Source organism: Cupressus sempervirens, chromosome 1 (genome assembly GCF_028749045.1).
Source record: "Cupressus sempervirens isolate cs-2001-9-10 chromosome 1, ASM2874904v1, whole genome shotgun sequence".
Taxonomy (NCBI): Eukaryota; Viridiplantae; Streptophyta; class Pinopsida; order Cupressales; family Cupressaceae; genus Cupressus; species Cupressus sempervirens.
The window spans coordinates 796097520-796158467 of NC_143118.1; the positions used below are offsets into that span (position 1 = coordinate 796097520).

A 60948-nucleotide genomic window follows, 5' to 3' on the forward strand; every position below is an offset into this window, starting at 1 on the left:
TCTTCATGGGGAGCTCAAGGAGGAAGTGTTTGTGCAGCAACCCGAGGGATTTACAAAGAAAGGAGAAGAAGAGAAAGTCTATAGACTGAGGAAGGCATTATATGGCCTTAAGCAGGCGCTACGAGCTTGGTACAGCAGAATTGAAGCGTATTTCGTGCAAGAAGGTTTTGAGAGGTGTCCTAGTGAGCACACGCTGTTCACAAAGTCGAAAGAAGGTAAAATATTGATGGTAAGTCTTTATGTTGATGACTTGATCTTTACTGGGAATGATAGAAGCATGTTTGATGAATTTAAAAATTCAATGATGCTGGAATTTGATATGTCTGATTGGGGAGGATGAAACATTTTCTCGGAGTAGAAGTTAAACAGTGTACAGATGGAATTTTTATCTGTCAAAGAAGGTATGCACGAGAAGTATTAGCAAGGTTCGATATGGAGGATGCTAATGCAGTGAAGAATCCAATAGTACTAGGTACAAGGCTGTCCAAGGATGAGGGAGGTGTTAGAATTGATGAAAATCTATTCGAGCAGGTGGTTGGAAGCCTCATGTATTTGACTGTAACTAGACCTGACTTGATGTATTGTGTTAGTTTGATAAGCAGGTTCATGTCCAATCCCACTATGTCACATTGGCTTGTGGCAAAAAGAATTTTGAGATACTTAAAAGGTACAACTGATCTTGGGATCTTTTATAAGAAAGGAGAAAGCAGCTTGAGACTCATGGCCTTTACAGACAGTGATTATGCCGGTGACTTAGATGATCGAAGAAGTACTTTTGGTTTTGTGTTTATGTTGGGGTCTGGAGCTGTTTCTTGGTCCTCAAAGAGACAATCAGTGGTTACTCTCTCTACTACGGAAGTAGAGTATATAGCATCAGCATTATGTGCTTGTCAGTGCGTTTGGCTCAGAAGGGTGGTGGAGAAGCTTGGAATTGAAGAGAAATCAGGCACTGTGATTATGTGTGATAACAGCTCCACTATACAGTTGTCTAAGAATCCAGTGTTTCATGGCAAAAGCAAGCATATTGATGTGAAATTTCATTTCCTAAGAGACTTGGTGAATGATGGAGTCATTGAGCTGAGCTACTGCAACTCTCAGGATCAGATTGCAGATATTATGACGAAACCAATAAAGCTGGAGCAGTTTGAGAAGCTTCGTGGAATGCTTGGAGTGACTGGAGTAAGCTAAGTGCAGATGCATTAGCTTAAGGGAGGGAATGTTAGATATAATTGTTTTTGAAGTAGTCTTTGTGTCAATAAAGAAGTCCTAGTCTTCAGGAGGTCGATTTGAAGTAGTCTTTAAGTCCTATTCTGCAGGAGGATCCAGTCTTCAGGGAGAACAGAGTTTTGTTTTGTTTTGAATTCTAGTTACCACGTTATAGGCTTGTAAAATGTGGTTTGTTATGTCCCTTCTGTTTTGTAAAGGCTATAAATAGCCCCAGTTAGCTGAAATCAAATAACACATTCCTTCCAGCTATTTCAAGGTTCTGATTTCCAACAGTGACGACTTGCAGTTTTGCCTGCCAGGAAGGTGCTTTGGAGATCGATTATCGTGCCTGAATGAACCATTGTAGATTCTTCATGCCCCATTTTCAACAAAATGTGCGGAAATAGGCGCTGAGTGTATAACGACACACATAAGGGTTTTTTAATATCTTTCTCAGACATGGGAAATCACAGCGACGCATTCCTCCAGGTTTTTATCTCTTTCTGTTCTCGAACCTATTTTAGAGTTATAAAACTTTCCATGTCTAAGTTAAAGGAACCAAACCCTCCTGGTTGCTTAGATGCCAGTAGTTTTGCTAGAATATTTGTGTATAATTTCTTTTCCCCCAATATTTGAAATCGTAGGTTTTGAATTATCAACTTTTTTCAAATTTTGATAAAAGATTATAGAATGTAATGTGATATATCGATGATAATTTTTAGTATATAAATATATTCAGAAATATACGAGAAACAATAGTATGAATTGTAGAAATCTGATAAACATTGTCCTAATTTATTTCTAAAACTGATTATTTTTGTGTATAAAATTATTTGCACCAGTCTCTCTAAATTTATCCTCATCTATGATATCTAGTATAGTCTTCTCTTTCCCTTTGTTGCAGGAAGACCTCAATAGATATATTGGACAAGCTTGGACAAGCTTGCTTCTGACCTTTAGGCATATTTTTTGTCATGTCTATGTTTAAATTTCAGATAAACTCTATCATGAAAGATATAAGGGATATCTATTTAGGATGCTATGAATTCAAGTGCACACATTAATGTGCAAAGAGTATTTCTAATGTTTAAATTGTTTTTATTATTGTACAAATTTTATGGGTGGGGGGAAAGTGAAATTAATCATTTGACACTGAAAGTATTTTTGACATTCAACAATTCACTTTCTCTTAATCTGAGATGAGAAAAAAATGTTTCTATTAAAATTAAGTTAGGTTTTTAATTGGTTTTTTCCAATTTCAGAGATTATCAAATTTATGGATCTTATTTAGTAATAGACAACTTGAAAACATAAAAATCTAATAATAACTTTATATAAGATTCACACATAAATGAATTACTTTGAAACTATTTTCATATAAGAATAAATTATATTATTTTATTATTGAAATATATTTTATTGTGAAGTGTTCTATTAGTTAAAAAGATTTTGATATTGACATGATTCTAGTAAGGCATGAAAAAAGAAAGGGAAATGTAGAATTTAAAATGAATAATATTACATTTTTTTAAAGTCTTTAATAGTTGTTGGCATTGGAAGAAAATGAAACACCATAAAATTAATTACTATAGGAAATTCTAATTTAATCTTGATATGGAATTAAATTAATCATAAAGGTGGTAGCTTGTTTGCTTTTATATTAGGCCCTCAAATATGATGGAACACTTAGGGTTTTGTTATGGGCCTCAAATAATGACAAGGACACAACAGAACAAAATCTATAATCAAGGATGCAATATCACAACACTTTTTTCTTTATTATTATTATTATTATTATTATTAGAGAACTAATGTTCCCACTTGTTTCATTCAATTAGTTTTTGTCATCAAAATTGTGGATCTCTAAAGTTCTAAAATTGATTTATTTTTTTAAAATTAATTTCTTATCACTAATTTCTTATTTTCTATTGGCTGATCTTAATTTTCTCAAGGATATTATTATGTTTTAACTCAAAAAATCTCAAAAATAAAAGATCTACACTTTCTGGAAAGTTCTTCCAAAGTGCCAGTCCTACAAAAACTATCACATCTGATTCAATCTTTAACACTGTCATCGTCTTACATGTGATTCGAACCAGTGTGAGGAGATGTACAAATATTTACAAGGTTAATCTATGCTCACAAACTTTGCAACGAACACAATAACCTTGCCCAAAACCCCCATCCAGAACATGGCAAGATTTTTGAAATGGCGGTCTATGATTTTCTGGACAACCAACTACATCACCCTCACAATATCTTTTTCCTTCAAGGATTCGCCAAATGATAGTAGAAGTCAGGGAAGTCATGAAATTGTCGACATTTACATGTACTCTGCCCTTCTCACTCTTCTTCCAAATTCTCCAAATCACTTCACAAATCTCTTCTTCTCGAATTGATGTGAATGATCACGATCTTATGGCACTCAACAATTTATCTACACAAATATTTCTCATCTATTTCCAGTAGGATCATAGGAGAGCAAATGTAACATCCTGGTAATTATAGGCCAGGAATTTTCCAGCGGCCGATTTGGGTCTACTGGCAAAGGCCAAATCATGAGTTTTCAGAACTTGTGTGGCCATCTCTACAAAAGACACTACCACGCTGGGAAAATATCTGAGCTTGAGACAAAGAATTGGTTCGTGCTTTTTCCGCAAATGTACACCCAATTAAGAGATAAATAGTGCTTTTGCATTTAATTTTCAAAATGGTGGTGTAGACGGAAACAATAGGCTGTAGATTTTATTTTGAAAATGGATTTGTGTATTTGGTCATGTGTTGAAGAGATCGATAGGGAAACTCTCCCAACTGGAGGAGATTTCTAATGACAGGCCAGGCAAACGGACCAAGCGCTAATCTTGATGCTCTTACATTTCTTCTCAATATGCATACGAACAAAATAAAAAGTAAGGCTCTGAATGCTATAGCTGTTGCATTAGAATTAGGTTCTATTGCCTCAGTCAATGTAGAAAATGCCACGTTCAATCACAGGGATGCCTCCCTCTGCTGTGGTGAAGTTTGTAGATTTATTTATCTTCATTGATGAGTAGTGAGTACTGTTGATGGGGTATCTTTTCACTTTACGACAATGAAGGGCTTTTCATTTACAGTGCAAGATTGCTTGACCTCGGCACCAAAACTCTGTCATTTCCCTCGTAATTGCCAGATTTTGATACAAAGATCTTCTATTGCTGCCTCGTTGAATGGGGTTCAAGTACGCTCCTGTTCGATTGGCAAGCGATTCTGTGGGCAACGGTTTTTGCACTGTTGCTAGAATTTTTTGTATGATACTGGAGCACAGCACAGGAAATCTCTACATTTGATCTTCGTAAAACGTTTCCAGAGATTTTTCTACGCTGAAATGGATGGATTGCTGTACCTCTGCGGGAACTAACCATTTCAACGGAGTAGCTTCCAGAATCGTTTTCCAAATATTTCTTAGGACTGAGCTGAAGGGACATCGAAAATGTATGTTTTTAAAAAATTACGTTGTTTTCCAAATAGGAAAACACATAATTATCTTTCGTATTACCCATGTTGTAATAATTTTGGCTCGGCAATTATTTTGCTTCTTAAATTTTTTGGTTCTACATTGCAAATTTATTTGTTATTTTTAATCTATTTTGATACTAATTTTGATGATTAGTATCTATGAAACTAATATGTTTTATTAAATTTTAATTATTAATTTTATTTTTTTGACATTTTAAAGTTTTAAGTATTTTATTTAAAAAATACGTTTGATGTTGTTTTCTTATTACTTTATAATTATTGGTTAGTATCAATATTGTTGGACTAAAAATATTTTTTCACATGAAAAATGGTTTTTACTTGAACTTATTCATTTGTTAGTATTTTTTTGTACTTTTAAAAATTATAAATCTATCTTATAGTTTATGTTTCTAAATTTGCAAATTGTTTTCATTTATTTATAAAATTTTGTAATGAAAACACATATTTAAATACTATTTCAAATCATTATTATGTATTTGAGAATATTTTTGTTTGTTTAATTGGTTATAAATATTTACAAGTATACAATATCTAAGTATGTTTGTGTTTATCTTAAACAATAGGCAGGGACTCTAGCTCTACTAGAGCTCTTGTTGTCTATCATTTTGTGTTGAATACATGGGCTATCAATCCCTATTTAGTAACTTGGATTTATTTTATTTTAGACAATCTTTGGTGCTTGCACTCTAACATGTAACTTGGTGGATATAATTAATGATCAAATGTTAGAAGACAATATAATATAGTATGCTTGTAATACTTAGTTTCATTAATCCATGTAGTGTACTTTCATATTATCTTTCTCCATAGAAAAGAGAAATCCATAGTTGCAAAAAGATGCATCCCCAACCTCTTGGGATATGTCTCCCTTAGTAGAGATCTTTGTTGGTTTACTGGTGAAAAATCTAATGGATTTGGATGTCATTTTGAGGTTTGAGAATTTAAGAGCAATTTTAACAATAGAAATGAGAAGGAATTTTAGTGTTGGTAAGGGACTTCAGTGTTACAGTCTCTAAATATCATTAAATTATAATTATAGTCCACCATACTTTTTAGCTTTTCTGAAAATCAATAAATTGTATTGAAAAGCTTAGTGGCATCTCCAAGTATCACTATCGCCTATTTTGAAAAAATAGTCATACTAGTACTTTTACTAGTCTTCAAGTATTCATGTCTCTGTGCAACCTTGGGAAAATTAGTTAATGATCAACTCTTTCAACACATTAGCATTTTTAGTATATTATTAGCATAATAGTTTTATTATTGATGTTGATGTTGATGTAACATAATGATATTATTATAAGTAACACCGAGTACTATTAAAAATGCCATATGCTTGTTCTCTCACATGTCCAATGACTTCTTGTTCAGGTCTCGACACTGGTGCCTTGACCAACAATGTTGATGTGTAATGCCCCACCAATGGATCCAAAAGAACTAACCTAAAGTTTTACTAAGTTTACCAAACATTTTTTTTAAAAGAATAACATGTACAACCATCATAAAGTAGCAGAAGTAATAACATACAATCATCCATAAGCAAACATAACATATTATATTCCTTAAGGATCCCAAGACATTGAGTCACATTTAAATTAAAATAAAACTAAGTCTAGTAAATAACACATCCACAAGAAAGAATAATTACAAGTTCAATCCATTTAAATAATATACATTTGTTCCAAATGCCACTTGACAATAAAATTCGGAATGCACAACCATCCACTGTACATGTCACAGGGTATGAAAGACTGAAATAATATACATTTATAAATTAGATTACATCATCCCTTTCGGATCCATGAAACAAAGTACAATACAATAAGTAAAATCATGCATCACATAGATATTACCATCCATCATAATTTTCAAAGATAGAATGAAAGGATATGAAGAACAAGGAACTCCAACCACAACATCAACGAACAGACCTTAATGGTAAAAGTAAAAAGCAGTACCACCCAACCTCGTGGTAACCCAAAAAGGCCCAATCCCATCGCGCTAAGGAGATAGTCTCAAGTCCCAAACAGGATATCAATCCCAAAATCAAAAATAATATCTATGTCAAGGAAAACCCTAAAAGTAATCTAACTCAAAGGTTCCAAGATAAAACGACATCTAGACCTAGAGGTAAACAAAGACATGTAGGAAATCTATATTGCTAGTGGGAAAGTGTCATCTCATGAACCAACTCTAGGGTTACCCAGCTAATCTTTTAATCCTCCAGCCCCCTAGTGACTCTATGCGGCACTAGTATCCTTTCATACTGACAAGGCATACTAACGATGCAAGGTCGCAACCAAGCATCCTCTCTACTCCCATCCTAGTCTGTACTAGCCTCGAGGCATGGGCAAGGATAACAAAGACTCTTATTAGGTTTATTTTACTCATTTAGTGTAGTGTTTTCACTTATTAACTACTTAGAATGGGTTACCTTGGCAGCCACTTTGGGCCTCGACCTCCATTGCAAGCCACTTCCCAACTTAACATATAGCTTACCTACCCTAGGCTCATAAAAGTACAAATCAAAGAATCACAATTTTCACCTCAACCCTATACAAGTGATTGGAAAGCATCAAAAGATAATCCACAATAACACCTTAGTCCTTCATAAGGAATTGGAAAGCATCCCAAAATAACTGATCAAAGACTCAAAGGTCAAGACAATTATGTCATACCATTCCTCACATTATCACACAAGAACACTGAAAGCAATAATAGACAGTAGATCCAAACTCATCATAAAGCATACCAGACACTCTTTCTCCCTAGCAACCATAATCATAACTCTTTCCCGGTTAAAAAAATCAATGAGAAAAAAAAAAAGAATGACTCATTAGGATTCAGAATTTAATAAAACATAATTTTTGAAAATGAAAATTTTATTCAAATCAAAATTAACACAGTCCACAAATATCTAATTGATCAATTAACATTTGTAATGAAATCTATCTTTTTTGAACAGATAAATTAGAAGTTGTTTACATTCACCCACAATTTTCCATAAACCTCTTTGGGATGAGTAGTCTCTTCCGTGAAGGTCCAAATGTTCAATAAGTTTTTGAATTTGACTAGTTAAATAATATACTTGAGATTCAAAAGATCCCGAACAAACAAATTTTTGATCAAAAAAAATTTTTGAAGTTCAATATTATTTGATTAATTTAATTTAGAGTAAGAAAAAAGAATGAGATCCATTTCTTTTTGTTCATGGTCTATATATGCCTATGTTTCGATCGAATGAATTTCTCTTCAGCATAAATAAAATGCAACTTTCGTAGAATAAAGTTACCATACTAGCAATATTTAATGTTAGAGTTTGTCCGGGATTATTAAAAAGAATGATAGACTCTCCTGTTCCATTGAGAAAGAAAAAAGGGATGATGAAATGATTAATAAATTCCCATATTTAAGGTCAGAGAGAAGAGCTATAGTAGATTATAGAACTGCGTCCCTTAATTTTTCCAAGTACCTCCAAGAGACCCTAGAGATTCCCATTGCTCCTCTCTATGGTCTTGGAGGGTGTACTATAGTTATACCACTTCCTCTAATTTATTCATTATTTTCAGAATCTTCTTCATCTACTAAGGGAGGAAGAAAACCCTTGGGCTTTTTTCCCAATAGTAGTTCTCTTGTTATGTTCGATCTTGGTCCCGTTATTATCATCCCATCCTTCTCACCAAAGAAAAACTCTCTTAAAAAAGAATAACTTGTAACATAAGAAAGAGCTTTTCTTGCGTCCGAATTTTCTTTTTTCCTCCAAACCTTGTTACGATGTTGTTTTTTGGATTTAGAAGTGTGTTTTTTGGGTACAACCATAACATTTTTATAGTTCGATTTTATTTAGAATTTTTTTTTTTGAACATATATAAATATATATATATATAATACTATATATTTGTTTTAATTTTGTAAACTTTTTATATATCTTTAAATTAAATTCATTGTTTATAGTTTAGTTCCATTTTATGGAGAAAAATATGATAGAATATTCTATCATAATTTTATTGCATTTTGGAACCTTATTATATACTATTTACTAATAACAAGAGATGCACGATACAAATTGATAACAATTAATAAATTCTTACATACACTTACATACATATATCGAATTTTTAGTAAATGAAAACTATGTCATTTTAACATATTCAATTATTTCTCATATTAATAATTCTAATTGGTTTCATTTTCTATTCAATTCTATTCTTAATACTACTATTAATCTACAATGAAAAATTAAATTATATATAAGAATGTGTGTGTACATAACTAATAGCTCAGTACCTAAATTGAAAAAGAGTTTCTTCTTGCTCATCTTACAAATATTTGATTAGTATCAGTATTGACCAATGCAAATCTTTTGCAGAAAAAAAATTCAAAAAAAGTAAATATTAAATATGAAATCGATAGGATTGCATCCCATATTCTATCGTTCTTCTTTATTCATGATCTATCATTTTTATTTTATTCTCTTCAAGGTCTAGTGGATTGGAAACAAAGAATGTGGAATATCAAAATATTGAGAATAATTATTTAATCTTCCTATGGAATTTGTATACAAATATGCTTGGGTCATGCCTTTCCTTCCACTTTCAGCTTCTGTACCAATCAGATTAGGATCCTTTTTTTTTTCCAGGAGCAACTAAGAGTGTTTGCCGTACATGGGCTCTTATTAGCATTTTTCTGTTAAGTGTATCTATGTTTCTTTCTTTCAATTTGTTCTTGCAATAGATTACCAGTGATCCCATCTATCAATATTTCTGGTCCTGGGTTATTAATAATAAGTTTTTATTAGAGTTAGGCTATTTGATTGACCCACTTACTTCCATTATGTTAGTTTTAGTTACAACAGTTGGAATCATGGTTATGATCTACGACGATACTTATATGTCGCATGATAAAACATGTGAGGTTTTTTGCTTACCTTAAATTTTTCAATGCTTCTATGCTGGGGTTAGTTATTAGCCCTAATTTATTACAATTTTTTTTTTTGGGAATTAGTAGGAATGTGTTCTTATTTATTAATAGGTTTCTGGTTTGCACGATCCAGCGCAGCTAATGCTTGTCAAAAAGCATTTATAACTAATCGTGCAAGGGATTTTGGACTCTTACTAGGAATTCTAGGTTTTTATTGGGTAATAGGTAGTTTTGAATTTCAATATTTGTTTGAAAATTAAACAAGTTGACTGTCGTTGATGGGGTTGGTTCGTTTTTATTTTTATTTTAAAAATTGGTAAGAGGCTGAAGCCAAGATTAATTATTATTTGTTAAGCGTGAGTAGATTCGAACCCAAGACCTCTTTGATAAGAGGCTCACAATTTACCATTGTGTTGTAGGCTCTTGCCTTGGTTCATTTTTTGTTACTTCATGTGCTTTTCTCTTATACCACTTCATGTATGGTTACCTAATGCTATGGAAGAGCCTACTCCTATTTCAATTCTTATACATGCCACTACTATGGTAGCAGCAGGAATTTTTCTTGTAGCTCGATTGTTCCTTCTTTTTAAAGCTCTACCTTTAATAATGTATCTTATCTCTTGGATAGGTGGAATAAAAGCTCTATTGGGTGCTACTATGGCTCTCGCTCAAAAAGATCTTAAAAGAGGCTTGGCTTATTCTACTATGTCTCAATTAGGTTACATGATGTTAGCCCTAGGGATAGATTCCTATCAAATCGCTCTATTCCATTTGATAACACATGCTTATTCCAATGCTTATTCCAAGGCATTATTGTTCCTAGGATCCAGATCAGTCATCCATTCCATGGAACCCATTGTTGGATATTGCCCCTATAAAAAGTCAGAATATGGCTCTTATGGGTGGTTTGAAGAAATATATGCCAATTACGAGAATCACTTTTCTTTTAGGAACACACTCTTTTTCTGGTATTCCACCTTTTTCTTGTTTCTGGTCTAAAGACCAAATTCTTAGTGATAGTAAGTTATATCCTCCCATTTTTGGAGGAATAACTTGGTTCACAATAGGATTAACTACCTTTTACATGTTTTATATGTATTTACTTACTTTTGAAGGGGACTTCCACGTAAATTTAGTTAATCCATATAACAACCATATTACACTATATTCGACTTCTATGTGTGGAGAGGAGGAATATGAGATATCAAATAGAACGAGAGTGGATTCTACATCGAATCAAATTATAGGAAGTAATAATTCCTTTTCCAAAGAAGCATTTAAAATTTCTAATAAGATGGAAGTATTATACAAAAAGAATAGAGGTTTGGTTATCACTTATCCTTTCTTGTTCCATAAGGGATCTTTTGCATATCCGAAAGAATCGGGCAAGACAATGCTATTTCCTTTAGTTATATTGGGAATATTTACTCTGTTCATTGGATTGATAGGAGTTCCTTTTTTTTCGAAGCGGAATGAGTTATGACATATTATCTCAATGGTTTACTTCATCGATGATCCCTTTTGATAAGAAACATCCGGAGAATTGGCCCAAATTTTTACTAATGCAATCCCCTCAGTTGGTATAGCATTTTTTACTATATTGATTGCTTGTATTTTCTATGTACCTATATACTTCTTATCAAAGGATGTATATCATAAAACAAATCCTAATATGAAGATTATTATAGACCAATCAATATTTATCTATAATTGGTGTTTTTATCGAGCTTATATAGACATGTATATTATGACATAATCTTGATTAAAGGTATACAAGGATTAGCTGAAACAAGTAATTCATTTGATCAATGGGCAACTGATGGAATCCCAAATGGAATAGGTTTTTTAGGCCTTTTTGTAGGAGAGGAAATTAGATGCTTGCGGGGGGGGGGGGGGGGGGATGTATATCTTCCTATATATTCTTTTCTACATTTTGTATATTAATATCTATATTAATATATTTATTTATTTTCATAATATAAATAATGAAAATTCTAACAATAGAAAACTAGAATGTTATATTGAAATTGTGCTCTTTATCAGCATTGATGTTCATAACATCATCCTATTTCAATATTGTTCCCTAAATAATATTTTTTTATAGATTCTTAAAATTTAGTTATTTCATCAACTCGTTTACATAGCACAATATAGAGATAGATAAAAAAGAAATAAAAGATTATGAAACAATTGATTGAAATGCTTGTTTAAAAATGAAAGACTACAATTGCTAATATGAAGTCCATTTTCATACTTTACCACTTCTTAATAATTCATTTCAAATCCTTGAGCAAATTGAATAAGATTTCACATATCCTATCAACTAGCCCATGATTCAAAGGTTATATAGTCTGCATAAGGTATAAAGATGAAAAGGCCAAGGACCTTCTCTTGATCGAAATCAATTCTCTCGAATTGATGAATATAGCTCGCTCATAATTTGAAATAAATGAGCGGGCTAACCTTGGGTTTTAGATTATTCCCAATCTACACAAAGATGTTGGTAACATTGCTAAAATTATCAATGAAGTGATAATTAATAGTTGAAAAAAAGAATGTGTCAGAGCGAAGAGAGGTTTACTCCAATTCAGCTAAATTGGGCAAAATTTTCACTCTTTTTATGGTGGACAATATCTTACTTATAATTATGGAACCAAGTGCTTGAAGAAAAAAAAGAGCTCTCCTCAAATAGGATTTGAACCTACGACCAATCGGTTAACAGCTGAACGCTCTACCACTGAGCTACTGAGGAATAATGAAGGTATGATAGCACTTAAAACTATAATTTGAGTAAATAACCCTAATTTGAATAAGCAAGCGTCTTAATGAGTAAGATCCCTTGGTTCTTTTCTTACCAATACGTCGTGCAAGCCTGGTGCCGATGAGAAAGAGTTATAGAAGGTCATACACAAAGAACTGTCTTATAGAATGGGATCTTAAATATATGAATAAATAGTAGTATAGGCCACAAACCCTTATAATAAAGTTCCAAAACTTCACTATAAAATTAGCTCTTGGTATTCACAGTTATCATGGTTGAGTTTAAAAGATCAAAGATCAAGTCATCATAATATCACAAACACAGAACTCTCAAGCCTCTGGTAGACGTCCTAAGACTGGTCAATGCTCTAGTCAACCCAAACCGAAAACATAAGACAACATACAGTTAATAGTGTAGTTTCATAGTTTGGTTTGATTTTGAAAACACATAGTTTAAGTTTAACAGTAAGGTCAAGTTTTTTTTTCAATGTATGTTTTCAAATATATGAGGTTTACATTTTACCATTACAACTTAACCATTCTTGTATTTGAACAAAATACACAGTTACCCTTATCTTTTGAGATTACAAAGATTATAATTAAATATCATAACATGACTTAAAAAAGTAATATCTCCAATAAATTGTTAAAAATAATAATTATTGATCATTAAATAAAATTACTGCAATTTCATTAATAATCAAGATTATTAGATAATAATATCAATAAATATTCTAAATGTTATTCATTAATATTTTATTATTAATTAATAAAACAAATCTTAATTTAAACTAAATTCATTAAATTAATTTAATAATTATTTAAAGCAAACTATATTAATAATTTATTAGTCCTTAACTAAATTAATAATTAATAAAAACTATTAATAAAAATTATTAACAAATAATAATTAAATTTAATAAAATTGATAATTAATAAGAATAATTTTTTTTTTAAAAATCACATATTACAAATGCGTTTTAGGCCCATCGGCCAGCCTCAAGGGCTGCTGCCATAGCAGCCTTGCTGTCACAGACAACAGCTGGGTACAACAATGCTACTACGCATAGCAACACTATCTATCACCGTTAAAAGGAAAGGATGGTGGGTGGGGGGTTGGTGGCCTCGCCCACCCAAAACTTTATATATATATATAATTTAATTATAATTATAATTATTTTTTATTTTATGTTAATAAAAATTGTTTTAAAACAATCCTCCAATATATATATATATATATAATTTTTTTTTAATATATATTTTTAAAAATAAAAATTCTATCAATACTCTGATAGGGAAAATACGACCAATTAATCGAATTTTTAATCTAAAATTTTCATTTCTTTCGAAACCCTTTCCAGTTTAATTTGACCATTTTTAAATCTACATAACGAGGGTTTTACTAATATTTTAATCCTCACGTATAGAGAAGAAATCCATATATACATACTAGTAATTTCAAAATGAAATATTGAAAGATTCGTCACAATAAAATTTGGATAAACAATTTAACATGCACGACGAAGATAGGAAAATTAAATTACTTAATTAATTGGGTAAGCAAAACACAAGAATCTACGTAGTTCTGATGCTAATTTGCAATCACCCAAAGATTGTGAGAGAAATCTCTTTTCTAAAAACCTTCTCTTTGAAAATTCCCTTATCCAAAATTTCCGGTCTCTGGAAAATGAACCCTTAATTGCTGATAAGAAGTTCTCTCCTAAATTCGGGGCACTGATTGTGTGATCACCCGAAGGAACTCCTTGATCACAACCCTTTAACTCTTTATTAACTTTTCTTTTATGTTTTCATGCATGTTTTTTGCAATATAAAATATCTTTATTAAATTTACATGCTTTCTCTTTTTAATTAATTTATTATATTTTAATCTCATGCATAGGCTTTATGCAATTTAATTAAAATAAATATTATTAAATAATTGCTTACTCTCTCTTAATAATTTTCAAAGTTTTTTTATTATAAATATAATAGTTATTAACTTAAGTAATAATAATATTTAGCATTTATTTAAAAATAATCTCCTAAGTATATTATTATTAAATTAATAAAATATTATTACGCTCTCAAAATAAAATTATAATTTCCTCCTCAAATTTTATTTTTTTTATTTAATTAATTTTCCAATTAATTAAATATAATTAAATATTGAAATTATCTTAATAATTTCCCATTAAATTAAATCATTAATTAATCTTTTAATTTGACTTAATTAACATAAAAAACACAAAAGACCTAAAAGATGAAATATGAAAACCCATCATAAAATACCACGTAAAAAATCAAACTCAAGGGTTATAATCACAAATTTACATCATATGACGAATTCTGAAGGGTAATCATCACATATACTTGTCCTAATTTTCTAAGACAAATGGTTTTAAAGGTTAGGATTTGGACTCAAGAATTTATCTCCCCTCTCTTACTATTGAGATATTGCGATAGGGTACACTCATCCTGGCAATTCAAGGAAGTCGATACCCGATACTTGCAATCTGCATAAAATCCATGCATGTACGAACACATATATTCTAAACTAAATAGGCAATGGCAGGAAGTGGTCCATCATGTAGATCTCGACTAGTAGGTGACTACGACTCCCTTCCTTAACCACATCAAAGATGTCATACATAAAGAAAACATACACGCACACCATACACATGCAATATGGGGTAAGTGTCCCTAGAAAACACGTACGAATAATCCATCTAACTAACATCATCAACTAACTGAAATCACTGTAAATGATCATCATCAAGGTATAATCATGCATACATGAAGTAACTAGTACCAAGTAGTTTCATCATAAAATCAACTGAGTATGAAATAATATCTGATAAACTGAAAGATAATGCTACTAATCATCAAGCATAAACTGGCCTAAAAGAGTTCGGAAATAATAACAAAATGTAAACTAGGGAGGGCACTACATGATGCTTGGACGAGTCTGCGACATCTCTTATTGTTGCTTCTTTTCGAGGTATGCTCCTTGTAACATTCCTAGGCTCTTTGTGGTTGTTGCTCTAGGGTTGGAGGCTCCTTCTGCCCCTTCTCTTTCTAGTGGGCTACAAAAGGATTTTGCTATTCCTCAACTTGGGTTGGTGGTCGATACTTTCAGTCCTAGGGATGGGGGGTTTGTACCCCATGGGTAGCCATATTAAGACTTCACATAATTGTTACATTGTGAATAGATTTGAATATTACTATTGTTGTTGGTAAATGTATTCTGATTGAGATTTTCTTTTTGCTAGCTAAAATATTTATTCTACCAAGTTTTGGGGTTGTTTACTCTATAATAGAATTCAACTTGAGGTTTAAATGAGTATTAGATAGTTATGAATGCAAAAAAAAAACTTGCTAACTTATATTTAATACATAACATCTTTCCAAATTTAATAAATTGAGTGAGGGGAATGGTTTTGATTATTTGGTAGTTGGTATATATTAAGAAGAGGTCATCTCATGTTAGTTCTAGGTGATTATTTTAATATATTGTAAAGACTAAAAACTCAAACTTATTTGACTCTATGTATACAACCTCCTAAATTAGTTGATCGTGATATACATATTCCTAATAAGGAATATCTTTTCTAGTTATAGTGCTAAGTTGGATATAGATATTTTTATGACAAATAAGATATATAGAGTAAGGACCCTATGGTGAATAGATGGAGGTTATACACCTTAAATATGTAGATTATTCTCTCCATTTTGAGGCAATTCCCAATGGATAAATCCTACAATCACTTAAAGATAAGATTATTGTTGCTCTAACTTGATGATGGTTAGGGAGCTTGCTCTATTGATAGACTTTTGGCTTTACCAATTTTAGATAGTGGGATTTACATTTCCTATAACAAGCAAGCCTTAGAGTTGACAATATGTAGGCGAGATACCCGACATTGCTCTATAGTTTTTCGGTAAATTTTGTTAGTAGCATGCAAGCCTTAATGCCAATAACATGGAGGGTAGTGGCATGCAAGCCTTATGACTAACAACATCTTGATGATCACCCTCCTTGTTCACCCAATCGTTTGATGGATTGAAGGGAAAAGAGTTTCTGATGAAGAATAAGTAGGCAATGAATTGGGCCAACCTCACAATATACTTTTGACATATCCTAATGTTGAAATCTTTCCTTAGATTATCAAAGGTATGTAGCACCTTGGCTGAATGGGTCATTAGGAAGTTGATCTTATCCACTATGGGCATGAGTTAATTGTTACTTGTGGATGACCTAGCTATTGTGTACATGTGATGTATGTGAGAGCTAGTCATTGTGTATACGTGTTGGGGCTAGTCACCTTGTGTATGTGTATTTTTCTTAAGCCCCTCACTATAAAAAAAAGGGGATTATGGAATGATACGATGCCTACTGATTTGTCTATGTGTGCACGCCGTTGATTGAGAATATTTGTTATAGGACCAACACTTGATGACAAATTATTATAATTATAGGTTTTGGAATTATTTAAAACCTTACACTTGTTCTAAATAATCAAGGTTTAAAGGAAGATTAAAGATTTTACAAAAGAGGAGAGGATGAATTTCCCCTAATATTAATGGATGAATAGTGCGACTTCTAATTTTCCAAAATATACTCTCTTAGGCTAAGTGCGTTAAGCATTGTCCCTAAGATGATCTACCACCTTCTCTTGACATAATAATGCTTGTTTACACAAATGATGATATTGTCTAATCTTCTTATAAAATTCACTCAAATGAAAATGAACCATATACAAAGAAATTATATTTATTATAAGGTTTCACAAGCACTCTATTGATATTTTACTGCGATACTAGGTTCTTGTGTTTTTCTCTAGACTCCAATGTGGGTGCACTCTTGGTCCCAGGGGAATTTGGATTCATCCTTGGGTTAGACTTGGGTGTGGCTAGGGCACCCGAGTTCCTTTTGGGTTGGGCCCTCACTAAACTTAGGTGTTCGGGTCACACTTAAAACAAACCCACTTGTGTCAAATAGAACCCACAATAGTGATAGACCAAAAATAATTCCCACTAACTTAAATATACATCTTTAAAAAAAAAATGTCTTCAAAATCTTAACTTTGACCTAGTATATATTTGCTCATTTTAAAACTTGAATATTATCATTTTTACACATTAAAAGTATGATCTTTAAAAAAATAAAATGTCTTCAAAATCTTAACTTTGACCTAGTTTATGTTTACTCATTTAAAAACCTGAATATTATCATTTTTACACATTAAAAGTATGATGTATGCAATATCCTATCTATAATCTATGAATATCTTGAAAATATAGTTTTTGATTAAGAAAATGGGTTTTGAAAGGGCCCTAAAACTTGAATACAAGATGTAAAACAAAACACCCACTTACCCAACCCGAAAGATAAGCATTATGCACAACTAAGTGAAACGGGGCAAAAACACAACAAAACTAAGAAAGGGGGTGAACCTCTGACACAGGACTCGAAGAACATTATTAATGAAATTCAGAGTTCGAAAAATTCTAATAAAATGAAAAAAAAATCATTAAAATTCGTCTATAATAAAGTGTGTCTATCTTTCTCTTTAGAAATCACAAAAAACATACTACATGGTTCTTTGATGAAGTATCTAAGATAGGAAATAGACACTTAGGGCCCGTTTGGTGCCCGGAATTGGAGTGGAATAGGCGTTGGTAAATTCTAAAAAATTTCAATTCCTCGTTTGGGTGCATCCAATGGGATTTCAGAATAAGAATATATATGCCACTTTTGTCCAAAAAATGGGCATTTGCCATTCCAACCAAATAGGTGGAATAGAAAATGTCCATTCCTATTCCCTATTTCCTTTTCTACAAAACATAATATTTCGGGTCCGTAAAAAGTAAAAAGTATGGCGCTCATTTTTATTTGGGCTTTATTTTGCGTGAAGGAGTGAGTTTTCGCCATTGTCGAAGAACCCGTCTCCACCGTGCTTAGCAGATTGCGTCGGAGTTACATTTTGAGACGCGTTGCATGTAGTCTCCATTGCATTCCTTTCTTCCTGCTGAATCTAGCGGTATGTTCTTGCAGTCATAAGATTTGATATCTTTTTGATTTCCATACCATGAAAATTTGTGGGGGTTGTACAAGATGCTTCTGTGAATTTGTGTACATAGTTTACATTTTGTTGTATGCTAAGCACCGTTGATTCATTACTTCCCCTAATTTCATTCAAATGCTTAAAGAGGCTGTTACATATGTTCGCTCCAAACTCTGCCTTCGACATTTATAGTCAACTATTCCTACCCTATCCATCCCTGCGTCATACAAAACTCAACAAAATTGAAAAAATATAGTAAATACATTTACTAGGGTATTTACCATTTATCTCAGAGCAACATAGTTACTTCATGTATGATTTGTAATTGCACTTTGCTTAGGCTCTTTGAAAGCTAGTATAACAGCTCAGAGGCAGCTGTGGCTGCTAAGCTGCAAGTTGGACATCTAAATGCATGCTCGCCTTATACATCCGTTTCCTCTTGTTAAAGCATTTTAAGGGTTTTTTTCCTCTAGCCAGGAAAATGTTCAGTGTTGGTTGTGTGATCTTTGTACGTTTTGTACTGTATCAAAATAAAATCTTGCTGAAGTTGGTATACATTATCAGCTTTACCCCAAATATTGGATGTCAGCCAAAAGCAAGAAATAGTTATCATTGAAATATATTTATTCCTCCTAAATTAATTGTTGAACAGAAGAATATTTCTTTTCTAATTATATGATTGTGCTCTAAGATATCCCATCCTGTTCCGGGAATGTAATTTATGAATATTTAATTTAATTTTATCTGATTTTTTTGGTGTTTTATGGAATATAAATGGAGGAATTAGGAAATGCTTGGAAATAAATGCTTATTGGACAATACAATTCTAGGCACTTTCAAATTAAAACTTTATTCAAACCTATAAATCTGAAAGTTCAGAGAATGATTGATCAACACATACCGCTACAGGGTAATTGCTAGTTCTTAAAATGCTGATTTTTACACCAAAACCCATGTTCCACGCTTGATCAAATATTCAACATTCCTCCAAAATGATTACAATGATGTAGACAAAGGGCAGCTAGGAGGGGAACACTGGTACAGCTGGAAAATATATTGAATTCTGCCCTGAAATTATGGCAAAACTCCCATGCAGCCCTTTCAATAATGTACTGCTGGCTTTGAATGAGTAAGTCTAGACTGGAGGTAGAATCTGTAGACACCTAAAAACCTTTAGAAAATAAAGTATTTTTATTTTCTAAAAAAGTCCTGATGACATCATCATTTATTAATTAATTATTTAATTAATTAATTAATTAATTTTTATGCCATTAAATCCCTTTATCTTAATTAAAAATATTTAATTAAGGAATCCCTCCCAAAAATGTTTAAATCTTATTTAAACATTATTTTCTTATTTATTAATTATTTAATTAATAAATTGACCAAAAATCCTAAAATAAATAAAAAATTTATTTTTTGCCCAAAACTTGGCCAATCTTCTTGAGACCAATAACCTCTTCCAAAATCTTCTAATCCTTCTTTAATTTTGATTAAAGGCTAATCCCATCATTTCCTACCCCTAATCCCAACTCAAAATATTTAATTAAGATTAAATATTAATCCTCATGTTTATTAAAAAAGTTTTAATAAATATCTCCTCAACCCAAACCCTTGAAATAAATAAAACTTTATTTATTTCCTAAAAATCTAATTTATCCTCATCCTAAGAAGTTCTAGACTCTTCTAGAAAGTCTTCGTCCTCATCCTAGGAAATTCTAGACTATTCTAGAAAGTCTTTATCCTCATCCAAAGTCTAGACTCTTCTAGAAGATGTCTTTAAACCTAATCCTAATCCCCTCCTAACCTTGTCACATTCCCTAAACATGGGTTAAGAATTACTAACCCAAGCCAAAGTTAACAAATATCTCCTCCTTCACCCACCCTCATTAAATGCCATCCACTTGCCTATCCCTAAGCTAATCCTAAACCATCCTAATCCATCCTCTAATCATTTGCACAAGCCTAAGCAAGCTTAAAACCTTCCTAATCAAGTCCAAGTTGAAATTGCTCTCATCACCCTCAAAATATCTTAACCATAAAACTTTATGAAGTCCACTAGGTCATAAATGACTCTTACAAGCCCTTTTATTGCTCTTACAAGTCATTATGAGGGTCTTTATGAAAATTTTATCTCTTGAGCCTCCTTTGTTGACTCATCCTTCCCCTTTCCTCCATCCTCTCACCATGTGACATGTGTCACTCTTTGATTGGTTGTAAAGAAGCACAATCCATGTGCTCTTCTCTCATGCAATCTAAGCCCTCCATGAGCTTTTTCCCATCTTTGCATCCTAGCCCTTGATTCCTCAAGCCTCTTGCCTATAAATTGGATCCTTCCCCTTTGCAAAATAACACAATCCATGAAGTAAAGTTATAATGCTATTTTGAGAGCCAAATCCATACTAAAGCCATCTATCCACACCAAAAATCTACAATCATCCATTGAAGCCTTTGGAAGCATATTGAGCATACATCCTATCCATTTAGATAAAGCCACTCAACAAGAGAGCTTCTCATTGAGAGAGCCCATTAATGGCTCATATTCTCAATTGAGAGCTCATCTTAGTCTATCCTGAAGTTTATGAATTTTGTTTAGTTTGTAGAAGCTTTATTTAAATTTGGTTTCTATTAGCATACTAACATTGCTCATATACATTTTTCATCTCACATTCCATTCTCTCCTCTTCTGCTCTAGCCTTGGGCATTTTATTTTCTTATCTTTGATGCCATGCCACTTGTGGCATCACATCAAAGAGGGGAAAAATGTATACACCTAAAAACCTTTAGAAAATAAAGTATTTTTATTTTCTGAAAAAGTCCTGATGACATCATCATTTATTAATTAGTTATAATTAATTAATTAATTAATTTTTATGCCATTAAATCTCTTTATCTTAATTAAAAATATTTAATTAAGGAATCCCTCTCAAAAATGTTTAAATCTTATTTAAACATTATTTCCTTATTTATTAATTATTTAATTAATAAATTGACCAAAAATCCTAAAATAAATAAAAAAATTATTTTTTGCCCAAAACTTGGCCAATCTTCTTGAGACCAATAACCTCTTCCAAAATCTTCTAATCCTTTTTTAATTTTGATTAAAGGCTAATCCCATCATTTCCTACCCCTAATCCCAACTCAAAATATTTAATTAAGATTAAATATTAATCCTCATGTTTATTAAAAAAGTTTTAATAAATATCTCCTCAACCCAAACCCTTGAAATAAATAAAACTTTATTTATTTCCTAAAAATCTAATTTATCCTCATCCTAAGAAGTTCTAGACTCTTCTAGAAAGTCTTCATCCTCATCCTAGGAAATTCTAGACTATTCTAGAAAGTCTTTATCCTCATCCAAAGTCTAGACTCTTCTAAAAGATGTCTTTAAACCTAATCCTAATCCCCTCCTAACCTTGTCACATTACCTAAACATGGGTTAAGAATTACTAACCCAAGCCAAAGTTAACAAATATCTCCTCCTTCACCCACCCTCATTAAATGCCATCCACTTGCCTATCCCTAAGCTAATCCTAAACCATCCTAATCCATCTTCTAATCATTTGCACAAGCCTAAGCAAGCTTAAAACCTTCCTAATCAAGTCCAAGTCGAAATTGCTCTCATCACCCTCAAAATATCTCAACCATAAAACTTTATGAAGTCCACTAGGTCATAAATGACTTTTACAAGCCCTTTTATTGCTCTTACAAGTCATTATGAGGGTCTTTATGAAGATTTTATCCCTTGAGTCTCCTTTGTTGACTCATCCTTCCCCTTTCTTCCATCCTCTCACCATGTGACATGTGTCACTCCTTGATTGGTTGTAAAGAAGCACAATCCATGTGCTCTCCTCTCATGCAATCTAAGCCCTCCATGAGCTTTTTCTCATCCTTGCATCCTAGCCCTTGATTCCTCAAGCCTCTTGCCTATAAATTGGATCCTTCCCCTTTGCAAAATAACACAATCCATGAAGTAAAGTTATAATGCTATTTTGAGAGCCAAATCCATACTAAAGCCATCTATCCACACCAAAAATCCACAATCATCCATTGAAGCCTTTGGAAGCATATTGAGCATACATCCTATCCATTTAGATAAAGCTACTCAACAAGAGAGCTTCTTATTGAGAGAGTCCATTAATGACTCATATTCTCAATTGAGAGCTCATCTTAGTCTATCTTGAAGTTTATGAATTTTGTTTAGTTTGTAGAAGCTTTATTTAAATTTGGTTTTTATTAGCATACTAACATTGCTCATATACATTTTGGCACGCCCGGTGGGACCCCGCATGGGTCATCTTCATTAGCTTTTTTAGTCAAGTTTTGTATGTCATTTGCTGATTTTGGCTAATTTGGCATGTTTTTGTGATTGGTAGGATTGTATAAATTGGTTTTTTAGGTCCACATGAGCATGAAAAAGACAAAGGAACTCATAGTCTATCTCATAGTATTTGCAGATTTTTCAAGCTTATAGGTGGACAAAGGACTTGGAATTCTTCTTCCTCTTCTTGTCTATATTCTTCTTATTCCATCTACTTCTTCTTCTTCTTGTGGGAGATCTTGGCCATTTTTTTCAAGGAAGCAAAATCATACACACTTCTTTTTAGTGCTTAAAATGAACCCCCAAATCATACTTAAATCCATTAAAAAATTAAAAAATTGCAAAAAAGAAAAAATCTTTTAACAAGTGAAACTAAACCAATCCAATCATTTGCATCCTTGCAACATCAAAGTTTTAGATGCATTCATGCAAAGTTAGGAACACTTCATTTTTTGGAATTTAAAAAGAACTTCAAGTTTCCATTTCAAAAGGTTCAAAATCAACACTAAGTGCACACTAAAATCTAAATTAAACTCAAAGCATCAATCAAGGATAAAATGAACCTCATTTTCAAATATTTTAAAGTCCTTTTAAAAATCTCATGAAAATTAAGAGTCTTAAATGGTTGCCAAAAATTGTCCTAAAAGCTTTGTTATTTGTTCCAAACAAATGTCTTGTTGCAAAATCTTGAATGTTTCTTAGGTTTTTCATGCATCAAAACAATCTAGGAATATCATTTTTGGGCTTAAAATATGCAAACTAGAACACAAAATCTTGAATGAAAACCAAAGTCCAAAGAGTCATTTTCACTTTTGAGTCCAAAACAATAGGTTAAAACAAAGCACTTCAAAGATCTTAAAACAACACACAAAATCTCAATCTTGAATGCTCAAAGGAAAATACTTGAATGTTTAATCACTTGTCTTTGAATGCATGTTGCTAAAATCACTCTTGAGTGCTATGGATTAAAATCAAGTTTGTTTTTTTATGAATGCATGATTAAAACAACAAATCCAATCTTGAATGACATAGATCAAATAATCATCTTTTGAGGCATAAAAAGAATCCACATTTTTGAAATCTTCTAAGTTATAAAAACTAATAAAGATGCTTTTAGTAAGTTTGTAGTTGGACTCACCCTCTTTAATCACCGATCACTTTAACCATTGGTTGCAATCTTAGCGCCATCTATGGGGATGGGTCTACCTAAGAGGGTGTTAAGTGCTCCACAAAGATCAAACTCCATTCACTTGGGTCTTTAGTGGTTTTTTTTAAAGTTAGAAAATTCCTTGAATGCGCATTAATCTCACTCACACTTCATTTGGGCATAAAAATTGGACAAATCTTGACGTGGAGGGCCTCCGGGCACGCGCTTGGCAATTGAGTTTCACACATCTTTGTTTTGGGCTTAAAACAAACTCACACTCAATATTGAATTCCTAACAATCAATGAAAATTGCATGGTTTGGACGCATTTTCAATGACGCTCGCATTTCTTATGTTGACGATCTCTCGACTTTCATTATGCTGACGATGCTGTCAAATTGGAATGAACATTGTATGCCATAATCATAAGTGTCTTCAATCATAGCTTACAAAATCTAAATCATCAATTGGAATAAATACGTGTCTTTTAAAGCCCAAGATCATGTATGTGGTCTTGTTTTACACTTTTTAGGAGGCCTGCTTGGGGATTTCATCACCCCTTGGGATGACCTCAACTCCAGCGTTCCGGCGGAGTATAAAAATTAGGAGGTGGATCCAAAGACACCTCTCTTGGAATCAAGATTTTGTCACTCAGGCTAAGCCTCAAGGAACTTTATACCCTTGAGAAGTGAAAGAGGAGAAGTGGGTTACCGCTCCTCTCGGTTGTGTGACATCTTTTTGGTTTCATCTACGGATTTGGGCTTCACGTACCTTGTGTATATCGAGGACTCCCTAGCTATAAAAAATTTCATCCTTGTAGAAAGCTTCCTAGGATGTTGGTGTGTTTGACGTGCTTGCTCAAAAATTTTGTCTGCTTATTTGTTCATAGCTTTTGAATGAATGTTTGCCAACTTTGGTCAAAATCCCAAAAAAAGAAAAAATCTCCCAGCTCAAGGCATACTTAGCGAAGTCATTGCCTCATCAGAAAATCATCCAAGCTCCCCCACTGCAACCAAATCTATCTAGTTCCTTGCTTTAGAAAAATCCCAAATCCAAAGTCTCTCCAAATCATCCCCCCCTAGCCAGCTAGAAACCCAATCCAAAATCACACCCAAGCCTTTAGAGAGTTGTTGTCATTCTGCTAGAATTTTTTATCCAATCAATCCGACCAATCCACCAACCTCACCAAGGTTATCCCTTTGACAGAGCTTTGTCTAGGGTAATCTAGCTTTGTCACTTGTTATCCCTCATCACCTTGAGCTAAAGGTTGGGATCCACAAGTGGTCAATCCTGTGTCATGCCCATAGGATCATTAGTCTATCCTTAAGTTGACACAATCACCACGAATCCTGCACATAGGAAAGAAAAACTCTCACTTTTTGATAGCATGCCCTTGAAGTCTTCCACCCACAAGAAAGCCAAAAATCTCTAGCCAATCCTCCTTAGGTCTGTCATACAGCTTTGACTCTCCCTAAGAAATCTTTCATCAGCCAATCCAAAATCTATGCTTAATCCAAATCCAACCATGAGCTTCCGTGTTCATCCATATGCAAGACCCCATCCCCATCAAACTCATCATCAAAGCATGAAGTACCAATCCTATCATGATGTGTTTGGTCGCATTGTCCTTGCTCCCGCCACCTCCTATTCCAATAATGATGAAAATCTTGTTGACTATGATGGGTATATTGAAAGCCTTAGAAACATTCCCCCAAGCATCCCCCAAAATCCAAGAGTTATTCCAAACTATCTAGTCATGCCATCCGATATTCCAGCTTCCCCTCCATCACCCCATCAACCAAGCTTCCAATCTTCCACCCCCATCACACTAGCTATTCCTATCAATCCACCTCCACCTTTGACACACGAGTCTCCAAGGAATCTCCTAGAGGAAATACAAGAAAAGTCGCCTCCAACAGTCGATAAGCCATGTCATCTAATCCAACCATGTGAAGTAGTCAGTGATGAAGCTTCCCCATCTATAATATCACCTCCATCTCCCATAGCTATCATCCCCATACCATCCATCAAATTGCTTAAAATCCTTCCACTTCTCGCAAGCATCAAAATCCCACCACCTGTCAAAACCCTCCAAATCCTATCCACATCGCCTCCAAGCATTTCCCAAATCTCTCGTAATGACCCTTATGCATCCATCTTCCCATCTCAACTACTGAATCTCCCATCTATCCATCCGCTGCCTTTGAAGAATCCATCCCTTCACCTCCTATCGCACCATCCACTCCAAACCAATCCTATCAAGATCCTGCCCAAAAGCATGTTGACATCCCCCAAAGCATAAATGAAGATATCATCATACCATGCCTTCCATCCATAGTGCAGTCACCATCTCCTCCATCTCCAAAACTTCGAGCCATATCTCCTCCACTACAAGATACCTTGTCATCCCACCAGCTACATCAAGATCCTATCCTTCCATCTCCCCCGCTCCATGCTTCCATCTTACCACCTATCCAAGCTATTCCACCATCTATAATCTACCCTCTTGGTTCACTTACATTCATCCATGGTGGCCCTCTCTCAGCAGAAGAATTAAGAACAGTATCTCCCCGTTGCAATACACCTAATAAATCACTTCTACCATTTTCTGAAAGCAAAAATTTTCCTCAGCTTGTTCAAATGCTCAATCGATGGCATTATCAAGTTCAAGGTTTAGGACTAAAAGAGCAAGGAATCAGAGAGCCTATTATTGCACAAAAAAATCTAGGATTTCATGGTCTTGGATATGTATCCAAAGGCTCACCATCTAAAGGTGTTGGTACACCACACCCCCAAACCAAGCCTATCTCCAAGCCCACCATGCCAGCCTCCCATCACTCCTTCAAGAAATCTTATGTCATCCCCCCTCCACCATCTTTGCAACCCAAAACAACCTACCATATCCCTCCTTCATCCACTAAATCCATTTTGGGTCCCTATGTCCCAAAATCTACCATCCTCCATCCTCCTATTAGCCATCATAAAAATTATATTCCATCCATTCCTATGCAAGATCAACAAAGGCACATATTAGGGCACATCATCCATCATCATCCCCCTACATGCTCTTTCATATCCTCTCCATCTCACAAAGCTTCTCCTAACCATCTTCCCAAAGCTTACCACAACAATGTAAATGCCAACTTCAAAATGCATAAAGCTAAAAATCCACATCCTAGGCAATCATATGTCTATTCTAAAAGACATACTCCAAAAAGGCAAAATCCAATCAAAGAATGCAAAACAATGCAAAAGCCTACGAAAAGAAAATCCAAAACCATGTCGATCCCCAAGAAAAAAGTTGAAACCCAATGCATAATGGCATCCACCATTGCTAATCCCCCATCTAGTGACTCATGTCCCCCATCTCCTAACTCCATCTTGGGTGCCTATATCCCCAAGCACACTTCCACAAATCCTCCATCACGCCCGCATCTACCATCTATCCCCCATATGCTCTTTTCACACCCATTCCAACATGTGCCAATGTTGCTCTTGCAAGCATCCCCATCTCATGCTCCTTTCCAGCATTTTCATCCCTCCATCTCCTACCATCAATCCCATCTAATCCGATCTATTGCATAAATCACACATCCGGTGTACCAATAGCTAGCAACAAAATTGAACATTCCAACAGCCAGTGAAAAATCTCAAAAAAGCCAAAATAGCTGAAGAAAGCCAAAATCATTCCAACTAAGTCCAAAGTCAAAAAGTCAAAAAAGAAAAGAAAAATAAAGTGTCCACTGGTGAAAACTTGGCAATTCAAGCGCCTTGGACAAGTACCATGATGAAAACTTGGCAAACAAGCGTCATGCGTAATCCCACCATCCCCAGCTTAGCCTATCACCCTCATGCTTTTGGTCATCTCTTGACATCCAACTCCATCTTCCAATCTATCCACCTATCCTCCATCCTCCAGCTTCCATCTCACACCATCCACTAATCTTATGCAGCTTCAGCCAATCATCTCAGCTATCATCCATCTCCCTAGCCCCTTCAGCTTTTTCCATCCTAGCTTCAATCCTATCACATCCATCATAAGACCTCCTTTCGCATGTTATCTTCTGATTGGGGGCACTATATTCCTTGGAGATCTTGTCTTGTCCATCCTCCCTTGTCATTGGTATCTAGCTCTAGGCTATCCTCACGCAAACCCAATGTCATCTCTTTATATCCATCATAATCCTAGCTATCTACCATCCTATCCAACCATCTCATCCAGTTCCTCTAGCTATCCTTGGTCACAAAATCTCTTATCACCATTGGATGCATCCTGCCAAATCCATATCTTTCGCTATCACCCCACCCTTAGCTTTCGCATCTTGCACAACATCGAACCATCTCGCTATCCTATCATCCTAAGCTTTTGCCTGCTTGTAACTATCTTGGTCCGTTAGCTTGTACCATATCTTGATTAGCTCACTTGTAAATATCTTGGTCTGTCAGCTTGTACATCCTCTTTAGCTTAGTACCATTGCATCTATCCAGCGTTCATGTCAGTTCATCCTTGATCAGCATCTTGCACCCATCGCACATCTTGGTTAGCTATTCCAATGCATCCTTTAGCTAGATTTCCTATCACCAAAGTGTTATCTTCCTTAGTTCAGCTTGTCAGACGCATCACTCATCCAAATCCACCAGCTTTGGTGCTCTCCGATAGGTCCTTGCAGGATATAGCTTTCCTCATGTCTGATCTTGGTCTGTTAGTACCTTGTCCTACCCATCTCGTTGGCAAACGGCTCTCTTTTGGATTTTCACTTTCTTTTGATTTGGGATCTTCCCTTTTGGGTCTTGAAGTATCTTTTCCAAGCAATCTCCTTGTTCCCTCCTCAAGGTTGCCACGATCTTCCATATCATGGTATGCTGCAAATGGAGCAATTAGAGCGTAAGGTCTTGATCAGGTCTTTCGTTTGTTTTTCTTTTCTGCTTGTGGGTTCTCCAGTGTCGTTTCCACGTTGCTTCCTCTAGGATTCATGTGTGATGCTAGGGCAATCCTTGCGTGTTTGTTTTGAGTTAGTTTGTCAGTCCTTTGGACGGTTGGTGAAAAGGCCTTGATGTTCTTGGTAACCTTGGCAATTAACCAATAGTCCTATAGCAAATCTAGTGCTCAACTACATGGTGGTACTTCTCTTTGAAGTATCCCCCCGCTCAAAAAGCTTCAATGGTTTTCCTTCATCTCCATTATCCCCTATCCATATCCAGCATCCATCTCTCCTACCCCAGCTTATGCATCAATATCTCTTTGAATCACTCATCACTCTTAGCTTTAGGGATCCACAATCCTAGTCTTAGGGATCCACCAATCCAAATCAATCCACCAAGCCTCATCTTTCGAGATCCACAATCCTAGTCCTAGGGATCTCCGAAACCCATCTTCCACCAATCTGACTCTTTGAAATCCTATTGCATCAGCTTTATAATCCCCTCATCCATCTCCCTATCCTGGATTCCTTTTTATAGCGCTCTGCTCCTTCATCCTCCACCTTCCCTAAAGTCTTAAGCTTGCTTCCTCTTGTGCCTCTAATTCTCCCTTTATCATTCTCCCATAGTGAGAGTTTGAGCTAATTTAGCCCCTTCTCTTTGCCAATCTGAGTTTCCTTGCTCATCCGAGATTCTTGTACTTTTCAAGAAGCCATCGAGCCTCGCTTTCTCTCCCCGCCGCCTTCTTGAGGGGGCATCTCACAGTCCATTCTCTCCTCTTCTGCTCTAGCCTTGGGCATCTTATTTTCTTATCTTTGATGCCATGCCACTTGCGGCATCACATCAAAGAGGGGCAAAATGTAGACACCTAAAAACCTTTAGAAAATAAAGTATTTTTATTTTCTGAAAAAGTCCTGATGACATCATCATTTATTAATTAATTATTTATTTAAATAATTAATTAATTTTTATGCCATTAAATCCCTTTATCTTAATTAAAAATATTTAATTAAGGAATCCCTCCCAAAAATGTTTAAATCTTATTTAAACATTATTTCCTTATTTATTAATTATTTAATTAATAAATTGACCAAAAATCCTAAAATAAATAAAAAATTTATTTTTTGCCCAAAACTTGGCCAATCTTCTTGAGACCAATAACCTCTTCCAAAATCTTCTAATCCTTCTTTAATTTTGATTAAAGGCTAATCCCATCATTTCCTACCCCTAATCCCAACTCAAAATATTTAATTAAGATTAAATATTAATCCTCATGTTTATTAAAAAAGTTTTAATCAATATCTCCTCAACCCAAACCCTTGAAATAAATAAAACTTTATTTATTTCCTAAAAATCTAATTTATCCTCATCCTAAGAAGTTCTAGACTCTTCTAGAAAGTCTTCATCCTCATCCTAGGAAATTCTAGACTATTCTAGAAAGTCTTTATCCTCATCCAAAGTCTAGACTCTTCTAGAAGATGTCTTTAAACCTAATCCTAATCCCCTCCTAACCTTGTCACATTCCCTAAACATGGGTTAAGAATTACTAAGCCAAGCCAAAGTTAACAAATATCTCCTCCTTCACCCACCCTCATTAAATGCCATCCACTTGCCTATCCCTAAGCTAATCCTAAACCATCCTAATCCATCCTCTAATCATTTGCACAAGCCTAAGCAAGCTTAAAACCTTCCTAATCAAGTCCAAGTCAAAATTGCTCTCATCACCCTCAAAATATCTCAACCATAAAACTTTATGAAGTCCACTAGGTCATAAATGACTCTTACAAGCCCTTTTATTACTCTTACAAGTCATTATGAGGGTCTTTATGAAGATTTTATCCCTTGAGCCTCCTTTGTTGACTCATCCTTCCCCTTTCCTCCATCCTCTCACCATGTGACATGTGTCACTCCTTGATTGGTTGTAAGGAAGCACAATCCATGTGCTCTCCTCTCATGCAATCTAAACCCTCCATGACCTTTTTCCCATCCTTGCATCCTAGCCCTTGATTCCTCAAGCCTCTTGCCTATAAATTGGATCCTTCCCCTTTGCAAAATAACACAATCCATGAAGTAAAGTTATAATGCTATTTTGAGAGCCAAATCCATACTAAAGCCATCTATCCACACCAAAAATCCACAATCATCCATTGAAGCCTTTGGAAGCATATTGAGCATACATTCTATCCATTTAGATAAAACTACTCAACAAGAGAGCTTCTTATTAAGAGAGTCCATTAATGGCTCATATTCTCAATTGAGAGCTCATCTTAGTCTATCTTGAAGTTTATGAATTTTGTTTAGTTTGTAGAAGCTTTATTTAAATTTGGTTTCTATTAGCATACTAACATTGCTCATATATAGAATCGCCTTGGTTCTTTAGCCCACAAACTGACTTAGTCTTGCAATTTGCTCATACAATTCTTGCAATCTGCTAAAATAATTCTGTAATCTCTTGAATAATTCTAGAAATCTCAATAAATGATGCCCTGGTATAAGTTCTGAATGAAGTAGCCCTTGGGTGATCTCTCACATCTGCAAGCACTGTCCTCACTGAGGGATTTCCTTCTCAATAAGCTTGAATCTTCCGAAGCAACAAGCCCTTTCTCTCCAAAACACTTAATCAGTTTTCCTGTATATGTCAAGATGGTGTCCAAAATGCCTTTTTACTTCCTTTTTCCAAACTTCCAAAGTAGCAAGCCCTTGCTCTCCAAAACACTTAATCGGTTTTCCTGTATATGTCAAGATGGTGTCCAAAACGCCTTTCTACTTCCTTATTCCAAATTAGCACACATCTTAGGGTTTGCAAATTTATTTAAAAACTATAATTCAGAGCCCCTTCATTATTTAATAAAATAATCCTCAAAATGGTCGTCCTTTTGGTAATTGACGTTTATAAAGTCACTTTATTATCAATTTAATAAGTAAATTACAATTTATTTTCAAAGTCGCTTTATTTTCTTAATTAAGTTGTTTTATAGTAAAGAAACTTTCATTTGAATCAAGAATTAAAGTTAAGTTAATATTAACTTTAATATTTATTTATAATCATATTTGTCCACTGATACTAACAATTGATGCTGAACTTGTGGCCCACTGGTCTTTATATATATATTTTAAAATAACTATATGTTGTATCAAATATTGACATTGTGATTATTGCATTCATGGAGTTATAACTATATATTAATGGAGTTATAAGCTTCATGCATCATGTTGTATTTTGATAAGTATCATTAGTATTTGAGTTTGCTAGTAAGGAATTACTTATGCTTCTAAAAAATTCTGCCAATATGCACATTGAGTTCTCACAAAATTGCTTAGCTAAATTCAGATTGCTAAATTCAAATTGTTGTTACAGATTATTCAATGGATCCTACTAATGATATAGAAGTTCACGGAAGCATTGATAGGAAGATCACCCTCTTGCGTATACTTGCTATTCTACTTGCCACCCAAGCAGTATTCATAGTAGTGTCTTTCGAAGAGGCTAGAATACACAGGCATAAGCGAAGAAGAGCTTCTTGTCTTTTCTATAAAAAAATTATATATTCCAATGAGATAGATTGCCATGACCAAATACGCATGAGTAGAGGAGCTTTCTTCAAACTCGCTAATATTCTAAGGGAGAAAGGGAGCATACAAGATATGATAAACATGAAAATGGAAGAACAACTAGTCATGTTCCTTCATACCCTCGGCCACAATTTAAGGAATCGTAAGATTGGCCATAACTTTGGTCACTCGGGAGAGACAGTGAGTCGCTACTTCCACAAGGTCTTGAAGGCTATCATATCGCTCCACAACAATTACTTTTTGCCCCCTTCTCCAACTACTCCTTTAGAAATAGTTGGGAAGGATCGTTTTGATCCGTACTTTAAGGTAAATCTCCTAAATTGAAATCAATTTTGTTGTTTGACTCTTTAGCATATTGTTAGATATTTGACAATAATAATTCCTATGCTAGGATTGTATTGGTGCTATTGATGGAACCCATATACCAGTGACCATTGATGTGGACAACCAAGAAAAATATCGTGATAGAAAGGGAAACCTATCACAAAATGTAATGGGTGTATGTTCATTTGACTACAAGTTTCAATATGTTCTTGCTGGTTGGGAAGGGTCAGCTGCAGACAGTCGTGTTCTTGCTTTAGCTCTATCAAGAGCAGATCCACTACTAGTCCCCCCTGGTATATTAAAATCTATTTTTAATGATTATATACTCACTATTGTAAATTGTAGTTTGTATGTTATTTCCAATCTATTAACTTCTTTTTCCTTTTATATAGGAAAATTCTATTTAGTTGATGCTGGCTATCCAAATGTTCCTGGATTTCTTGCCCCTTATCGGTGTACACGGTACCACCTAAAAGAGTTTGTCAGAGAAAATCCAATCAATAATGCACATGAGTTATATAACCACCGACACTCCTCACTTAGAAATGTGATTGAGCGCACATTTGGTATTTTGAAGCAACGTTTTCCTATCCTAAGGCATGCGACGTCCTATAGTATCATGACTCAAACAAACATTGTGTTAGCATGTTGCATACTACACAATTACATTACCATAGAGGACGGTGTTCCACCCGATGTGGATATTGAACAGGATGACGATCATGATGGGATAAATGTGCCAAATCTTGAGACTTATGGGATGACTCAGCGCGATAGAGATGATTGGGAAAAGTTTCGAGATGAAATAACACAAAGGATGTGGGAGGACTATAGATCTCGCCATTAGTTGATATTTTTACTTGCATAGACACTTCAAATTTGAATTGCTGGAATACTCTGAATATGACTTAAATTTGACTCAAATATGATGCTACATTGTATTGTATTGTATTTATCAAATATATTTATGTCATCACTTGCATCAAGCTCTAAGTGGAATATTAATGTTAATTTCATTCAACTATGTAAGTCTTGTTTCAGTCTACTATTATCTATTTGTTTATAGTTGATGTCTTCGAATTCTTATTGTTATCTCTCTCTCTATATATATAAGATATCAACTATTGTTCTCTCTCTCTCTCTCTCTCTCTCTCTCTCTCTCTCTCTCTCTCTCTCTCTCTCTATATATATATATATATATATATATATATATATATATATATAAGATTGCAAATAAACTCCAATATATTGTTGTTTTCTGATGGTCTCATATATTGTTGTTTGCAAATAAACTCTAATTTATTGTTGTTTGTAAATATTGCTGTTTGCAAATAAACTCCAATATATTGTTGTTTGTAAATATTGCTGTTTGCAAATAAACTCCAATATATTGCTGTTTGTTGATGGTCTCATATATTGTTGTTTGCTAATAAACTCCAATATATTGTTGTTTGCTAATGGCCTCATATATTTCTGTTTGCAAATAAACTACAATAGGATTCAATTTGAACATTTGCAGCCTTCATCGAAGTGGTAATTTTCTCACCCTATTAATATTGTTAAAGAGCTTCATGTATCTCCAAAGTTCAACTCAGCCATTATGATAGTAGGATAGATGATTGTACCTTGTTATATTATGTCTGAATTTATAAGATTGTTTATATTTTGATTTACCTTGGAATCAAAGTGGGTACCAAAAGAGACCCAGTCTATGATAATAACAATGTTTGGGTAGACACTGTAATTGGGCTTATTTTACATAAGACACAATAACTTTAACTTAATTGTACCCTGTCTTCAATGTTTGTTATTACCTAGTTATGCTATTGATTATATCTTGTCACAAGTGATCCATATCTTGTTTGGGATGACCAGTGAAATTTTATAAGAGTACTCACAATTTTCCACCTGAAGGTTTCAAACTAACTGTCATAGGCATGTGTAAATACCATGTCTTTGAAATCTTCCACGTCTTTGAACTCTGAACTTGTCATCAGATTTCCAAGTCGTTGAATTTTGAACTTGTCATCAATCTGACCATTTTTTATGGAACATAATGTAAAACATTTTAAAGAAATATATCAAGTGTTGGGAAAGAATAGTGGCTGCACACAAGAAAGTGTGATTCATGACATATGTTCTAGTTAGTTGCGAAATTCAGATTGTTGTTTGTATTTTCACATATATTGCTGTTTGTATTTACTCATTATTTATTGTAAGTTTTGCAGCATTATATCAATTGCTTATATCAGACATAAAAATCTCATTCACAAATCTAATGACAAGCATACATGAGGAGGTTCGTATGCACCCTGTTTATACACCCGTTGCTACCCCTGTATCTACCCCTGTTGTTGATACTTCTAAAAGTCCAAAAGTGATATGGACTAGGGAGATGGAAAGGAAACTCTTGGATTTGCTCCTAGAGCAATTTCAACTAGGAAGGAAAGGTGAAGGTGGTTTTCGCAAAGAAGCATGGACTGCCATAGAGAAGAAATTTAATGAAGAGTTGAAGTTAAACCTTGGAAAAGAAAACTTCAAAAATAAGTTAAAAACATGGAAAGCGGGGTATAGAGTAATGAAAGAATTGCGCAATACAAGCGGGTTTGCTTGGAACGAGACAATGCAATGCATGGATGCTGAGGAAAGCGTATGGGATGAGTTGTTGAAGGTAACATATTGTTCAAGATATTTTTGAATTCTAATGTTAGAAAAATATCTAATAATTTAAATATGCCAATGTGTAGAGAAAGGAGTTCAAGACTGCAAAAGTGTATAAAAGACAGCCATTCAGCTATTTTAATGATCTAGCAGTCATAGTGGGGAATGACATGGCGGAAGGAAATGCAGCGGCAACACCACAAGATACTGAAGATGGTAATCTTTTTGCTGAGGCTGCTGATCTAGATGATGATGAGGGTTTCCATACCCCTGTGAATGTTGCTATTGATTTAGATGAAGATTTCCTTCAGTCAAATCAATCCACTACAGCCACTAGAAACAATCCTTCCATACCATCATCAAGGAGGCAAAAGAGGAAGAAGGCAAGCATGGCCGCTTCTTTGGATGCAATATCTGAAAGCATCCGGATGATACAGGAGGGAATAAGTAAGCCTCACACTATCCAGGTTGATAAAGAGGATACTAAGAAGGATGTTGCAAATGTGTTAGCTGCCCTGAAAGCTATCCCCAGACTTGGGCGTGACACTATGAATGTGGCATGTGACACTTTTATGAATGAACCTACAAGAGCTGTTTGGTTCTTAGAAATGGATGCAGAGGCAAGGGAGGATTATGTTCGATATAAGTTTGGAGGAATATAAAGGTGTTGGATTATGCTAGAGAGTCATGTTAAACCTTGTTAGATTGAAGTTCTTAACGAGTCTATAATGTTTTGCTGGAAAACAACATTTATGCTAACTGTCACGTATTATTATTAACTATTTCAGTTGTTACGGTGTCAAACATTTTTATTGAACTGCTGTTCTAGATATGATATATTGTAATTTATTTTTGATATTGCAGCCTTTTTGATATTGTTATTGCTTTGTCAAACTATTTAAAAATATATTTATTCAATTATGATTATTTGAAACATTGTTCAATGCATGGTTGATCCATATGAGTGAAATCTACAGGCAAGGTCGTTCAGAGATTCGTTCTTTACTTTTTTCCTGCATTAATATCCCCTTTATGCTTTTTCTTCAATTGTTTGGTATTTTATTGTATGTAAATTAAAATATCTTCAATTGTTTACTGCACATCAGGCATACATGGTAATCTCGTAGCTTCTATACAATGATAACATCCATCATGTATCATTTACATTGGAATTGACTTAATTTTAAAGACTGATTTGTTTTCTTTTTGTAGGTTTCTAAGGTTCCTCTTTGGCTTATGTTCCATATCACATTAAAGTAAAATGATTTTACTTACTCCATGACTTTAGCTATGTAATTTTTGAAAGTTATTATTTAAGTTTAAAATTTGTTGAATAAATTATTTGATGTCCAAATCAGCAGTTCTTAATAAACTACCAAACCGATTTTTGATGTTTTGAATAGAAGGTTAACTAGACTGTTGTCATTTTTTGTTGTGTTCAATTTGCTGTTGGAGGCATTTGAATGACATTATTTGTTAGGGAGCTCTCATCTTTATTTCATGGTATAGCTATTCTGTAGGAATTTGCTTTCCTGTCTACTCTACAGTTAAAGCTATTGAAAGCAAAAATAAGGGAGACCTGGATCAGTGGTTGATTTACTGGGCAGGTATGTGCTAGTATCCACCTGTCCCTGAAATTGCACACTTTGCTAAAGAAACAAATATTTCATTTAACTGCAAAAGCTTATAAAATTTTACTTATTTTCATATTTCATGATTTTCGAAGGAGCAGCTATAGTATTATTTGATGCTTTTGAGTCAAGGATCTTCCCAACTCATGGTTTTTTGTAGGTCCAAATTTTTTTTCACATGCTATTGTGTGTTGTATTGCACTAGTATTTTTCCCATTGTTCTTGGCCACCATTCATCTTCATTTGACATTCCTGACTATTTACTCTACCACTGATTTTACTCGTCCTATTAATATATTGTAATTGCTGCATGGCAATCTCTTTATGGGGCTGAACTGAAGTTTTGTTTGGTTAAGTTCAGTTTTGTTAGATAAATGCACTGATTTTTCTATTTATAGCTTGTTAAGAAACACCCATAATCAATATTGTTTTTCATCTTTTAGTTGATCAGTTTTGATTATAAATCTATATCACATTTGAAGGTTCAAATTAGTTAGAGGTTGATTAGTAGTGGGATTTTTTAGATTTAAAATTCTTTTTTTCATAGGTTTGTGTCCTCTTATTCATTGGAGATGAATTTCTATATGTAGTTTGAATTGACAAAGATGTTAGTCCAATTTTAAATAATGTTAGTAATCATCCATTAGTCTACTTGCATGAGGGTTATAAATGTACTCAAGATATATATTCGATTATGATAAAATCTTATTAAAAAGATATTTTTTACTTTTATGTACTTACACTATATGAATTAAGTAATGTTGCACTTTGATGTTTTTGTTATTGTAATGAATGTCTATTGAATGGGGTTTTTGTGTTTGATATGGTCATTGATGGACCTAAATTTGCCAATGCTTTTGTTTTTTTTAATGAATGTCTAATTGATTGGGTTTTTTGTGTTTGGTATGTTCATTATTTCTATAGCATTGATGGACCTAAATTTGCCAATGTGTGAGTGTCGCACTGGCCCCGTAGCAATGAAGACTTCACACACAACAAATAATTCAGAACGTAGATTTTTGTGCTGTCCAAATAGTCAAAAGGTTGTTACTAATTTTTCGATGTATGTTTATATTTTATGGAAGAAATAAATTGTGTCAACTACTAATATAGATTTGGTATTGCAGGGTGGTGGTGGTTGCAACTTCTTTCAGTGGGTCGATGATGTCCCAACAACATCCGTAGCCAAATCTAGAACACATGAAAGTAATGATTGCAAGTTGTGCCAGATTAGAGAGAGTGAAAACATGTTTTTGCGACGCATGTTGTGCATTATAATTGTTTCACTCGCACTAATCTATTGGAAAGAAGTGCGTAGAAGTTAGACAAACTATTGTGGAATGTATGATTTATACTATTTTGTCGTTTTGAACTTATTTTTGATCGAGGAAACTACATTATTTTTGTGGGCTCAAAACTATGTATATTACTAGTTTCATGACTAAATGATGAAGAAATTGAACTAGTTTCATGATTATTTTATTGTGTCTAATTGCTCATGATTCTTTAACTAAACTCCATAAAATGTAAAATAAAATAATTTACATTTTATAAAATAATTAAAAAATTTTAACCAACTCAATAAAATGAAAAAGGGATTAAATATTAAATTAAAAAAAATAATTGCAAATTGTGCAAGATTAGTGAGATTGAAAACATGTTTATGCGTTGTTTCACTCGCACTGGGAAGGAGTGCGTAAAAGTTGGACAATTGTAGAATGTATGATTTATACTATTTTGTTGTTTTGAACTTATTTTTTATCAAGGAAACTACATTATTTTTGTGGGCTCAAAATTATGTATATAACTAGTTTTATGACTAAACGATGAAGAAATTGTACTAGTTTCATGATTCTTTAACTAAACTTCATAAAATGTAAAACAAAATAATTTACATTCTATAAAATAATTTAAAAAATTAACCAACTCATGTAAATGAAAAAGGGAATAAATATTAAATTGAAACAAAAAAATAACTTAATAAATAATCCTATTCCAATTCCAAGTTTGCACAACCAAACGGAGGATAGACATATTCCCTATCGAATTCCGGGTGAACCAAACGGACCAAGAATAGCGAACCCGGAATAACAAATGCATGAATAGTGAATCCAGAATAACAGATGCCTATTCCCAATTCCTGTGCCCGCTGCCAAACGGGCTCGGGCATGTTTGGTTGCTAGAATATAAATTAAGCATTGGCATTCAGAATGCTAGCTTTGGGATTTTGGAACTTGGAATCCAGATTATGATTAGGGAATCCAATTTGGGACTGTTTGGTTGACTAAGAATTCATTGTGAGAATACAGATTTCCTCCGGTTGGTTGCACATTGTGGAATTGGAATACTAGCCAAAATAACATGCAAAATATTATCACCCAGCTGTAGCATTATCAGCATGCAAAAAAATTCAATACTTATTTGGTTTGTTGAAGTCCAAACATTTTTAACAAGTATAAAAAGATTAAGTCATGTTGAAAGTAAACATTATCATAACGGATGAGGACGAGATTGCACTAATGGATACTAAAACTTTTATGACTCTTGCTCTATAAAAAAAATACCATTGATTATAATTCACATAATTATTGATATGAAATATGTATATTGTTCAAGTCTCGTTGAATGAATCCGAATCACAAGAATTGATGAAATAAGAGTCAGAAACATCTCATTAAAAAATATATATTTGTAGAGATCCAATAAAAAAATTGATCATCACAACATTCAAACTCACAGGTGCAAAGTTTAAATTTTTATATTAAATTTTTACGAAATCTTACTTGGAAACACTTTTATGCCAGAAAAAAAATCAATAGAGTAGATTGTTTTTGTCCTGCATACAATTCATTTAACTGAGAAACAATGTATGTGAAAAAGTTATTTCACCAAACTTTTTTGCAGTAACTACTGAGGCGGATCAGGCGGAAAAAGCCTGATAAATTACTCAATAGTGGCAAATATATGAGCAAGTAATAGCAGAAAATTTCCTCCCCATTTAAAAAAATTAAATTTCAAAAATTAATGCAAAAAAAAGTGCCCCCAAATGGACATCCGGAAGTCAAACCCAATCAAAGTTTACTTTAGTTGAAATCCTCATTTTCAAAAAATGGGATTTAAAATGGGAATTAAAATGGGAATTCCAAATAACAGGTATTTGAAAAAATTTGGAATCCTTGTTTGGAGGTCAAATTGGGATACCGGATTCCACTTTTTTCCAATTCCAATTCTGATTGTGCGGACCCAAACAATGGATTAGAATTTTTTTAGAATTCCGAATGCCAATTCCATTCTAATTCCAGCTACCAAACGGGCCCTTAAGGAAGATTGGAAGATTCGGAAACTAGAAACATTGAAACAGAGTCGGAAGAGAATAGGGTACCGTTTAATAATTTTGCACCAAAACAAACTTTAGCAAATCGTCGACAGTGAAATCCTCCACAAAAATTTACAACGTGCTCTCTAAACAAATTCCTTTGGCCAACAATAGAAAAGTCCATCCAAAGTGAAAGCCCGTGTAAAATTAGAGGCCTCTTTTTTATAAATTTTATCATATATTTATATATCAACATATAAAATTCAAACTAAAAATTTGAACATATTTCTGTTTATTTTTATCTATTCAAATTAAATAATATAATTTTAGTCTTAATAATTGAAAACATTTGTATTAATATTAATAGATTAATATATTTTTATTTTATTTTAATAAATAATATTTAACCATTTTATTTTAAAATATAATATAATTTTAAATTTAGCATTGATAAATTATTTTAATATTTTAATGGGCTTATAAATGGATTTAGTATTTATATATTTTTAAAAATATCAAATATATATGAAGCAAATTTAATGTTGATTTTTTTCTGAATTTTTTCTCCTTGTTGAACTTTATCTAATTCAAAATTTTATTGTTGTTGAACTTGAATTCAAACCTTATGACATAGGGGTGAACAATAAGTGCCACAACACAATCTTTTAGAATTAAATTTTTTCCTTTTACCCTGATCCATTCCTCATTGATCTTAAGAGCCACAGAATGCTAGGCCAACAACTCAGCAGAGCTATCGGCACAAGCAACAAAACTGACAGAATCAGCAAAAGCAACTCCAGCAACATAGGACCTGCCCAAAACAGAACCACAACTAACAAGGCCAGCAGCACTACCAACCACAACAGGCTGATCCAACCAAATTAGCCAAAATATGATCATCAGACGTAAAAACATAAGAATATACAGCAACAGAACCAGCCATCAAGTCATCCTTATGGCCAACCTCAGGAACCTGTACAGCAGTAGGGGCAGCATCAGCTTCTTGACCTTGAATAGCAGCAGCAACTTGGGGATCATCCCATCAGATTTGACCACTGTATAATGTTTCCGCAGAACCCCTTGCCACCAAGTGGACTTCTTGAATATCTTGAAAATATAGTTAAGTTAATTTTATTTTATTTAATGCAAATAACATGATAACACAAAAGCTGATATTACAATGAAGCAATTTAAAAGCTCTTTGAAGCTGATTATTTGATGAGAGAGCAGACCTTACAAAATATTCTAACAGAGACTCTATCTGCTCCTCATCGATGCTGGAAATTCAAGAGTTTTATACAAAAAGCAAATGTAAACGCGAAGAAAAATGTGAAGCCCACAAGAACTATGGCTACAGTTCCCAAAAAATCATTATTGAATCCAAAATAATCTGCTAAATACTCATTCAGCGGCACTCCTGGCTTCTTCCCATCTACCTCTATGAGGTCGGTGACGTCTCCGTACTGGGAAACAATGAGTCCATAAACCGTCCAAGCTAATGGGCAGATCCAATAATACCAAACCCACCATATTGGAATTTTCTGCATCAAAACAGAGTAAAAAATCCCCAATAGAAGCATGAGATAAACCTTCAGTTTTGAATTCATAGAAGTCTGCATATGTATATTAAAACTGGTAGACATAATGAACATGAGATAGCATCCAAAGCTTTTGAACTTCGGTCGTGATTAAAACATAAGAAAACGCTCATAAAAAGTTACATGTCACTAAGGATTAGTGCTTGTATTTGCTAACTCGTTAATTGAATATTTTACTAGTAGGTAGAGGAGTTGAAGGAAAGATGGAATAAATTATTGGCGAAAATAGACTAAATAGAGAAACACAAGATCCAGTCAAAACTGCAGCCACTTGTAGGTTTGGCGTGATTGAGACTGTCATCATCCCATGATAGGTAAAGTAGAGAAATGAAATGAAATTGATGAAGAAAAACCACAAGAACTTCAGAATTGTCAATTTGAAATCAATCATGCCGTAGACTATGATCGAATAAATAATTGTTTGGAAAATGGTGTATGGAATTTCAATGGCCACCTGCGCCGACAATTTAAATTGTATTAGCAATATCCCGTGTTATTCAATTGTGAAATGTTTGAATAAAAGTAGAATATGGTGAAACATTTCTTCATATTAACATATAGAAAATGTTTGAAAATCTACATGCCTGGGCCAAAGCATAGGGCATTGCAGAATACATTCCTGCAGCTTTTTCTCTATAAAACCCTATTCTCTCAACTGAAACCATAGGCTGTACTGTTTGGCAATTCATTACTCCTATGAATAACACTGCTGAATACATGCCACCTATGATATTAAAGATATTTATATTGTTATCCCTGTTGCCAACAGATTTCTAGTTAGTATCTTTGAAATTAACTAAGAAGCTAGATTGACGTAACAAATGTAATTGATTTTCATATTTTGTACAACGATGCACATACCGTTTTCCTCCAACCTGCCAAAATATCGATCCAACTAATGCGCCAACCAAAAAACTTATTAGAAGTCTAATGCTATTGTAGTCTGGACTTCTCCAATATGACAAATTTTGCTTCCACAAACAAAATCTGAATTGTTCAAAGAAAGATTGTGAAAATTGGGTTGGAAAATAAAGATCTTTTGCACCGGAAGGTGGATGACACAGCTCTTCTGCTAACAATATATTCCTCCTGCATCACTAAACCATGCATCATCAGTTCATAGTTGGTTGTTTCGAAAAAGCCACATGTTAGATACAAGTTCTAAATTTTAAAAAACTTACTTATAGAGAGTTGAGTTCTTGTAGTGTTCTGCAAAGTCTATTCCATGAAAATGTTCAGCGGTAGTAGAGCTCACTTCTAACATCCACGTAGCAGGATTTTGCTTATGCTTTATTTTTGGCACTCCAGGAAAAGCCTGTAACAAAGCAGATTGGAAAAGATAAGATTGTTTTGAATTTTCTTATACCCAGTTTATATTTGTAATTCATTTCCAAACTTCTCTTTGCATTTCTAGTGACTTATTATAAGACTTCAATACAACCGTTTTCGTGTCTCTCTTATTTGTTAACTCCCAAATTCTTACAAATTTATATCTTGACATTCGTCTTATTGTAAAAATATTTATATTATAATTTTTTTCATCATAGTTTGGTTTTGAATTTTAATTTTTGACTTTTATTGCTCACTCTTTTATGCAACAACTTTTCTCTCTCTTTTACCAAATTATATCTTCAGCGACTTCAGAAACACTTCTCGTTAAAAGTATCACCTATTAAAAACGGTCAATTCATAGATAAACTTACCTCAAAATACTCGACAACCTTTTCAGAGTTTTGACCCAAGGGTCCTGCAAAGATGACTTGACCACCTGTTTTCATTAGGAGCAGCTTCACCGAAAACGAAACAGGAATTAATATCTATTGAAAAAAAGCACACTGTCAAATACAGCCATTTCAGATTTATTCTACCTCATCGAAAGATTCAAATATGTCAATGCTAGGCTGATGAATGGTACAGACAACGGTTCTTCCTGTATCAACTGTATTGCGTACAGCTCTCATGACAATAGCTGCTGATCTGGCATCTAGTCCTGAAGTTGGTTCATCCATGAAAATAATAGATGGATTTGCAACAAGCTCCACAGCAATTGTTAATCTTTTTCTTTGTTCTATTGACAAACCAGTTACACCAGGAAGTCCCACCAATGCATCCCTTAAACCATCCAACTCTACCAGCTCCATAACCTCATCCACAAAGGCCTATGGCAGTTCAAAATGAGTCGATTCAGTCAGAGCTAAAGAAAGAACTGAATCCCACCAAATAATGTAAAGATCGAATATGCAATACAGAAAGCTGAGTTTTGGACTTACAGTTTTGGTGGTGTTATCAACTTCCTTTGGAAGACGAAGAAAAGCAGAATATATTAAGGACTCTCTCACTGTTACTTGTGGCGAGTGAATATCAGTTTGCTCACAATAGCCAGATATTCGAGCAAATGTTTCTTGCTTTTTTGGAAATCCAGAGATCCTAATTTCCCCTTCAATATATCCTTCTGTTTTCCTTCCTACCAAAACATCCATGAGTGTCGTCTTTCCAGCCCCACTAACTCCCATCAAAGCTGTGAGAACTCCTGGTCTAAATGCCCCGGTTACATTACGAAGTAGTTGAAGTTTATCGTCTGTTTTTCCCCGCGCTTTCATTTCCTGTGGAGGGTTCAATGCGAAAAGTGATAATATTATCCAAAATTCCCTTTTTTTGGTATGTTTATTCAAATTGAATCATCTTATTAACCAATTAGGGGATACATGAACACTCAATTTCATGGTTCAACTCACTAGCAAATACTGATAACTATCAACTTAACAAGTGAAACAAGCATGGTTTATACCCGAGGCATGTCAACGGAGTAATTCACGTTAATAAAGGACATTGTCAATGGTTTGAAAGAAAGAACCATTCCTCGCTTTGATCGATCCCATCTTAACCTGATGGATCTGCTTTTCTTCTGCATAAACAGACACTACCGAGCAGACCGGGGGAGACACGATTTTACTATGGAAGACTCATAGGACTACTATGTATTTCTAGAAAATGTTGGCTCTTCTGTAATTATTTCTCTTTTCTATGATTCTTAAACCATGCCAATCTTCTGATTTTGAAGTTGACAATTCAAGAACATTTTTTAAAAGAGAAGAAAAAATCATTCTTACTTGCGCCTTTTCCCATTTTGGTAGGAGATGTTTTAGATGCCGCCCTATTAGATTTTGATTCACCGAATTGGAGCTCTTGTTCTGGCGCAACATCTCCAAGCCCGGAGGCTTGTGTGTGCATTTCTTTTGATATTATAACCTGATGCTTGGTAAGAGCTTTTCAGCACGAAAAGCATACTCAGCATGCAGAAAGGCCCAGATTTTGAATTTAATGAAGACGGTATAGAATGAATGAGAGAACGTACGATTCAAATATGCAAGCGATATTGTGAATAAAAAGTTGAAGAGTACAGAAAATCCCAATAAAGCTGCAGCTCCGATCCAATACCAATATGCGTTGGGGTTGATGTTACGCCTCTCAAGAAAACCAAGAACCAAGTTTGGTGAAGAATCTGTACTCTGTAATTTGAAAGAATAATCAATCTGTTAATTTATTAGACCCTTGTATAGTAGGCAGTGCACTTGCTGTTTATATTAACTGTCCCTGTTCATTCACCTCTTGAGTTGTTTGTTGTTCTTACAAGCAATATTGCTACAGCATTTAATGTGTTTAGATTAGTTAATATGGACTGAAACTTACTATATTCCATCTGGGATCAAGCATCTCATTCAAAACAAGGGAACTTTGTGCATATGCTAGAGGAGAGCACCAGTAACCCCATCTCAACCACTTAGGTATGCTGTCTGTATAGTAAACAAAATGTTAAAGAAGCTGAGATCCAATTCAAATGTTTTCTTTCTGAGTACCGTGTAGCTTGAGAAGGCTGACATACCTTTGGTTATGATAACTCCTCCAAACAGAGAAACTAGTAGCAAAGTGAGTGCTGCTCCAATATTTGATACTGTCGTCGTCCTACAAAGTCCTGCTAAAAATCTGAAAAGAGAAGATGACGTCTGATGTAGCAGAAATAGTATAAGAAAATGCCTGAAAAACCTGCGTTGTCAGCGGCACTAAAAGTGTAAAGGTTCTGACAAACCATTTTCAACCAATGATAAACATTCTAAAATTACTTCCAAAAGTCCGTGGACTGTTCTCAAAGAAGTGTCACTTGTCATGCTAGAGAAGGTATTTCACGAAATTAATGAAAAGAGAAAATGGTTCAGGCTTGACGGTGCATCACTTATCAATGTTAATACAATCTTGAAGCTTACCTGACAGCCTCAGGGGCAAATCCTACTCCATAATAGGTCACGGCAATCCAAACACCTGATTCCAATAATGAGATTGGACTACTCAGCAAAAAGGATGGAAGGGAGAAAGCCCATGCAGGATACAACAACAGGTCTCGTTGTTTGTAAAATACGGGTAGCCTGGCAAGTGTCAATGGAAGCTCAGCCATGCCATTGAACGTGTTTGTCATCAGAGCAATGAAGAGAATCCCAAGGTACAAATTTACATCCTCCTCATCTCGTTGATGCATTCGTGTTCTCAAGAACACTGTAGTTGCTACAAATGCTACGAATATAATCTGCATAATAAAAATCTTTCACGAGGCCTGGTTATATTGAGTGTGAATCACTATACGGTAGAGCTTCTCGTTGTACATTAAGGCTTACCTGTACAGTCTTGAATATGTAAATGAAGGAATTGCGTTTGAGAAGAAGCCATTCTTTGGCAAAGCAGACCCTGAAGATCTCCATTTTAGGAATTAGGTTTTTACTTAATACAGCAGATCGCTTGCTGCTGGAAATCTCGTCCTGTGGTACATCTAATTTGCTGGAGAGCCTGCTATCTTCACGAAGTCTGTTGTACATATCCGCAAATTCGTTCACAGAGATATATTTATATGGTTTACTCCTGTCAGCCCAATATTGCTCTTGGTCCTTTATTGAAGTCACCTACAAATCACAGCCTAGTTACGTGTGTTTCTGGAAAAATACAATGAAAGTGAAAGTGAATTTCATGAAAAAACAGAAAATTAGTCTGCTGCATTGTGTAAATATCTATGGACTCAGAGGCACTTGAACCGGTGGATCTTAGCGGACAAGTTATTGGATCTTATTTATGTTGGAGTAATTCCTAGATGAGCTAAGATTCAAATTTAGAATCCTCTATTTATTGTTGGATTGTTTGATTACTGAGCTACTTATTTAATTTGGGTTCGAATTTAGAATCTCTCATTTGTTATTATTGGAGTGCTCCATCAGTGAGCTACTTCTGTTTAGCTTGTTTTCAACACCTCCTTTAACTATTCTGTAGAATGCATGAGGTTTTAGTTTGGCTTGGCTTTGATATTATGTTGATTTTTTTATAAATTAGCTACAATTCAAACCCACGACCAATTTTATTTTAAAATTTTAAGGTGGATATTTTACCTTTAAACTTTGGCTAAGTGTGATTTTTAATTCAAATGTGAATTATTTCCATCGATCAAGCGTGATCTTTAGTTCAAATGTGACTTACTTGAATTTCCATCGATTAACATTCAGTTTTATAATAAAAATGATATGTTTTAAAATATTTGAATTGTTTAAAACAATAATAAAGAAAGAGAGAATTGTTGGCATGTGGTAATTTCTACTGCTGCCGACAATCTAGACTTTGCCATAATATCTCAACTACCATATTTAATATGGAACCTTCTCATTGCCCTTCCATGTACAGTGTTTTCTTTTCACTTTTTACATGTGTTTTTTGACTGATGAATTCCAGATCCTTCCTATCGTGAATATGCATGGTTCTGTATCTTTCTCAGACCTCTATAAATAAAAGCAGTTTTAATGGATGTAATCATAAGACAAACAAGCAATAATACAAAGCTTTGTCATTTTGTTTTAGTTTTTTCTCTCTCTACCCACCTTCACAGTGGTATCAGAGCATAGGCAGATTGTGGAATGAGAGCACAAGTAGATTGTGGAGTCACAGTCCAGGCAAATTGTGGAGCTAAAATAATAGATTGCTGCTGCGAGAGAAAAGGTATGCTGTGAGTTTAAAGGAGTGCTAATTCTTAATGGAATCATTGTCAATGTTTGTGGCAGAAATATGAGATCAGTCCAGCAGTAAGGTATTGCATTTTATTTTTGAAGTTGAGGCACTTCCATGAGTGTGTGATTATGAGCTGCATTTTGTTTTAAGTGGTTGGTTTTGTAAGAAGTTGGAGATCTTAATTTTTAATTGAGATAATTGATTCTGCTACCGTACTTAGAAATTGAACTATTTTGAAAAAAAATTGTATTTGTTTTAAAGTATGGCATCAAGCATGAATCAGTTTATGGTTCCAATATTTTTTGGCAAGAATTATGATCATTGGACATTTAGAGTGGAAACAATATTTTGTTCCCAAGAGTTATTGGAGATTGTTGTGAATGGATTTGTAGAGCCACTAGATGAATCATTATTAACTGCAGATCAAAAGGATGAACTCAAGGAAAATAGGAAAAAAAAATATAAAGGCTTTTCAAATTATTCAACAAGGTTTGGATGACACTATTCTTGCAAGGATTAATGGAGCTACAACAACTAAGCAAGCATGAGAGATCCTTGAAATAACATATCAAGGTATAAGCAAGGTAAAAGTATCTAAATTGCAGTCATTAAGAAGAGATTTTGAAAACCTCCAAATGAAAGATTTTGAGTTAGTAGAGCAATTTTCAATTCGAGTTATGAATGTGGTTAATCAAATAAGGTTGAATGGTAATGATCTAATAGATCAAAAAATTGTAGAAAAGATCTTAAGAAGCTTTCCTATTAAATTTGATAATATTGTTGTGGCAATTGAGGAATCTAAGGATTTGTCAAAATTATCTATAAATGAGTTGTTTGGGTCATTACAAAACCATGAATATAGGTTGAACATGCGTGATAATACTTCATTGGAGAATGCATTCAAAACACAAATGACATTTGGCAGGGGAAGAGGAAATCTAAGATTCAGAGGACGGGGAAGAGGACGAAATAATTATCAAAGAGAGGAAAGGAGTTTTGATCAAGGAGTAAGGAGAAATCAAAATTTAATTTCAAGGGGGCGCAATAACAATCAAGCATCAGAAAGATATGACAAATCAAATGTCCAATGTTATTATTGCAAGAGGTTTGGTCACCTAGCAAATGAATGTTAGAAGAAGCAAACAGATGTAGGCAAACAAAATGCAAATTTTTTTGAAAGTAGTCCAGGGACATTGTTCATTACATGTCATGTAGCTCAAGAGAGCTGAAGTGATATTTAGTTTCTAGACAGTGGTTGTAGCAATCATATGACAAGAAATAGAGATATATTTGAAAGGTTGGATACCTCAATCAAGTCAAAAGTAAAATTAGGCAATGATAACAGAGTGGAAGTAAGTGGAAAAAGGTACAATTGTTGTGATGACAAATCTTGATAAGAAATCTATTCTTGACGTGTATTTTTTACCCGATTTAAAGCATAATCTTATTAGTATGGGACAACTTACACAAAAAATTATAAAGTTATTTTTGAAAATAACATTTGCACTATATTTGATATTTCTCCTAGTACCATGGTCATTGCAAGGGTTGAAATGACACATAATAGAATGTTTCCACTTCACATGAAAAATGGAGTGATGGACGAGAATGGAATGAGTTTCAAGGCAACTTGTCAAGATCAATCATGGATATGGCGTTTGAGGTATGGTCATGTAAATTTCAAGGGATTGAGTTTATTGCAAAGAAAGGAAATGGTAAGAGCACCATTTAGTTCATGTGAAAGTTGCATCTTAGCTAAGCAACATAGGGAAAGTTTTCCAAAAGAAATGTCATATAAAGCTTGGGCACCTTTAGAAATTGTGCATACTGATATATGTGGTCCTATGCAAGTGCCATCATTAGGGGGAAGCATTTATTTTCTAACATTCATTGATGAATTTAGTAGAAAGACATGGGTTTATTTTCTTAAATATAGATTTGAAACATTTAGCAAGTTTAAGGAGTTTAAGGCATTTGTTGAGAAACAAAGTGGTCTATCCATTAAGGTATTAAGGTCAGATAGAGGGGGAGAATACATGTCAAATGAGTTTTTGGCTTATTGCAGGCATAATGGAATAAATAAGTAGTTCACTACAAGTTACGCACCTCAACAGAATGGTGTTGCCGAAAGAAAGAATCGAACAATAATGGAGATGACAAGAAGCATGTTGAAGGGTAAGAATAGATACCAAATCAATATTGGGCTGAAGAAGTAGCTTGTGCTATTTATACCTTGAATAGGAGTCCAACAAAGATTGTAAGAGACAAGATTCCACAAGAAGCATGGAGTGGTAAGCATCGTTTTGTTTCCCATTTTAGAGTATTTGGTTGTATTGCATATCATAGTTCCGAGAATCACGGTGATTCATGCGATTCAATTCAAGCCAAACGATTTTTTGTGAATCGGTGAATCGAATTAGTGATAAAGGGTTTATGAAATAAGTTACTAAATTTCAAGGATTTTTTAAATTTGCCGATTCATGGTCGATTCATGGCCGGTTCACGATTCGATTTGGCCCTGTTGATTCCAATCTGATTCCAATTTTTGTTACTTTGTTGCATATGCACACATTCCTAAAGAAACAAGGAGTAAATTGCATGATAAGAGTGAAAAAAGTATTTTTATTGGTTATGATGAACAATCTAAGGCATATAAGTTGTTTAATCCTATAATTCAAAAATTCATTATAAGTAGAGATGTTGTGTTCAAAGAAGAAGAATCTTGGGATGGCAATATAAATAAGACAATTATAGGCACAACTCCAATACTATATGATGACCAAGAAGGAAAAGACCAAGAGAATCAAGTAGATCAAACAAATGAGCAAGGGGGAACTCCTTCAAGAAGTACACATGGAGATAACACACAAATGGAAGATGTGCAAGGAGAATCTTCAAGTCCACAAGTAAGTAATGACTCTAATCCTACACTTGCATCACTGAGATCAAGCATTAAGAAAAATAATACTAAAGGTTTGCAAGAGATTTATGAACAAGGGGATAGAATAGATTTACAATCAAATTTTTCTTTATTTGCTCAAAATCCTATATATTTTGAAGATGCAATCAAGGAAAAATAGTGGATTAATGCATTGAATGAAGAAATGGAATCTATTGATAAAAATGATACATGGGAACTAGTTGATTTGACTGAGAATAAAGAATGCATAAGTGTAAAATGGGTTTATAAAACTAAGTATAAGGTAAATAGAGAAGTTGATAAATATAAGGCAAGATTAGTAGCTAAAGAGTTTGCACAAGAATATGGAGTTGATTATAATGAAACTTTTGCACTCGTAGCTAGACTAGATACTGTTAGAATGGTATTAGCTATTGCAGCTCAAAACAAATATGTGGTTTATCAAATAGATGTAAAATCAGCTTTCTCAAATGGGTATTTGGAAGAAGAAGTTTATGTGCAACAACCACTGGGTTATGAAATCAAAGGACACGAACACATGGTTTATAGGTTGAAGAAGGCACTTTATGGGTTGAAACAAGCACCAAGAACATGGTATAACATAACTGATTCATATATGATTAAGAATGGATTTAATAGAAGCACTTGTGAGCCAACACTATACACTAAAGTCAATAAGGAAGGTCAAATTTTGATTGTTTTCTTGTATGTTGATGATTTGATCTTTACAGGTAATTTTTCCATTGATATGTTTAAATCGGCAATGAAGAAAGAATTTGAGATGACAAATTTGGGTTTGATGAAATATTTTCTTGGCATTCAAGTAACACAAAATGACAAGGGTATTTTTATTTGTCAAAATAAATATGCACAAGATGTTATGAGACAGTTTAGAATGATAAATTGTAATCCAGTCTCTACACCTATGACAATGGGCACAAAATTAAGTAGAGAAGATAATGAGACTGAATTTGATTCTACTCAATTTAGAAAATTGGTTGGTAGTTCAATGTATCTCACAACAACTAGGCTTGGTATTATGTATGCAGTGAGTGTAATATCTAGATATATGGATTCACCTAAGAACTCACATTGGCAAGCAAGAAAGCAAATATTGAGATACATTGCAGGGACTTTGAATTATGGCATAATGTATTCTTCTTCAGAGGATTTTCAGTTGGTTAGATATATTGACAGTGACTTTGCAGGAAGTATTGATGATAGAAAGAGCACATCTGGATATGCATTTCATTTTGGAACAGGTATTGTGGCGTGGGCATCAGAGAAGCAACCTATCGTGACTATTTCTTCAACTGAAGTAGAATATGTAACTGGTACATCAACAACATGTCAAGCAGTATGGATGTGAAGAGTCTTGAAAGATCTAATGCATGAGCAAGATGAGTCTACTACAATCTATTGTGATAACAAGTCCACCATCGCACTATCAAAGAATCATGTTTTTCACAAGAGGACAAAGCACATTGATACTAGATATCATTTTATTTGAGAATTGGTCAATAATGGAGAAATCAGCTTGGAGTATTGCAGATCCAAAGATCAATTGACAGATATATTTACAAAGGCATTAGCACAAGAACAATTTGAATATTTAAGAGACCAAATGAATATTGTAAATTTTGATGTAATTAATGGTAGAAATTAGAGGGGAGTGTTGGCATGTGGTAATTTCCACCGCTGCCGACAATCTAGACTTTGCCATAATATCTCAACTACCATATTTAATATGGAACCTTCCCACTGCCCTTCCATGTACATTGTTTTCTTTCCACTTTTTACATGTGTTTTTTGACTGATGAATTCCAAATCCTTCCTACCGTGAATATGCATGGTTTTGGATCTTTCTCAGACCTCTATAAATAGAGGCAGTTGTAATAGATGTAATCATAAGACAAAGAAGCAATAATACAAAGCTTTGTCATTTTGTTTTAGTTTTCTCTGTCTCTGTCCGCCTTCAAGAATTTCTATGATTTAAGAAGCATCCAATGTAGGTAATGTAAGAAATATGGACCTATGAGTATGAATGCAGACAAGTGAAATCTGTCTAGAACCAAAGAATTCCACCATTTGTGACTTATTTCCATCGATTAACATTCAGTCTTCAAAATAAAAATGATAAGTTCTTTTTATCTATGTTTTAAAATATTCGAATTGTTAAAAACAATAATAATAAAGAAAGAGAGAATTTCTGTGATTTAAGAAGCATCCAATGCAGGTAATGTGACTAATATGGACCTATGAGTATGACAGCAGAAAAGTGAACTCTGTCCAGAACCAAAGAATTCCACCATTTTCACATGTAATTGAATAACAACACCAAAATGATGTGTGGTTCTTCGATGGTGGTTAGACAAATTACATGATAGGTAAATCTGTTTTTTTTATCGAAGGACTATATTAGATAATTTAAACAAAAACCAAATGATAAAAGACGTTGATGTTATGAGAAAAGGTACCCTAACTAAGATCACATTCATTTTACTTTGTTCTGATACCAATTTTAAAATGATAATTTGTAACAGCACCGAAGAAAAAGATTTTATTTATATTAGGAAACCACAAATCTTATATGAATAAATTTTAAGACAAATAAAATTTTAATGTGAGATATACAGTTAGTTGATGTATACAGCTAACTTTTCATTTGCAGAAATATTGTGTACATTCCTCTTTTCAATTTGCTATTAACCCATGAATGAACAGATTAAATAAAATATTTTCTTATAAACTTTTAACTTTCATCAACTCCTCAAAAAGATAATGAATTTTATATGCCTTAGATTCTTGCTAATCATTTTATACTTGATGACAAAGATTCGAAGTATATATTCACCTCCTGCAAGAAATCTGCAGCACCCTTTCTCTCGGGGCATCTGAATCCACAATTCTCAATAAATTCAAGCACGTGCTCCCTCGGCCCATGGTAGACGATCTGTCCTTCTGAAAGAAGAATTATGTCGTCAAATAATTCGTATGTTTCTGGTGCAGGCTGAACTAATGACATGAGAATAGTTGAATTCATATAGCAACAGAGTTGTTGAAGACATTTAACAATTTGATACGTTGTAGAACTGTCAAGGCCTGTGGAAATTTCATCCATGAAAAGAGTAGTTTTTGGTCCAACAATGATCTCACCTGCAGCCAATCAAAATAATCACTTACAAATCATACATTTTCAATCCATAGAAACGCGGAAAGCAACAATACTGAAGTGCACTATTTAACATGCATACCAGTTGTGAGACGTTTTTTCTGTCCACCTGAAATTCCTCTGAACATTTCATCTCCTGCTACTGTATCTGCACATATATCCATGCCAAGAATCTGTTGCCAAGTTGGAGTCAGTCAAGATAGTCTTCTATACTTTTTTCCAGAAACTTGTAATTTAGTGACTGTAAAAAATTATAGACGATTCCACTCTAAGAAGGGGGAAAGATGAACTTAATGACTTCTAGTTTGCATATGTTTCACAACAGAGATTGTTCTTCGTTTTCTGTGCATGAAAAATGGATAAATATAAAAGCTTTTCCTTTATCTTTATTATTATGTTGTATATTAAATAGATAAATTTATTGAAATAATAACTCTTTGTTATTTAATGTATATATTATAAATTAATTATATTTTTGAAGTGTATTTTAGAAAGAAAAATAGAGTACGTATAATATATTGTTTCAAGTTTATTTGTAATTTTATAATTGTCTAATAATCAAATAGTTTATATATATATTATTTTTTTTAAAATCTTAAAAATAATTTAAAAATATTATTTTAAAGATATTAAGATAGTATTTGTAAATTAGATTTTAGTTTTTTATCATGTTATAATTTCTTAATTAGTATTTTAATTTTTTGAACTTATTTTTTAATTAGTATTTTCATTTTTAAAATTTAATTTTATTAATATATCTTTGTCTCATTCTATGTAATCTAAAACAATCTAAAAACATATTCTTTAAACAGTTTCTGTTAAATAATCTATCGGAATTAAAAATCAATATTCTATTTAAATTTTCCTAAGATTTTTTGTTTTAAGAAATATTTGTCCTTCCTGATAAAACAATCATATATTTACTTTTCATGTTTCCTGCAATGCACCCCAATGACGAAAAATTCACCCACCTTCAGAACGTAATCTGTCTGAAGGCTGCTCTGGACACCTTCCTCGGACGTTGCCTGCAATCTCAACGTAAGCTCAAGAATATCATCAATATCAATACGCCAGAATTTGACTAAAAAAAAAAAAAAAAAAAAACAGTTCATCAATTTTAGTACGCCTTATTATTATTATTACTAGTTTATATATATTTTTATATATATAAAAAAGCTGAGAGTTATCTTTCTCGAGGCGCCCATTTTCATAAATTACCTCAGTCGAAAAGGATAACTCTTGGCAAATTTTTCAAAATTGCTGAAAAGTTTACAAGGATGGATGCTTTCATTGTAGAAGACTCTCGGCTTAATCAAATTTTTCAAAATTGCTGAAAAGTTTACAATGATGGATGCTTTCATTGTAGAAGCCTCTCGACTTAATAATATTTTTCCTAATTTCAGATGCTTTTTTTTTGCAACTCAACTAATTAACTTGACCATTAACATCCATAAGGACCACGAAACGGGAATTGGAAGGCTCACCTTCATGAAAAGATCGACTTCAGCATCTGGCAAAATTCCAGCTTTTTTCTCTCTTCTATCCAGCTCGAAGAGCATTTCTGTTCACATATTCAATACAACAAATGTATTAGTTGCAATGGAAAAACGTAAGATGCAGGGAATTCTGAAATAAGGAGATGTCTAGTTCCATACCGTATTTACTACCAACACCCTGACACTTTGCAGAGAAATCGAGGGTCTCTCTAACAGTCATCGCCCCTACATGCAGATCATTTTGACTTATGTAGGCAGGTGTTTTCTGCGGGACAAATTCCTTCAGCGAATGCCCATTGTAAGTTACGGAGCCACTTACCTGTGCTTATTGTGATTGTGTAAGCAGACAATAAAAAATTGTAATTGTGAAGTATGTGGGAGGCAGAAAAAAATTTGACCTTTAGGTTCTTGTCCAATCTTCCGGCCAAGGCTAAAAGCAGAGTAGACTTTCCAGATCCAGGTTGGCCTGGTAACAAGGTAATTCTGCAACAGGTGTATTTAATCTATCACAATCTTTGAAATTTGTAAATAGAACTATATGTATTACATGCTTTAAAATTTTGAATTTTTTTGAGTTTACCGGGACGGCTTTACAATCCCACTGACATCCTTAAGAATAGTTAATTTTGTCTTTTTGGTCCATGATAATCCAACCATGCCCAGTATTGCCTGCAATCCATTTATTTGTTACCCATCAAGCAATTAATTTCAAAAATTAAATAGTAAAATACCATTGAGATTCATGACTCTAGATATATGCTATATGAAAAACCTCACGGCTCCAAGAAATTATATTTTAATAGAAGCAAGTTTTATCTGAAAACAACTGAAATAAAATCTTATGCATCTGCTGAACAAAATTTGATGGAAGTTTTACATCTTACTGTATTTTCTATCTAAACGGAATCTATTCTTTACCTATATAATTGAATTTTCATTACTTGATGAAGATTTTTCGTGTTTGATGAAACATATGCTTTATCGTTATTTATTGAGAATAATCCCCACAAAAATTGTTTGTATATTTTTAAATTATATTAGGGAAGAGGTCTTGTAGTCATCCACGTTAATTTCACTCACTTAGAATTCCTAATCCGTATGTCAAAATTTGCCAATGTTTTTGGTGAATCTCTGTAGGTGACTGAAGAGCTTAAAGCTAACTTTTCGTCTTTTCCACATTTACGGAGCTCTTTGTAGAACTCGTGGAGTGCAATGTGGTCTAAAAGTGTCATTTTAAAACATTAGGCCGGAACCCATTATGTTCACCCTCCAATAGCTGTTTTTGTCCAAATAGACTAATCAGCAACCAGGAAAGCTAAAAAATGATCAAATATTAGTACATGTGTGATTAGCTATTAGTACATTTGCTATATTTTTTGGAGATTTTTACAAACATAAATTAAAAATATCTATAACAAAAATACTGAAAATACCGCATCAGTTATTAGACCCCTGATGACTACATCTATACACCTCCTTTTTTTAAGAGAACAAGAAATTTCAAATGACAGATCATTTATTCCCCCGGAATTATTACAAGATCGCTATTAAAAGTACAGTATTTGGAAAAAAAAAAAAAACTGTTCATTTCAATTGTAAAAACTTTTAGAAAAACAGTTCCAAAGAAATTGTTTTTTGCGTCTCATTCCCGGTGACATTACCAACAATTTCTAGAGATGGCAAACTGTGCTAAGCATCTCTTATGTATTAAGTTTACTACAAAATAGCTTACCTCGAAGAAGTTCTTGGCTGAGTTCACAAGTGTGGGAAGCGCTCTCCCACCAAGTAAGCACTCAGCAGTTACTGTCAGATTTTCAAACCGAACTTCTATTGTTGGGATCCTAATCCCCATTCTGTTCATTGCCAGAAACATTTGTTTATTAGAAATACATGAGCGATCAAAAAGCATTATATGATAAGTACTACTAACAAGATAAACCAAGTTAACCATACAAACACTGCAAATTTTTAAATAACAAAATTATTAAAACTTAATATTTATGTAACCAGTTGGATATGAAGTCATATTTCAATAAAAAGTTGAGCTAAGTTTGTGAGAAAAGTAGATTAGAAATCAAACTCACAACTTAACCAAAAAACAATTCATATTCGGCACTTAAAAAATTGCTCGGCACATGAAGGTGCCGAGTGCCAGATAGCTCGACACTTGCTCGGCACTAGCTTGATGCCGAGTGACAGGCAAGAGGTGCCGAGTGAGCTCGGCACAGGAAGAACTCGGCACTCAATAATTGCTCGGCACCAATGGATGTCGAGTGAGCTCGGCTCCAACTGAGAGAGAAGATGCCAAGTGTTCTGTTTCAACCTTAAGAAATATAACTTAGGAAATATTTCAACGTGAATGCATTCACTATTAAAACCAGAGAGCCAAAGCTTAAAGCTTTCAACCAAACTTGTTAAATCCAATGAATAGAAGATTAAGAACAATGGATTAAGTATGCTGCTTGCTTTCTATTCAACTGAGATTTAAACTATTACAAATCTGGGAGCATTGGGCTTCAACCAGAAAAAACCCTATATTTACCCTAAAACTTCAAACGACTTCAATACTTCAAACTTTAAACTTGCAGCTCTAATGGCTGCATACAAAAACGCCTGGAGCAATCACTGCTTCACAGGTCGAATCCAATGAACTATAAACTTACAGAATGATCAGAGAGAAGCCGTGCAATTGCAGGCACGAAATAAAACAAGCTTCTTTCTCTGCACTCTGACGACTGGATCTGCTGATCTTCTTCTATTGCTTTTCTTTGCAACTTCTTTTTGATCTGCTTGATTTGTTGTTCATCTTGGAATGAATGAATAATATTCCTTTTGTTCCATTCCATTTTCCCTCTCAACGTTCAAATTCGAAATCTCACCTACCAAAATGAATGCCTGCCGTCCATGAATGCCTTCGGTGACCTGACATGGTAGATGGGCGTGGAGCTCGAGGACAACCTACAGGCGTTGACATTAATTTCCAACAAAGTTGAGCTGGTCCTATGTGGGACAGTATTTCAACATGGTATTAGAACCACAATAGGATAAGCTAGGAGCTTAAGTATTCTATAGAGTGGCTTTCAGGGGTGTAAATCACATCGAAATCAAAGATGGGCTAGTTCTATATGGGTTGCATTTTAGCAAGAAATAGGTCCTTTGAATCAACGTGTAAAGAAATTTTACCGTTGTAGCAGAATCAGGCTAGGAGTTTCAAGTATTTAATTAAGTTTTTAAAAATAAGCTAGTGAAAATAAACCACATCTGAATAAAAAATAAGCTGTTCCTATATGAACCAATAGCTCAGTGGTAGAATACTATTGGAAGTTGTAATCACTATCACCAAGACACATGTATCGTCAGAGAGGTTTAGTTTATAGAATTGAAAACTTCAACAAATATTTAATGGTCCTTATTCTTATTCGCAAGGGTCATCTTATCTAATATTCAATGTGCTGCAAAATAATTTATAATCCATATGCAGCCATGTGAAATTGCAGAACTGGACTTAAATGTTTGGATAAGAGTTTTGACTATAAATAGAGGTCCTTGAACAACGTAGAAGGCATGGAAAAAGAAAACAGTATATCTGTTTCCTATGAACAGCAGCTCATTCAAAGAAGAAGTCTAGGTTTATTTATTTTGTAATAGCAGTAGTTCAGTTTCTTTTTCTGTCTACTGTATGAGGATTAGTTCTAATTTGTAGAAGTGTAGTTTAATTTGTAAGAGCAGGAGTTCTGTTCTACATTTTTAGTAAGTATTGAAGCTTATGATTGAGTAATTTTCTTATGTGATAGAAAGAATTAAGCTATTCTTTATGGATTTTCTTGTTTGAATTGATCAATCTATATATCTCGTAGAATGAAAAGATCTCAATCTTTATATTAATCAGCTTAGCAAATGATTTTTATATTTTGTATATTCATTATACTCCTATTTCCTTAAACACTAGATCTGTGTAGATGATTTTAATATTTTCTATATCCATTATACTCCTATATCGTCACTCATCCATGGAAAACTTAACAAAAACCTGTACGTGATCAGTGTAATGCATCACCTTGACATTATGAAATACACATATTCGAATTGAAGAGTAACACTGAAAAAATCAAACTAATTCACTACTTGAAATCATTGCATTCGAACATCTACTATGCATGTGTTATTTTAAAGTTTCCATGTCTGAAAAACTCACCTATCTATACGAGCTCTCAATTTTCTCAAGAACTGATCATTGTCTTCGTCAATCACTTTGAAAACTTTCTCAATAAACTTTTGTCTTTGGCTGATTCCCAAGCTCCGAACGTCAACTTCCCTGAGAATTTCCGTATGATGCCCTTCACCATCCTCACTGACACTCTCAAACATGATACCAGTTCTCAAACGATTAACTGTTGGCAACCTCTGAAGAGCTGCCAATTTCAAGGCAGCTTCATCATCCTCCATATCTCTTTTCTCAAATGGACTTGATATGGTAGAAAGACTTGCTTTTGCCATTTTCTCACTTTGGCTTTTCATTTCCCTCCTTTCTAAACCTGCCATCTTTCTGAAATGAAACAATCAGGAATCTAATTTAATCAATCCTCTTCCAATGACTGCTGCTCTAATTCTTAAATCTCAATTACTGGTCTTTTTTTCCAGTCCTTCCAAACTAGCCGTTCTTAATACTGGATGGTGCGCTCTTTCTATGCGCCCAAAGGAATAAACAATTACAAGGACATTGTTAATATCATTACAGCATATTAGCTTCTTTATAGTTTAGTATATGATATGCCTGAGGCGGTGTGAATGTGACAAACAAGTTGAGCTAAAATTTCATATATTTGGACTTCTATTTTTCTCCGTCTTCTGTATAAAAATATATCTAACGGATCATTCTATAGAATAAAAAGAAATTGTTTATTCCGTCAAAACCTCTGAATGAACGATTATCATTGGTTTTCCCAAGCTCGATAATGACAAGTTAACCATCGGATTTTGAAATATACGTTTGTATTGTTTCCTTTCTTGAGATCAACGCAGAAGCATATTCCGTGGTTATATTTTTATGGATCTAATAATTTTAGTAAATTAATTAATTAAGTGGTTCTACAATTAAATCTTTAATTAATATATAAATGGGTCCAAATTAATAAATTTATTGTGGTGATGATGGGGCATTTAACAAGGTGATGGAGACTTTGAAGACACCGAAGATTGAAAACGATGTAAACTAGGCTATAAGACTTAACCATGATGTATTAAGGCATGTAATGGTTATTGGATGTGATGAAATGAATACAATGAGTAAGTGTCGTAAATAATGTAAATTCGTTCAAATGATGCCTAAAAGGATCATTGGGAATATAAAGGGTCGTAAATAATGTA

General features: G+C 33.8%; 2 protein-coding genes across 2 annotated transcripts; one reads left to right on the forward strand and one right to left on the reverse strand.

The window, feature by feature from the left end:
• Positions 1–35029: 35029 nt before the first annotated feature.
• LOC149580274 (uncharacterized) lies at positions 35030–36074 on the forward strand. The gene is made up of 2 exons (XM_089803974.1): positions 35030–35401; positions 35499–36074. The coding sequence occupies exons 1-2, from the start codon at positions 35030–35032 to the stop codon at positions 36072–36074; spliced, it is 948 nt and encodes a 315-aa protein (XP_089660100.1).
• A 5391-nt stretch (positions 36075–41465) lies between these two features.
• LOC149580275 (ABC transporter G family member 29-like) lies at positions 41466–60123 on the reverse strand. The gene is made up of 23 exons (XM_089803981.1): positions 59777–60123; positions 57314–57434; positions 56162–56250; positions 55980–56064; positions 55741–55900; positions 55570–55646; positions 55057–55110; positions 54168–54258; positions 53768–54069; positions 46625–46906; positions 46220–46536; positions 45841–46001; positions 45648–45751; positions 45207–45466; positions 44746–44851; positions 44228–44560; positions 43826–44116; positions 43661–43744; positions 43139–43272; positions 42819–43046; positions 42542–42713; positions 42172–42411; positions 41466–41915 (listed from the first exon to the last, which is right to left on the reverse strand). The coding sequence occupies exons 1-23, from the start codon at positions 60121–60123 to the stop codon at positions 41628–41630; spliced, it is 4326 nt and encodes a 1441-aa protein (XP_089660107.1). The 3' UTR covers positions 41466–41627.
• Positions 60124–60948: the final 825 nt, after the last annotated feature.

Bases quoted from the DNA above. Each gene is read 5' to 3' on its own strand.
- LOC149580274 (XM_089803974.1), top strand. From the start codon at position 35,030: ATGACAAGCATACATGAGGAGGTTCGTATGCACCCTGTTTATACACCC. The intron at 35,402-35,498 runs GTATGGGATGAG...GCCAATGTGTAG, and splicing joins GCATGGATGCTGAGGAAAGC to AGAAAGGAGTTCAAGACTGC.
- LOC149580275 (XM_089803981.1), bottom strand. From the start codon at position 60,123: ATGGCAGGTTTAGAAAGGAGGGAAATGAAAAGCCAAAGTGAGAAAATG. The intron at 46,537-46,624 runs GTAAGCCTTAAT...TTTATTATGCAG, and splicing joins ACATATTCAAGACTGTACAG to ATTATATTCGTAGCATTTGT. The intron at 41,916-42,171 runs ATTTATTCCATC...GGGATTTTTTAC, and splicing joins TTAGTCTATTTTCGCCAATA to TCTGTTTTGATGCAGAAAAT.